The sequence below is a fragment of the Crassostrea angulata genome, chromosome 1 (genome assembly GCF_025612915.1).
Source record: "Crassostrea angulata isolate pt1a10 chromosome 1, ASM2561291v2, whole genome shotgun sequence".
Taxonomy (NCBI): domain Eukaryota; kingdom Metazoa; phylum Mollusca; class Bivalvia; order Ostreida; family Ostreidae; genus Magallana; species Magallana angulata.
This window is the reverse complement of record NC_069111.1, coordinates 34,403,362-34,475,450: the sequence shown is the minus strand read 5'-3', so window position 1 is coordinate 34,475,450 and position 72,089 is coordinate 34,403,362. Positions and strand designations below refer to the sequence as shown.

Genomic DNA, 72,089 nt, shown 5'->3' with positions numbered 1-72,089 from the left:
ACTTTGGATCGGGTGTTTTGGAAGAAATCTATCGAATTTAACAAACACACTTGATTCATAGTTGTTAAATGTAGTAATGTACATTTATCGTAAGACACGCGAGTTATGACCCCTTTTCAAGATTAATGAAATCGCCCAACTGAACGAAAATCGGGTCACAACCCGCTTTGGCGATAAAGTTCCTCCAGTAAACATTCCAGCTGTATAAATATATATTTGTTTTAATCCAAACTGATGACTCTCTTGTAATAATGATAATCCAACACCAGTTATTACTTACATTGTATCTTTATAGGCAATATGTTACAACTTGTTGCGATGACCCCCTCCCCCTTTTTCTCCGTTCAAATATGGTGGAATGATGATCTATTTTTAAATCAGGATTACAGACGTGCATAGTAAACATTCCTTTTACTTGAAAACTCTTGCTCGCTGTTGTTATAACATCCCATATAACATGTTCATCAATTGTGAATGTAAATGCTGACACCTTAAACATGCATCGGTTCATCTTTTTTCTGAAATATCATGATATTGCTTGATCCCATTGTCTGCACTGTTTCGGAGATTGTAACTTTTAAACCTTAGATATGCCTGACGTCATGACGTCCGGCAACAAAGTATTCCTTGTAAAGAAATGATTGGCATGTGATATGAACTATCAGTATTATGAAATAAGTTAATGTTATGCCGAAACTACAACATGCATCAAATAGCATAATATGCAATGTTTTGTTGTTTCCGAATACACATGTAACTTAACTTTCCTTTTATAGTAGGCGAGGCTAGAGAACTTGCATCAAAATATGAAATTTTTAATTTACACAAAGCTGTCACTGCATAGTTAACAAAGTAGTGCGAATCGTAATATTTGCGCAAATAGTAGAATTCACCGAATGTCTGATACTATACATGCAAACTTCATTCATAGATAGATCATAATTATTTTATAAGTATGAATCCTTTAAATTCTGAGATAAAAAGTCAGGGCTATACATACATGTATACGTAATACAACGTACAAATTTAGTGGTTAAAAGCAGAGGACTAGAGTCGGTGGAATCTCTGATAATCTTAAGGCTTTCACGTTTTCGTTGGAAACTCATGCAAATGGTCCACGTATTGTAGTCCTTTTTAAAGGCCAGCAACTTGCTCATTCTTATTAACTACTTCTACTTCAATACACAAGTTCTTATCAAGCTGACACACCCAACTAACACAATAAAACCTGCGGTGAATTCGTTTGGTCGATTGGAGAGCTGTAAGAGTAATCCTAATTTGCTCGTTTACAGTAAGGAGATCTCCGGTAGATCTCCATTGTCTACTTTCCAAATAGCAGGTAGACAATGGGGATTTGCTGCAGATATTCAGGACCAGTTCTGGAGGTAGGAAACGAATACACCCCTGATTTAACTTCCATAAACTGCACGTATCCTTTTTTCAGAACTGCAGCTTTAGCTTCAGAATGCACATGTTTTAAAAAGTCATGACAATGAAGATCGCTTCCATGACTGATTCCTCGATCCCCCCCCCCCCCCTCCCACAGGTTTTACGATCTTTAAGGGGATCTTGTAAGTACACTTGTTTACAAATTTAATATGAACTACAAAAAACTCATTTCCTGAAGTTGAGTAATGTGCCCCTTGGAGTAATAACAGGTCCTGGTCTTTATCGTGCTGGCACATACACTGTTATGTGCTCATGAACTATCTATATGGGTATATTTTGAAGACGCAAGGCCCACGTTTCCTTTATTAAAAGTGTTCCCAATAAGTGTTAATTTATTCACAACAAGGTTTTTATTTGTTGCTTGTGATTTTAAATTTATAATCTATTTTATGTCATGAAGGTTTTTCAGTGTTTAGCTAGTGCATGATTTTTCACATTCTTACTCTTTATACATAAAGTTCTTATTTTTATATTTTAGCACAGAACATATATTCATCTAAGATTGATTTGCAACGGCATCAGTACTTGAACACACCGGGACCACAGTTAAAGAGCAAATGCCAGAGATACAGAATGTTTTTCTTAGGAAAGACAATGCCTGTTGTTATCATTGTGGGAACCTTTGGTTATCCCTTCATGGAATTTCCTACAGAACAGGTAGTTAAGCTTGATAATCTGTTTGATGATGAGAATTGTTTTCACAATTCCACAATTTTATTGCAAATTAAACGGGAGTTTTTATGTCACCTGCCACTAGGCTGAGTCATTCATCATGCGTTAACAATTTCTTATTAAAAGGTAAATTGTTAACAATTTAGGGGTGAAGCATCTCTATGGTAAAATAAATTTAAATTGTGAATTTCATGGCTCAACCCAACCACCCCGGGGCACGGGCGGGAGGGGGGGGGGGGGCAAATATGCATAATAAAAAAGCAAAATTTTCAAAAATATTCTTCTCTATACTCTAACACATGTAAAGAAAAAACTTATTTCATGGTTATGATGTCCTGAAACCCTCTACCTAAACTGTGAAATCATTGCCTCCGGGTCAGGGGTTTAAGCCCTAGGGTGGGGCCTATAGAGCCAAACGGTGAAAATGTATTAAATTTTAGAAAATCTTATTCATTCTGGGTACTCACACACACACAAACACACACACATTTATATATAAATTGCAAACTAATTTTTTTTTATTTTCCATTATAGGACTTAGCATTCTCCGATATGACTTGAGTGAATCACAAGATGGAAAGTCATGTTGTGATGCCAAAATAGCCCACTTATGGGGGGAAATCGGGCAGTATAATTCTGGTGGCAACAATGTTCGAACTGCACAGGACATGAAAGATGCAAAAGATTCAATGAAAGGTGTAGTTTGATGCCAAGCAGTTCTTGTTCAAATAAATTCCAAAAGTGCAGATGAAGCATCAGCAATAAAAACTGTTTCGAAAGGAATTGCAAAGATTTCCAACATTGAATTGCAGTAAGATTTGTCAATAAATGAATAATAAATATAAAACGGATTACTCATTTATACCCGTATACTGTGAAATCATTTAAGTTCATCTGGGCCAATTTTCATGTATTATGGGTTTTTGCTTATTTGTGGGCAAATTTCGTTGGTGTCTGTTGCAGTTGCAGTTAGAAAATTAACTCTTTAAAAATTAGTGGAGGATGTAAATTTGTGGAGGAGGGTAGCTGCAAAAAAATCGGATGGACGACCTGGGAGCTACAGTGCCTCCCATAGTAAAAAACTGCAATTCACGGCGCACAAAAAATTGCAGCTATGGAGAAGGGCTACCCACGAATACCGAAAAAACAGAGCTAAAAAGAATTCTAATGATTTCAGAGTGTTTCTTTGATGAAATACGGGTTTGAGTGTTGTTATTTAAGAAATAAACAGCAAGTAAAAAGTGAACCTGGTTGGTCAAATCCTGTGAAGCCCGAATGGCTTCTCAGAAGATTTGATTACGTACAAACCAAGTTCATATTCTGGTAAACTTTTTAACATTGCTGTTTGTTATTTATACATGTATTTATATTAGAAAAGGGCAAATTGTTTAAATTACCAAGATTTTATCTTTATGATAACACAAGCAATAAGCGCGTGCTATAATCATTGTGATGTCATGATAAAGTTCATGCAGAATTGAACGTTTTCGCTATACTATAGGTACATGTAAGGAAACATATATGCAAATATAGGCCTAAGTATTTTAGATTAATGCAAATTGAAATGAAGTTTTGCTGTATATCAAGGTTGTATTCATATAGAAAGAAATTGTATTGTGAACATGTAGTTCCTTTTCTCTTATGATACCAGAAATCAGGACATAGTGGATTGGAAGGCATATTGAATTGGTGATGGAGAAATATTACCAAAAGAAAAACTGACAAGCATGTACCCTTTCCCACTGAAATCCACTGATATTGTTACATTCCCTGACTTTGCAACTCCAACAATAGGAGAAGGGAAGATCCACTATCAACATCAGGCATGCCAAAATCAAGCAACTGCAGAGCAAATTGATACAGCGTTTGCAGAACCAACAGAAACACCTCTTTCATCTGCTGCTGTGTTTCCATGCACAGAAACTGGATGTATCAAAATATTTTGCACTTTCTCTGGTTTAAAACAACATTTACTATGTGGAACCCACAAGTATTCGTCAGAAAGACCTTCATAAGACACCATCAAACTGCAGTGGAAAAATAGCTGAACTCCCTGCAGTCAGTTCCTTCAGCATCTACCGGTACTTCAGCTACAGTTGAAGGGGAGTCCTCCTGTAACATGGGCTGGGCTTTGAAGCGTGAGAGAAAGAATTGTAGATTCGACTATGAAGTTCGAGATTACTTGCAGGAAGTATTTGAATTAGGAGAGAAGACTGGAAAGAAATTCAGTGCCCACGATGTATCAGGAAATATGCGTGTGGTTCGAGATGTGAAAGGTGTCAAAATATTTCAATCTGACCAGTATTTACAGCCAAGTCAGATCTCATCGTTTTCTCCCGGCTGTCAGTATTGGCTTGTACCACAAAGAAAGAAGTCATTAATAATGATGATTTAGAATTTGTCCTGGCCATGATAGTTGTTAATGAGGCTCTAGAATCTGTTAATGTCCAGTTTTAAAGTTTTAATGTTTTTAACTGTTAATGTTGAAATTATTGCAAAATAAGCACTTATAATATTGCATAACATAAAACTGCTTACTTTTGATATTGATGCATAATATTCAATATCTGCATTATAGATAGATAGTTTTTCTTTTCCCTCGGACTAAAATGTCTTAATTTCATTGGTTTATACATAATTCATGTACTTGACTGCTGGAAATATCTCTTTTATTGTCTGATGAGAATTATATTCTGCAATATATGGCAGACGCTTCTCATATTAACATTTTATAAAATTTAGTACAGAAACCTAATTCTGTAAGTTCTTAAAATATTTAGAGTAGTTACCTTCGGAATTACTTTAAATTAGAGTAGTTGTCATTTAATATGATGGCACATTGTTTTATCTAAAGCAGAATAAAATGACAACATCAAGATTTGCTCAAACCTCTGCGGAGGAACAGGAGAAAACATTTAAGGTACACCACTAAACCAAGACTTGTACTTTTTAAGAAACTGCGTCTAAAGAGGGCGATTCAAATGTTGTGTTAAATGATTAAATATCGTCTTAGCTCAGAGGTTAAGGTATTTGATTTGATCATGAGTTCGAACTCGCCAGGGGCTTTTATTCATATTGACTGTACTAAGTTTCTGAAAAGATAATTTTTTATCAAAAATTGTAACTTTTTTCATCTATTTAACTTGTATAAACTTTATTTATTAGGCTATCAATCATAATCAAGTAATTTACTGCTGTTTTGAGAAACTATTTCAAGGTGTAGTGAGCCACCATGACCATGATTAGTAGCAAAACAGTTAGTACAGAAAAATATTGGGTTGATTAATCGCATCGACACCTCGACTTTACCTTGTTATCTATGAGATTAATCAATCAAATATACATGTATCTCTGTAGTCAGTCAGTCAGTAAAAACTATGTAAGTTATAGTATTAACTGTTTTCACATTGTATAATTTGACATGTATATCAAATTCAAGGTCACAGATGTTTGTCACATTACCTCAGTTTGTCATAGATGAGATGGCAATGTTCACAAATGATGTTAGTTGTAATAGTCTGTTTCTGCATATAAAGATCTAGATATTACATTTAATAATTATAAAGGTTTCAATGGATATTATTTCCAACTTTTGTTTTAATACATGTTTACTGACAGTATTACCAAAAATGTTTACTTTTATGTGGTTTACTTTTTGTATCGTATAATAGAAGATAAATTTGTAATTTTTTACCCTTAGGAACCAAAATTATGATGCTTTGCTTATATTTTTAATCTATTTATAACATAAAAAGAAATTCTGTATCTCTGTATTCAAGTAACACTTTGAAAATTTCTTTGCAATATAGTTTTTTTTGTGTTGAGATGATGACCTTTTTGACCTCTCTGCACTTGAAAAATAACCCTACTGTACCTGGTGAAATTTTAATATGTTATTGTCAAAATAGTCTTTTACTACTTTTATGCAATTGTTTATTAATTTGATCAAGGGTGGATACTGGTTTTTTTTTTATAAAGAAAATTGCTATTTTTGAGATATAATAACAAGAGGCCAATTAACCTTAACAGTCACCTGAGTAGCATACATCCCATACACAAACATGTCATGGAGTCTCGTATATGCATCTAATTAATTAGGTTCCATACTGGAGTAGAAAAATTATAAATTTGTGTAACGTTTTTGGGTCTCGTAGCTTTAATAGTTACTGAAACAATTTTGTTACATAAATTGTGTGGGTCTCTTATTTCTGAAATTTACCCAATAAATAAAAGAATTAATAGTTTTCTATAAATTTATTGATAATTGCAGTAAACAGTCAAAATACAAGATGGGTGTAAATAAACAACAAAATCACACGATGGGTAATGGGTAATAGATACGATGGGCAATGGGCAATTTACCCGATGAAACAGCATAGGGAATTTGTGGGGGACCCAAATATACTGAATACGAAATTCAGCATCAGACTTACCCAACCTAAATGTAAGGCACAAAACGTCTTGAGTACATAATTACCATTCTGTTGGCGATAAAGGCTCCATTTGAACGGGAGTGAGTTACGTTAATGCTGTACTGCACTGCACTGCTGTCGTCTGCTCAGGGCGCTCGTATATATACACTTTGGTCGGTAGGTGCGAATCACCTCACGCGCAAAACATACGGTACCGTTCGGATTGGCGCCATGTATGAGGAGAATCACACTGAGATTATCTTTGCAACCAAAGTAGTGTTTACGAGTAAATATGGGACTATGCTTATGATTAATTGCTTGGATAAGTAAAAGAATTATGCCTTGAACATTTAGGTAAGTCTTGTTGCGGTAAATACTCCGTTTATAGTACAGATGATTGGAAATGAGTTTTTCTCATTGAGGAAATTCTGGTTCATGATATATATACGTAACAAATATTCGATACAAGCTATTATAAATACAATGCATTTTCTTGATATAAATAACCTAACAACTAGGGTGTTTTAACGAAGAAATTAAGCATTACATGTTACTTAGGAACAGATAGAAAGGAAAATCATGATGCTGTATTGACTGAAAAATCCGTAACACAGCCCCCTTCTTCTGAACATTCGTCCCGAATGTTGTACAGGTAAGAACTCTTATGTTAAAAGATGGCTTTCTTTATATGGGAATAAATCTCCATTTATAAAGACAACATACTCACTGAGTTCAATTACAACAATTTATGGGATACATTAATAGTAACATTTTAAACAATAACAATAATGTGAATAAACATATAACTTAAACAAAAATGATAACAATTTAAGAAAATGAATAATATGACATATATATCAATAAAATGTTTCATCACAGGTACATCAGATGTATTACAGGTCCAGCACAACATCGATGATGTGAGAACAACTTGAGCATGGGCTCAGTTAATCTGGAGAGAACGTCAATCTCATAAAAAGCACATTCTTTGGAAAGTTCCTTCAGAGCTGTAGCAGAATTTGGAATAGTGATGGATGAGACACAGCAGCTGTTCCTTAAGAAGTCTAATATAAAAGGGAAATGTTTCGGATTGTGGTTAATGAAGAAAGGTGTTGATGGAAGTTTTGAGGATAAAGTTGCGAGCAACGAGGAAGGATCCTCCCGCAGTGTGGATCTGGTGGTAGTGAACACGGTTCCTCCAATGTTCAGGGTTACAACCTCGTCCTGCTTTGCGATGATGTCTTTGATCTTTGGGGACAGCTTATTGGTCGGTATGTATGGAGTAGAAGATGGGAGGTCCGGAACAGCATACTCCTGTTCGGGTTCTGGGTCGATAACACCGTCTGTGTGAATTGACAATTGATCAGCAGTATTGGAGTGTTTGGATACCAGAGTTGTTTTGGAATAGATGTCAGATTCTGATAAAGTTAAGTCTTTATTGAGATCAGGCAAAGGGATTTCTGAGGCTTTTGAAGTGGCTGGCTGCACAGGTAAAGCTGCAGAAGTTGAAGTGTCAGGACTACTAGGGGCTGTAGCTGGATCCTTTGGATCCTTTGGAATCAGAGAGTCGCCTGAAGACTTTGGAACTGGTATTTTCAAGCTCATGAGAGGAATGATGGCACGTGAGGGTCCAGCAGATGGGGGGAGTCCGTAGCATTGCTTCTTCTTTGGAAGAGGCTCCAAGCATTGGGTTGTCCTTTTAGATCTAGCCAGGTTGGTATTGCCTAATTAAGGTCTTCCGTTTCTAACGGAAGACCTTGTACTGATTCTGTTGGAAATTCTTCATTATTAAGGTCTTCCGTTTCCAACGGAAGACCTTGTACTGATTCTGTTGGAAATTCTTCATTATTTTTCTTCTTCTTTTTCTTCTAGACGTTTCTTTAAACTGTAATATCTCGCTTGTTTGTCATCAGATTTTATTCAAATTTTCAGGGTTTATTGGAAATGACAATAGCTTACTATAGCACAAAATATTGTGAAATCGCTACTTCCGGTTTTGAGTTATTCCCCTTTGAATATTTTTTTTAGTGGGTCTCGTGTACCTGCAAAGGCTCTGAGTTGATCCGTAGCAAGTACTTTTAATTTATAAATCTTTAATGTAGACACCTTGAACGTTGTCCTCCTAGTTTTACATGTTTGATTAACCCACGTATACTTCTTAAAAACTTACATCGAAATTTGTGTTTCAAAAAATGTAAAATTTTGCTTATATCTTTGCTCAATAACTTTTTAGTTGTAAATTTTTTCTAGACACATATAGAACAAAAGTTGTGCAGAATATTACGAGCTTTCATTTGATACCATAAAAAAGGGGCTAGCCCCTAAAATGAGGGGTCTAGATTCCTTAAAAGTCTTTGCTTAATAACTCTAAAACGGTAAATTTTTCGATATGGGCGTCGCTGCAAAAAATGTTGTTTGTGACTTTATTGAGCTCATAAAACTGTTTTTGTGTTCGGGTATTGCATAATATGAGGGTAAATAGTAATACGCGTTGACCAGTACTCGCGGCAATTTGGCCAAGTTAACGAAACTCTCCCTCGCCCGCGGCCGAGAAAAAAATCGGTCACCATGGTCGCGGCTTGGCTACCTAGCGGTCAGCGGTTATCTAATACACAAGAGTTGTGTCTCTCATATATGAGTTTATTTAGCCGCAAACTCAAGAATTGTTTTAGTTTTGATTACACATAAAAGTTTGTGGACTAAACGATTGGGTATCAATTAAGAAATTGTTCAGTTAATAAATAAAAACAATGTCATTCTCAATCTAAAGCAATATCAGACATAGATCAATTGTGGGTTTTAAGCTAAAAATAAAGAACTTCTATTTGATAGAATATGGTCATTATACTGCAAACTTTTCAAATCTTCCTGGGTTCTTAGCTGTGCGTGTCTGTGCGTTGTACCTTAACGTAATCTATCCTTCGTCCACGGCCGAGGAGATCAACCACGGCTGCACTACCTAGCGGTAAGCGGTTATCTAATACACAAGATTCGCACACCGCGACGCACACTTAGATGAATATGAACGTGTTTGAGTTTATATAGCCGTAAATACAAGAACTGTTTTAATTTTATGTTATAAAAGTTTGTCCATCTTGTATTTATTTAATTAAACATTTGACTGTAAATGAATATTAATGAACGATATTACTCCAAATCGGAAACATCGTCAGACAAAAATTAATTGTTGGTTTGTATATCTAAAAAAATTTAAATCCCCCCCCCCCACAAATATTTAATGATGATTATCCCTCGCACATGACCGAGGAGATCCAGCGCTAGTGAACAAGTGATCCGCGGTCGGCTCGTACCTTATCACGCGTTCATGTTTCATATTTTGCACGGACAGAACTATATTTTATTATGTTTTCAACTGTTATATAGGTTTAAGATGAAAAGATAAATTTATTTTACTTGAACAGTTGATTAAGCATTGATTTAATTATACGATAGCGTACAAAGTAGTTTAAAAATCAAATCAAATTATATCAAATTTCCATGTTGCATGTTTGCGGTAGGTGCTAGCACGATAAAAGAATGTCCTCAATTTTCCTGAATTGAGGCATTTGATTATTTTAAAGAATATTCACATGAGTTTTAAACAACTTAAGATTAGATTCTATCGGTCACATATTGATCACTCTGTAGTTTTTCTTATACATGGTTGTTCGTTTCAGTGTGGAAGCGAACTCATTGCTGCGTCCCCCCTCCTCCCGCCCCGCTGACAAGTGCTCGCGCTGGATTTTTTTTAAATTGGCGAAAAGAAATCCAGATCTGTCGAAAATCATTTTTGGTGACTTCTTATGTGTAACATTTTCTATTCAACGTGTTTTTACTTTCCCACCCGTTTGTTTATTCGGTCAGTCTGTGTTAATTCAAACGCCACGTGCGACCGACAATCTTGTGTCGCTTTAGTGCACACAACTCAGAACATATGTAATTGAGTAACAGTTGGAAGGGTGCTTTTATAAACAATTAGACTTTTATTTGAAGTCAATCATCTTCACATTGAAGATGTGAAATCGTAACCTGAGAATGCAGGCACGTAGCATCGTTTTTGAAAGTGGGGGGGGGGGGGGGGCCCAGACCCATCCCAAAAATCTTGACAAGCAAAATTAAAAAAAAAAAGGGAAAAAAAAGTTTCCAAAAATCTTCAAAACCCTAATCCGTGTGTGTGTGTTGGGGGGGGGGGTAGACTAAATTATACTTCCAAAAAAAAATTCTTCTCTACCAATATTTTTTACCCTCCAAATCATGAAATTCCTAATCCCTGGGGGGGGGGGGGGGGGGGGGGGGGGGGGTCAGCTAACTTCAATTTGACTTCCAAAAAAGTGGGGGGGGGGGGGGCCAACTCCATTATAATTCATTTTTTTATATGTAAATTTTAAAAAATTTGTTGCTGCAAGAAAAAATTGGGTGGGGGCCAGGCCCCCCCCTGCCCCCCCCCCCCCCCCCCCCTGATGCTACGTGCCTGGAATGTGGCTAAACTTCTATAGTTATGAACAGAATAATTCATAATATATTATAATTAAAAGTTGGAAGTCAAAGGAAATGTTGTTCTTGGGAAATACGACTACATTATGCAATGCAGTCGATCGCCATAGAAATCATCAAAGTACTGCAAATGTCGACAGACTTCTTATTTCTTTAAAAGACCATGATAGTTCACTTGACTTGCAGACTATAATATAGCGACATATCTGCCTCCCAAAAATATATGCGCTTCACAAAGTTACACTTTGGTGCGTTATTGGGGATTTTATTTATTGCTAATTGTATGAAAATTGATAAAATAAAAAACCCTTTTAATTGAAGTTGTGTAATATGAGGTTGTAATGCAACTTCATTTACTTACAAGGTTAGCTACAGCCAGTGGAATACTAATTTTAGGTGAACAATGAATACCCAATATATTAGAATACAAGATAAATAGTTTCCAGAACTATAATACTATGCATGTGTATATGAAGGTTGCACCCTCATTTGTATGGCTGTAGGTGAGGAGGTAAAGGTGTACCGATGTACATACAGTGTATGACTGCACATACGGATTCCGGACCGTGGCTACTGACGATACTCATGATAGTCTATTAATACATCAATGCACCGTTTGATCTAGAAACTGACCAGTTTCATAACTTCTTCGAATTTATCTAACACGGGCTGTCTAATTCCTTCCCAGAATTCCAATTTACGCAAGCGCAATTGAAGTTTTTTTCAATTAAATTAGTCAACCCACTGACATAAAAATAAGGATTTTGCACATTATTACATCGTCAAGAGACGTAATATTCATTTCTGTTAATAAGGTTATTTAATTCACGTTACATAGCGGTGTCTCTATGAAACAGCACGTGTAAAATTTAGATGGTCGCTTTTGCATAAATTCTCCCGCTGATCTTTTTTTTCTCGCTGATTATATATTATTTTGAATGTCCAAGTCTACTCGTATCATATATATAATAAAAATGCTTGCTACCCTTTTAAAATTTAACTCGCCATTAAACATCTCATGTTTTAAAGAATTTTTGAAACGATTACACAAACTGTGTTCGACAAATAGTTTTCCTAAAACAGTTTTTTCCTTTCTTTTTTAAAACACGTTTTATATACAGGCTTTCAATTAAAACACGTTTTTATAACAAAAGAAGAACTGAAAGTTTAGTCATTATAATCGTTTGACACCATATCACATATATTTTCAACCCGCAGCAACAACGGAAGACCTACTCGTGGCTTTGCCACGAGCTCTGCTCTAGTTATTTTTCTTCTTCTTTTTCTTCTAGACGTTTCTTTAAACTGTAATATCTCGCTTGTTTGTCGTTAGATTTTATTCAAATTTTCAGGGTTTATTGGAAATGACAATAGCTTACTATAGCACAAAAGATTGTGAAATCGCTACTTCCAGTTTTGAGTTATTCCCCTTTGAATATTTTTTTAGTGGGCCTCGTGTACCTGCAAAGGCTCCGAGTTGATCCGTAGCAAGTAGTTTTAATTTACAAATCTTTAATGTAGACATCTTGAACGTTGTCCTCCTAGTTTTACATGTTTGATTAACCCACGTTTACTTCTTAAAAAATTAGATCGAAATTTATGTTTCAAAAAATGTTAAATTTTGCTTATATCTTTGCTCAATAACTTTTTAATTGTAATTTTTTTCTAGACACATATAGAACAAAAGTTGTGCAGAATATTACGAGCTTTCATTTGATACCATAAAAAAGGGGCTAGCCCCTAAAATGAGGGGTCTAGATCCCTTAAAAGTATTTGCCTCATAACTCTAAAACGGTAAATTTTTCGATATGGGCGTCGCTGCAAAAAAAATGTTGTTTGTGACTTTATTGATCTCATAAAACTGTTTTTGTGTTCGTATATTGCATAATATGAGGGTAAAAAGTAATACGTGTTGACCAGTACCCGCGGCAATTTGGCCAAGTTAACGAAACTCTCCCTCGCCCGCGGCCGAGAAAATCGGTAACCATTGTCGCGGCTGGGCTACCTAGCTAGCGGTCAGCGGTTATTTAATACACGAGAGTTGCGTCTCTCAAATATGAGTTTATTTAGCCGCAAACTCAAGAATTGTTTTAGTTTTGATTACACATAAAAGCTTATGGACTAAACGATTAGGTGTCATTTCAGAAATCGTTCAGTTAATTAATAAAAGCTATGTCATTTTCAATCTAAAGCAATATCAGACATAGATCAATTGTGGGTTTCAAGTTTAGAATAAAGAACTTCTATTTGATAGAATATGGTCATTATACTGCAAACTTTTCAAATCTTCCTGGGTTCTGAGCTGTGCGTGTCTGTGCGTTGTAACTTTACGTAAACTATCCTTCATCCACGGTCGAGGAGATCAGCCACGGCTGCACTACCTAGCGGTTAGCGGTTATCTAATACACAAGTTTCGCACACTGCGACGCTCACTTAGATGAATATGAACGTGTTTGAGTTTATATAGCCGTAAATACAAGAACTGTTTTAAATTTATGTTATAAAAGTTTGTCCATCCAGTATTTATCTTATTAAAAATTTGAGTGTAAGTGAATATTAATGAACGATATTACTCCAAATCGGAAACATCGTCAGACATAAATTAATGGTTGGTTTGTATATCTAAAAAAATTTAACCCCCCCCCCCCACAAATATTAAATGATGATCATCCCTCGCACATGGCCGAGGAGATCCAGCGCGAGTGCACAAGTGATCCGCGGTCGGCTCGTGTTCTTGTACCTTATCACGCGTTCATGTTTCATATTTTGTACGGACAGAACTATATTTTATTGTGTTTTCAACTATTATATAGGTTTAAGATGAAAAGATAAATTTATTTTACTTGTACAGTTGATTAAGCATTGATTTAATTATACAATAGCGTACAAGGTAGTTTAAAAATCAAATCAAATTATAATCAAAGTTCCATGTTACATGTTTGCGGTAGGTGCTAGCACGATAAAATAATGTCCTGAATTGTCCAGAATTGAGGCATTTGATGATTATTTTAAGAATATTCACATGAGTTTTAAACAACTTAAGATTAGGTTCTATCGGTCACATATTAATCGCTCTGTAGTCTTTTCTACATGGTTGCTCGTTTCAGTGTGGAAGCGAACTCATTGCTGCGTCCCCCCTCCTCCCGCCCCGCTGACAAGTGCTCGCGCTGGATTTTTTTTTAAATTGCCGAAAAGATCCCCAGAACTGTCGAAAATCATTTTTGGTGACTTTTTCTTATGTGTAACATTTTCTCCTCAACGTGTTTCATTTTCCCACCCGTTTGTTAATTCGGTCAGTCTGTGTTAATTCAATCCCCACGTGCGACCGAAGATTCTCAGAACATATGTAATTGAGTAACAGTTGGAAGGGTGCTTTTATAAACAAAAAGACTATTATTCGAAGTCAATCATCTTCACATTGAAGATGTAAAATCGTAACCTGAGAATGTGGCTAATAAATTAACCTGTTAAACACGCTAAACTTCTATAGTTATGAACAGAATAATTCATCATGTATTATAATCAAAAGTTTGAAGTCAAAGGAAATTTTGTTCTTGGGAAGTACGACTACATTATGCAATGCAGTCGATCGCCATATAAATCATCAAAGTACTGCAAGTGTCGACAGATTTCTTATTTCTTTTAAAGACCATGATAATTCACTTGACTTGCAGACTATAATATAGCGACATATCTGCCTCCCAGATATATATGCGCTTCTCAAAGTTACACTTAAGTGAGATAGATGTGAGTTATTGGGGATTTTATTTATTGCTAATTGTATGAAAATTGATTTAAAAAACAACTTTTAATTGAAGTTGTGTATTATGAGGTTGTAATGCAACTTAACTTACTTACAAGGTTAGCTACAGCCAGTGGAATACTAATTTTAGCTGAACAATGAATGCCCAATATATTAAAATACAAGATAAATAGTTTCCAGAACTATAATACTATGCATGTGTATATGAAAGTTGCACCCTAATTTGTATGGCTGAAGGTGGGGAGGTAAAGGTGTATCGATGTACATACAATGTATGACTGCATATACAGATTCCGGACCGCGGGTACAGACGATGCCCATGATAGTCCTTTAATACATCAATGCGCAGTTTGATCTAGAAACTGACCAGTTTCATAACTTCTTCGAATTTCTCTTACACGGACTGTCTAATTCCTTCCCAGAATTCCAATTTACGCAAGCGCAATTGAATTTTCTTTTCAATTTATTTAGTCAACCCACTGACATAAAAATAAAGATTTTGCATATTATTACATTGTCGAGAAAAGTAATATTCATTTCTGTTAATAAGGTTATTTAATTCACGTTACATAGCGGTGTCTCTATGAAACAGCACGATCTGGTGTAAAATTTAGATGCTCGCTTTTGCATAAATTCTCCCGCTGATCTTTTTCTTTAGCTGATTATATATTATTTTGAATGTCCAAGTCTACTCGTATCATTAAATAATAACGGACGACACACATTTCCCTGTAGAAAAGTTCAGGGAAGCCATCAATCTTGACTAATTACTAAATTTTGTCAGCACGTAATAATTCTACAACTTGCACATAGTCTTCAAAAATTTAGAAAGATTTAAATAAAGAAGTTATCCAATAGAAAAGGTTACGTGTTTTGTAGGCAGGTTCGGTTTAAAAAAATACAATTCCTGATATGAATCATGAGTACATACTGTTTATAACAATGCTTGCTACCCTTTGAAAATTTAACTCGCCATTAAACATCTCATTTTTTAAAGAACTTTTGAAACGATTACACAAACTGTGATCAACAAATAGTTTTCCTAAAACATTTTCTTCCTTTCTTTTTCAAAACACGTCTTATATACAGGCTTTCAATCACAACACATTTTTATAACAAAAGCAGAACTGAAAGTTTAGTCATTATAATCGTTTGACACCATATCACACATATTTTCAACCCGCAGCAACAACGGAAGACCTACTCGTGGCTTTGCCACGAGCTCTGCTCTAGTTGAGTATAGACTGGTCGTTTAACTGGATTGCAGAACTTGGACCTGTTCTTCTGGAAGGTCTGAAATTCGTGTGAACGTACCAGTTGACTTTTTGATTAGTTGGAATGAAGACACTGGACAACCATGCTTTTGATCCGTTCGAGAGAATATGTTGCCACAGGAGGTGCACCTATGCCCGAAGCCGGAGTGGATGGACGTTATATGTCTCTCGCAATGGTTGGGGAGTAAGAATTCTTTGTCACAATTAGTGCAATTGTATTTCTCGATCTGAAATTTGACAAAATAAATTTTATAAGCAAGACGTAAAGGTGAAATATAATAAAAGGAAAAAAAAAATATAGACGGGATCCATTCTTCACTAGGGAAAGCAAGGTAGGTTATCTCCCTTATATGGTTTAAGTAAGTTATGGTGGACAAATTTGGCTTATGTTTTTCTGATTTTGTATATAACATCATTCACTATTTTAACAATAAGGTAGGGACCAGTCCATGGTCTACATAACTTTTTTCCATGTTTCTCATACTTTGGAGAGTAAAACCAAACTGCACCACCCACTCTATAAGTGTTAATGAATTTTTTTTGCTATATTCTCTGATCATGTGTTTGGTAGATGATTGAAGTTGATTACAGGCGTTGTTATGAATAATTTGTAATTTGCTTGCTAATTCATTTGCAAATTCAGATCCGTACTTTTCTTTTGTGCAAATGTCTTGGAATAACTCAGACTCGAAGGATCTACCTATGTCAGAACGTAATTCCATAGGTACACCAAATATAGACATAACTCTTTCAATAACTCTTTCAATAAGTATTTTGGCAATAGTGTGGGCCTTTTGATTTTTGATAGGGAAAGCATCAACCCATTTTGTAAAAATTTTGTAAAATAGTCACCCACTACAAGAAGATATGAATTCTTCTTTTTAGTAAGGGGGGGGGGGGGGGACCCATAATATATATGGCCAACCTTTCCATAGGTTCTCCCACAATATATTTTTGTAATGGTGCTTTGGGTAATTTATGGGGGGATTTTCTTGATTGGCATAGATCGCATTTACTACAAAAGGTTTTAGCGTCTTGAGACATGTGATACCAGAAGTATCTGTCTTTGATTTTTGATAGGGTTTTCCGAACACCTTAATGACCGCCAGTGACACTGTTGTGCAATTGTTGAAATATGAGATGTTTTAGGGATTGGGGAAGGACAATTTGGTATTTGGGCTGGACACCTTCCCAAATATGATATAAGATCCCATTAAAAAATTTGAGGGAAATATATCTGACCCAGTAGTATTTATTGGCTTCACTAAGATGGGATATTTCTTCCCATCGCATTTAGGTCTGTCTTGGACTTTACCCATTCTATGACGGTTTTAATGATTGGGTCTTGGTTTTGGGATTCTTTGATGTCAAGTTTTTGGGCATGGGGATCAATATCGGGCAAATTATTTTGGGCGGTACTTTGAGCTCTCGTAGTTAGAGAGGAGCAAGAGGAAAAAATTAAGTTGGGCTCATATTTCTCTTCTGCCTTATTACAGTGTTTGCAGTCAAGGGGACAGGGCCTCCTGGAGAGGGCATCAGCATTGCTGTGAGATCTGCCGGCTCTATGCTCCACTTTAAATTCGTATTGTGACAATAATTCAAACCAACGAAGAATTTAGCCTTCTGGGTTTTTAAAGTTTACGAGCCAGGTAAGTGAACCATGGTCTGTCCTAACTTTGAAGGGTCTACCATATAAATAATGGTGAAAATTTTTAATGGATTTTACAATAGCCAAATTCTCTGCGTGTTACACAATACCGTCTTTCTGTAGCACTGAAAGTTTTACTGTAATAGCAGATGACTTTTCGATTCCATTTTGTTCTTGAGAAAGACTTTTCAATTCCATTTTGTTCTTGGGAAAGTACTGCGCCTAAGCCGTTATTTGAAGCGTCAGTATCGATGATGAATAATCCTTCATTGTTTGGGTAGGAGAGGATTGGGGTACTGGTAAGGGCTCGTTTGAGCTCCCCGAACTGGAGGAATGTAAAGAAGTTATAAAACTTATGAAAAATAATAAATCGCCTGGTCAAGACGGTCTAGAACGATATAAAAGAACTTTTTGAGTTTATCGAAAGCTTCTTGGCAGTTCTCATCCCAACGGAACTCTTATTTAGATTCTGTGAGTTTATGTAGGGGTTTTGCAATATCAGCAAATTTGTGAATAAATTTGCGATAATAAGAACATAAACCAAGAAAACTTCTGATATTTTTAACGGAGGATGGCGTTGGCCAATTTTGAACTGATTCAATTTTGGATGGGTCTGTTGCGACTCCATTTTCATCAACAATATGTCCTAAGAATGAAACTTGTTTCTGAAGTAGGTAACACTTTTTGGGTTCATTTTGAGGTTTGCCCCTTTAAGTCTATCGAAAACTTGTTTCAGATTTATGATGTGTTCATCAAATGTATGGGAAAGAATGATTATATCATCTAAATAGACCATACGTATTTTCCAGGACAAGTTAGAGGGGACTTTCTCCATCAGCCTTTCGAAAGTAGCACCTGCATTGCAAAGACCAAAGGGCATGTTTAATAATTGCCAATGACCACCACCAGGTATGGAAATCGCTGTTTTGGGTTTGTCATCTGGGTCCATCTTAACTTGCCAATAACCGCGTTTTAGGTCTATGGTTGAAAACCATTTTGCTCCTGCTAGGGCGTCTAGGGTAGAATTCATTCTGGGAATAGGGTAACTATCTTTAATTGTCACATCATTTAACTTTCTATAATCAATGCAAAATCTTATGGACCCATCCTTTTTCTTAACTAGGACAATCGGGGAACTCCAGGGGCTATTGGAGGTTCTATTACTCACTTATCTAACATATCTTCTATTTCTTTTTCGACTTCACCCATTTTAGCTAAGGGTCATCTTCTTGGGTGTTGTTTAATGGGGGGGGGGGGGGGGGGGGGGCATTCCCAGTAATAAATTTGTGTGCAACAAGATTAGTAAGACCCATGTCAGTTGAGGTAGTGGAAAAGCTATTTTGATATTCAATAATGAGATTTTGCAATTTTTGGTTTTGTTCAAAGGTAACTTCATTGGGGAGTTTCGCAACAATACACTGTAAGTGGTCGGGGAATTGGGGTTTAAACTCCGGGTTCAAAGTATTAAGGGTGTGGAAAACGTCAGAGACTTCCCTTTCTAAAACTTTGTCAACACAGTTGACTGTGGCAATTAGGGTATTTTTGTAAAGCTTGTTACTTTCACCTTTCAGATTCATGTACCGAACTGCGACCTCACTGTCCACAGTTATAAGGGTTTGGGGAATCAATAATTCATACTCAACAAAACTCTGGATGGGTTCTATTACTCCAACCTCATCCTTAAATAAGGTGTTATCCACCTTTGCAGGGGCAATAAATTCACAATGGGGAAGAATTTCGATATCCTCAGCAAGACTAATCTTGCTACACGACACAACTTCAACACAAGATTTATTAAAGCAGGGAATGTCTAGACCCTGTACCTTTAGTTTCATCTTCTTCACAAAAAGGTCACATGCATTCTGAGTCATAAAATCTGATCCCAATATACATGGGGTTTGTATATCAGCCACAATTACTGTATGGGTAACTTGAAAATTTTCAAGAGATACGGTATTTGAATGGGGCATTCTCCAGAAACTGGGATTGCATCACCACTTGCAGATGTAAGTTTTATGGAAACTTGGGTAAGTTGGGGCTTTTCCAATTTTAAATTTTCATAGAATTGGGTACTGACTATGGTCACGCTAGCACCCGTGTCAACTAGCATAGGTATTCTTTTACTCCCAATTTTTCCAATAACATACATTCCATCAATTCCCCCTTTAATATCTCCCACTAAAATTTCTTTGGGGGTAGGTGTAGTACAAAGAATCTCTTTTTCAAATTTTACTTTGTTTTTATTTTTGAGTTTAGGTTTTAGTGGGAGTGGTTGAGCCATATTTAATGGCGGGTGTTTGGGCCTGCCCCTTGAAACAGCCGACTTCCGACCCCTAAATTCGACATTGAGTAGTTTCCCTGTCTTCGAGGTTGGAAAGGTCTGGAGTTGTTGGGTAATTGCTCCCATTGCTAGGATTTCTTTGGTTTGGTGAACTCTGGGGGTTACGTCCATAATTTGTGGGTTTTTGATATGGGTAGTTGGGCCTATATGGGTTTTGGTAAGAACCCTGGATTGAGTAAGATGCATGGGAATTTTGTGCAAAATTTTTAGTTGACTTTTTGCCATTTCTTGTGAGAGCTCTGATTTCTTTACGTAAACTTGTAAATCTTTACGCAAGTTTTGATTATCTTGTTTTAAAGAAGAAATAGGGCCCATTTCATTGCCAGTAACTTCATGAGCAGTTTTAAGTCTTTGGGCATCAGCCAGTCTGTAAGTTTCCAAACGAATGGCCAATATCTCTGCTTCATTTATATCCCTGGGTGTTTAGCTTCCCTTAACCTTAATCGCATTTCTGGGTCAGGTAAAGCATCAATGAATTGATCCAGTGCCAGAATGCTTATACAAGTTTGGTCAGCTGTTGGGTATGCTTTGCGGGTTAATTTTTTAATGGATTGGGCCAGTTCGGGTAAGGTCTTATTGGAACCTCTTGTTTTGGTTTTAAGCTGGGCACGGTAAATTTCAGATCTCTCGATGGAGCAATAACATCTGTTTAATATTTTAACCAAGGAATTGAAATCCCGCCGTTGGTCTCCATTGAGTTCACTTAGGAGAGCCCGGGCACCACCCGTTTGACTGCTGGCAAGGTACAGAGATTTAGTTCTATAGTCCCACCCATGTAAGTCACACAGCATTTCAAACTGGGTAAGGTATTCATCAAAATCCTCTGACCCGTCAAACGATTGAGGTTTTATGATGGCATGATTGGGCCTTTGAGCAAAATGATTGGGAACTCGATTTTCATTTCTGTCCATCTCATATAATGAGAAATGGATATTTTGCGGGTTGCAACCATAATTGTGCTCTAACTAATGCAATGGGTCTGTATGAACTTGATTCTGCCCAGGTGCTTGGGATGGGTAAATAGGTCTAGGTATAGAATTTGGAAAGTGATGATTGTCTCCTCTATCATAAATAGGACTTTTGACTTCTTTTTCCAAGTTATTAACATGCTCTCTCAATTTTTGGTACTCATTTGTCATACCCAATAATTTTTCATTTACATTTTGCATAAGAGACATAATAACATCAAATTGATTTTGATTAACAGGTTGGGCAATGTCTGATGCCTGGGATGAGGAATAAGGATCGAGAGCGGGTGTAGCCACCCTGTCAGCCTCCAAATGGCGGGGCGTAGATGGATGGGACTTAAAAGTGACTTTCTTCAGACCCCATATTGTATATGGGTACACATAAAAATATTTGGTCAATAAAAATACACCCAAGTAAAAATATGTTGTTTACTTATTAATACGTTTATGGGTAAACAGAGATAAGACAATGGATATCCCACTTCTGACACCAGTTGTAACGTGTTTGGGTCTGGTAGCTTTAATAGTTACTGAAACAATTTTGTAACATAAATTGTGTGGGTCTCTTATTTCTGAAATTTACCTAATAAATAAAAGAATTTATAGTTTTCAATAAATTTATTGATAATTGCATTAAACAGTCAAAACACAAGATGGGTGTAAATAAACAACAAAATCACACGATGGATAATGGGTAATAGATACGATGGGAAATGGGCAATTTACCCGATGAAACAGTATGGGGAATTTGTGGGGGACCCAAATATACTGGATACGAAATTCAGCATCAGACTTACCCAACGTTTAACCTAAATGCAAGACACAAAACGTCGTGAGTACATGTTGACAATTCTGCTGGGCGCTAAAGGCTCCATTTGAACGAGAGTGAGTTACGTAAATGCTGTACTGCACTGCACTGCTGTCGTCTGCTCAGGGCGCTCGTATATATACACCTTGGTCGGTAGGTGCGAATCACCTCACGCGCATAACATACGGTACCGTACGGATTGGCGCCATGTTTGAGGAGAATCATACTGAGATTATCTTTGCAATCAAAGTAGTGTTTACGAGTAAATATGGGACTATGCTTATGATTAATTGCTTGGATAAGTAAAAGAATTATGCCTTGAACATTTAGGTAAGTCTTGTTGCGTTTATAGTACAGATGATCTCTCATTGAGGAAATTCGGGTTCATGATATACATACGGAACAAATATTCAATACAAGCTTATATAAATACAATGCAGTACCTTGATGTATATAACCTAACAACTAGGGTGTATTAACGAAGAAATTAAGCTTTACATGTTACTTAGGAACAGATAGAAAGGAAAATCATGATGCTATATTCACTGAAAAATCCGTAACATTTGTAATGACGACCACATTTCAAAAAGAACTGTGAAACCTATAATTTTGGTGAAAAAATAAAAGATCTGGTCTACAAAATCATGAATTCAGTTTTCCTTTCAGCTGTGTGAGAGTAAAGAAGATATTTTTTTAACATTATATGCATTAACATCCATTTTGGCCCTGCCCTAGACTAAAACCCCATCCTTGAGGGGATATGGAAATTAAAATTTCAGTAGAGGACTTCCTGGTAAACATAATTATTAGTCAGTTTTTTATACAGATGTGTGAGAATAGAGAAGAAGATTTTTAAACATTATATGCATTAACACTATATTGCCCCCCCCCCCCCCATGTCCTGAACCCCTGAACCAGGGGCCATGAATTTCACAATTTAGGTAAAGGTGATTGTGGATGTCATAACCATGTATTCAGTTTTTTGCCCACATGTGTGGGAGTAGAGAAGATTCTTTAAGATTTAAAACATTTTTACTATAAGGCCATATTGGCCCCACCCTAGGGCCTGAACATCTAACAAAGGGGTCATAAATTTCACAATTTCAGTAGAGGCCCTCATGGACATCATAACCATGTATTCAGTTTTTTGCCCACATGTGTGGGAGTAGAGAAGATTCTTTAAGATTTAAAACATTTTTACTATATGGCCATATTGGCCCCACCCTAGGGCCTGAACATCTAACAAAGGGGTCATAAATTTCACAATTTCAGTAGAGGCCCTCATGGACATCATAACCATGTATTCAGTTTTTTGCTCACATGTGTGGGATTAGAGAGAAAGATTTTTTAAGATTTAAAACATTTTTACTATATGGTCATTTTGGCCCCACCCTAGAGCCTGAACGCCTAACAAAGGTCTCATGAATTTCACAATTTTGGTAGAGGGCCTCATGGACATCATAACCATGCATTTAGTTTTTATCAAATATATATGGGAGTAGAGAAGAAGATTTTCTAAGATTTAATACATTTTTACTATTTGGCCATATTGGCCCCACCCTAGAGCCTGAACCCCTGACCGAGGGGTCATGAATTTCACAATTAAGTAGAGGGCTTCATTCACATCAGAACCATGCATTAAGTTTTTAACAAATATGTATGGGAGTAGAGAAGAAGATTTTCTAAGATTTAATACATTTTTACTATTTCAACCCATACTGGCCCCACCCTAGACCCTGAACCCCTGACCCAGGGGTCATGAATTTCTCAATTTTGATAGAGGGCCTCATGGACTTCATAATCATGCATTTAGTTTTTAACATATATTTATGTGAGTAGAGAAGAAGATTTTCTAAGATTAAATACATTTTTACTATTTGGCCATATTTGCCCCACCCTAGAGCCTGTACCCCCTGACCCAGGGGTCATGAATTTCACAATTTTGATATGGGGCCTCATGGACATCATAATCATGCATTTAGTTTTTAAAACATATATAAATGGGAGTAGAGAAGATTTTCTAAGATTTAATACATTTTTACTATATGGCCATATTGGCCCCACCCTAGAGCCAGAACCTCTGACCCAGGGGCCATCAATTTTTACAATTTTGGTAGAGGGCTTCATGGACATCATAACCATGCAACCAGTTTTTTCCTCACATGCGTGGGAGTAGAGAAGAAGAATTTAGAAAATTTGGCTTTTTTGCATATTTGGCCCCGCCCGTGACACCCCAGGGGTGATAGAGCCATGAATTTCACAATTTAGATTCTTCATACCATAGAGATGCTTCACACCAAAAATGGTAACGATTGGCCTGGTAGCTTTCAAGAAGAAGTTAAAAATGTAAAATTGTTAACGCACGACGACGGACGAAGACCAATTGCATTAGATCACCTGAGTGACTCAGGTGACCTAAAAAACGGTTACTAAGGGCAATTTAACCATAGCAACCGCACTGTTGATGTTATTATAAAAATGATTTTGTTGCTGAAACCTTTGTACAATACACATGGTTATTATAGTTTTCAAAATTAATGGGTGTTGCTTAACATTTCCTAAATTCATGACAGTAAAAGGCATTTAAGCACCGAAAATGGATGTTTCTATGGAACATGTGTATCCTAGCAACAAAGTATGCAAAACACAAATTGAAGGTTTTTTGTTGTTTACTGCTGATATTTCAACATGTTTTTAAAGAAATTAACTGAATTTTGTGTTTTGAATAAATCGCCTCCTGCATGATTTTAAGGAGGCCGACATTAGTTTTCATTTGCGCATTTTAGTATAATACAGTTGATTTATATTTCTTATGAGATTTTTTCGATATCATTTATAAAATTGAACACAATCAATAAAATAGAGGTAAAAATAGTTATATTTTTTTAGTTTTTTTTAAAAACGATTTTTCCGTTGTGAGTAGGGGATAATTGCCATTGCGCTTTTATAACGTTATGATAAAATGAAGCTTTATCGGAGTGCGTTATAAGAAATAATTTAAAAGACAAGAGGAAAGCTGTCAATGTGACAGCAAACCGGGTTTTCTTTTGTGTGAACAGCATTTGCCAGAATGACAGACACACAAGGGTAAAATAGTATCACCACTCTTTTTTTTTTTGGGGGGGGGGGGGGGGGCGGCGGCTTTGGTTTGTGAGATCATGACCTTTAACCTAGTGTTTTAAAACAGGAGACCTAAAGATGCTGTCGTGCAAGTGCCATAGCCATTAGATGGAACTGTTGGGGTTCTCAACACATGCATGCCTTTGAACACTCTAGTTCATTATTTATATTAAAAAGGAAATATTTTATTTTCTTATTTTATCATTTATTGCACATACCTACATACCTTAAATAAAGAGGTACTGTAATTTGTGATCACTCCAATAGCATTCTAACAGTCCATATTCATAATTGTGGTGCTTAGTTATATAAGAGTGATCAATGCAGGAATGGTAGTTTGTTGTCTCCTGAGAGTGAACTGACTGAAGCTGAAGATTATTTGTAGTAGAAAGGAGTTTTTTAAGCTGCAGTGTTTGTTTCAACTGGTCAATATTGAAGTCACCAATCAAAATATTGGTGTTCACAGGTGAGATTATAGAGTTAAGTTTTTCACATATGGTGTCAATATTAGCAGTTGGATGGCAATACACACATGTAATTATCAAAGGTTTATCTGCATTCTGTAGAGTAATCTTTATTCCTTCCATTCCCTTTGCCTGAATGAACTGATAATTGTCAATAGATTTGTCATTTTTTATGTAGACAAATATTCCACAATGTGGTCTATGAGGAGTTTGTTGATTGGAATAGAATTCAATAGAATGAAATCCCTGAAGTCTGTAATATTCCAAAGGATCACAGCGTTGAGCCCATGTCTCCAGTATAAAGATGAAATCTATTTGTTGGAGGCGAGCATCATTTCTGTACTCATCAATATGTTTGTGAAGTGATCTAGCATTGTGGCACACAATTGAGATGTTTGACTTTGTGGAAGGCAACTGCTTATAAACTATTTGACAATGACTTCGGAGTCTGGATATTTCAGCGCTTACTGTCTTGTCTATAGTAATTTTCTTGTGATCAAAATCTAAAAGATGGAGTCCTTGCAAAGATGTAACTCGACTCAAAGCTACATAAACCATGTGGCTTTGGATACGCCCCTTAAATGATATAACTGCATTTGACAGAGAAATTCCTTGACATTTGTGAACAGTAGATGCTGCTGCAGGTTTTAATGGAAACTGTTTTCTCATAACATGTACAGTTTTATACTTTCCAACTTGAAACTGTCTGGTAAGGAAATGCACCGGCGTCCAAGTACGGTTAATGTTGCTTTTATAAAGGTGTCTGTATTCCTTTCTGGCATCTGATCCAATGTCTTCTTGGTCAGAGAATAAAACCCAGAGCAGTATGGGTTTATTGTTAGAAAGCTCCACATGCATGAGTTGGCAAGATGCTCCATTTGTTAAACCATCTTTTATGTCCACATTTTGTATCATCATGTAATGAGCACTAACTTTAAGTTGCAATTCTGTCAGCAAATTTTGGGTTTTTTGTGGAGGTTGACTTTTAGCAATTTCCAATACAGTAGATTTGACATTTGCAGAGGCTTCTCCCAAAGTGTAATCTGATGCTTCGGAAATATACATTGGGCCATCTATGTTCGCCAAGGCCGTTTCATTGTGTTGATCTACAAGTGCATTCGAACTATACAAATGAATGAACTTGCTCAGATCTAAATGTTCTGAAGGATTTACAAGTCTTCGAAGTAGTGTTTGTATATCAGCATCATTTTGTTCTCCTTCCCTCACTCTGTTAAGTAAATGGGCAAATTCTGCATCATCTTTTTGCCGCATGACCGTTTTCAATTCAAAAAATTGGAGTTGCTCTGTCCAAAAATTAGGCATTAAAGGTCCATAGTCTGAAGAGCTACTGGTAAATATCCATTGGTCCAAAACTGGTCGTAACTGAAATAAATCACCAACTAGAAGCAAGGAGATCCCACCAAATGCTTCTTTGGTACAAAATATTTCCTGTAGCCTATTATTGATGAAGTTAAACATATGGATCCCCACCATTGAAATTTCATCAATTATGAGCAGTCTGAGTTTTATAAAGCGACATCTGAGCGTGTTCAGTGTGCTATGATCAAGAGGCATGTAGGTTTTCAAGGAATGACTTGCTGGAATACTGAATATTGAATGTAAAGTATTTCCCTTTATATTATAGGCTGCTTTGCCTGTTGGTGCACCAATGACAACTTTAAGTTCATCTGGGTTTTCGCCTGCAGTGTCATAGAAGCGCATAACTGCTTGATACACTGCTCTTAGGGCATGACTTTTGCCGACTCCAGCTCCTCCTGACAGGAAAACATGATACGGCTTGTTAGTTGTTTTTGTTAAATGTAAAATGTAATAGAAGAAGGTTTTTTGTTCATTGTTTAGTGAACGTACTAATTCTCTATATTCAATATCTGAAAGTTTATTTTGAATGACTATTTCATTGGTGGTTTTACCAGGGCATCCAATGTCTAGTCCAATATCATAATTACGACTTGTTTCATTTGGTGGTTGAAGCAATGATATATTGTCCTCTCTTGCTTCCTCACTGTCTTCTTCTGTTTGACGTGCAGTTGGTGCTATGTTATCCATTTCATCATTGACAATCTCCTGACTGACATTTTCCATTATTTCATCCATATTACAGTCACTGATACAAGCACTGAAGGTTTGTCTGACTTCAACAATTGTATTTTCAAACTTCTTATACTGTTCTTCAAATGAGGAACTTGTTCCCATCAGTAAAAGTTCTTCTCGCCAAGGATGGAATAACATAAGCTGTTCCCTGTAATGTAATTCCGGATCTTTTTTCAGACTATTTTTTACATATCGTATTATTTTTGAAGTCCTTCTTTTCACAAGTCGACTTCCATCTGGTAAAGGGATTTCAGTTCCTGCAACTATATTTTCAATATTATTGTCCATCATGTCAACCTCCTCTACTGGTTCTTTGAGACCTTTTCTGTTATAGGTATATCTGTCAAAATCAGATGCAAAATGTGCAAGTGTCATATTCTCTAATGATGGGGGTCGTTCCGAGTACCTTTGTATTAGTCCTGTGCAAGTTATATCTGTAGAGTCGTCTGGAAGACCTTTGAGTACTGAGGCTGGTTTCAGTATTTCTATCCGTTTTTCAGGTGGGGATGTATTAATGAATATCACATCTCTTGAACTCTGTGTTAGAGGTAGTTGCAATAGGAGATAAATTGCTTCTTGTGCTGATATTTCGCAATGATTGAGGAATTTATTGGAAATTACTCTTAGTTTCTCTCTGATACTCAAATTTCCCTGTTTCACTTCCTGTACAGCATTCTGTAACAACATACTCATGCCTCTCTGTGATTTCATTATGTAACTTGCTATGTAAACACATACAGCATATGGATCAATCACATATTGCATATCAGTGTTTGCTTGCCATATTCTAAGTATATCTAAATTGAAAGAGTTTATCCTAGTATCTTTCACTGTTCTCTTTAAGAAAACTTTTTTCTTTGATATCGAGGATCTAATAGCATTTAGATACTCAGTATAATCAACTTTACATTCATCTAGAAATGAATTAAAGTCCATTTCAACATCACTTGTAAGCGTTTCTAGAACTTTTGTGATTTTGTCATAATTGACCTTATGTTTCGCAACATCTGATTTTTCTGTATCTGTTGGCAATGGCTCCAAAATCATCGTTTCAGTCATTGGAGGTATTGGGAAACCAAAGCGACATAGTCTTTTTGCTTTTTTTTTACACGATTTAGAGTGTCGGTGTTTCTGTAGTTTCACAAACTTTTTGTCCTCTTCTGATACATCTGAAGAGCATGATATATGAGAATCAATGAACTGGAGTATGTCATCAATCTGACTAGATCCATACGTAGGAGAATCTTTCATCCAGAATAAACAGTGCAAGTGTGGGGATCCACGCTGCTGGAATTCGACTCTTATGTAGTAATCTTGAACTTTGCCTATAGGACAGTTTTCGGATTTTAAAATGTTATTCAAGAAGAGTTGTGTTCTATAATGAAAATGTCTTGCACAAGTGGTGGGATCTTTCTGAATCAGTTCACATCGTTCCATCCAATTGAGATTTTCTATCTCTTGATAAGTAAATTCACGTTTGTGGATTTTCTTAGCTAATATTCCAAGCAAATCAAGCCAGTGGGTTTCAGCTGCAGAAAAAGTTGAAAAAAAAGTTGGTAAACCCAACTGGCGTAACATTGCAAATAATTCTTTTTGTTTGCTTTGATAATATGGCGGTGATGATCTGAGTGATTTCAAAAATGTAAAGCCTTCATCATTGTGCAACAAATTGTTGATATTCTCAGAAGATTTCAATTGCCCAGCAGTATATGAATTATTTGTTGTTTTTCTTAAAGCTGTTGTTGCAATGTCTTTGACTTGTAGAGTCTGCAATTTCTTTAGTTTGAAGAAGATGTTAGATACACAAGTTGCAAATCTTCTGTCGACATTTCGTAACTCTACTTTACAAATTGTACTGAATGTCACTGGAATTTGTCTCTCATCATTTTCTGTTCTCTTTTGACCAGCAAACAATACAGGAAAAGCCTTTTCTTCAGAATATTGATCAAGGTATAAACTGATGGGGTGATTCTTTTCACCAGGTGCTATTTGTAAAGCATGACGGCCATCATCTGTAAAATCAATGTTTTGTAATAAAGTGTCTTTATTACCAGATCCAGAGGTTTCTTCTGCAGTTTCTTCACACCATCTGTCATCATCATCATTCTCTTTATCTGTAATAATTTCTGAATGACTTTGACATGCAGTCACTGACTTGTCATTTTTATCATTTTGCATGTTCTGAACTGTATCTAAATCCTCTTTTGATGCAAAATCGATATCATTTTCAATTTCCGACAACCAGTTTGTGTCCAATTTTATACCTTCCTGTTTGTAAAGGACACTATTGTCAATCAAATACTTAGCTAGGTCATAAATCACTTTGGGTCTAACAGTCTCATGAAGCATTGATGATTTATACTGAAGTCTTCTTTTAAACAACAAATGGATAGTTGCAGTGTTTTCAAATCTTCTTGGAAGCATTGAAATAACATCTGTTGGATCCATAGGAACATTTACTGTGTTGCCATAGATACCTAGTTGTTTTCCTGCTCCAAGTTGCTTAAGCTGCATGAATGGGATCCTCAGAGCTACACATCTCTCTTCTGTCTGAGTTGGATTTAATTCAGTTAAATTATCTGGTAACTCTTCATACTTGAATCCGTTGCAGAAAGCCATTGGTGGGATTTTCTTCTCCATAATGTATTTATAGCATGTCTTGCAAATCCATTCACTATTACCTACACTTTTTGTTCCTGTAAGAGTCTGATTCAGAAATTGCTCAGGTATGCCTTTCTTCAAATATGCAGGTATTGTTACTAAGTAAATACTATGCTGGTAAAATGTTTGCTTACAACACGAGCAAACATAGTCATCGCCTCGTTTTAATAGGTCACGAAATATTTGTATCTGAGTTTCAATATTATTCGGCTTTCTTCGCTTGGAGTATTTGCTGTGGATTGATTTGTTTTCTTTTCTTTTACTCTTATGCCTCCACTCTTTCCTTTTCTTATTTTCATTTTCTTTCACCTCATTAATCTTGCGTCTCTTGATTCGAGTCAAGTTTCTATTGGTGTTTTCCTGTAGTTTAATCTCAGGTATAGAGCGTCTTTTGGCTCGAGTCAAGCTTCTATTGGTGTTTTCCTGTAGTTTAATCTCAGGTAAAGAACGCCTTTTGGCTCGAGTCAAGCTTCTATTGGTGGTTTCCTGTAGTTTAATCTCAGGTATAGAACGCCTTTTGGCTCGAGTCAAGTTTCTATTGGTGTTTTCCTGTAGTTTAATCTCAGGTATAGAACGCCTTTTGGCTCGAGTCAAGTTTCTATTGGTGTTTTCCTGTAGTTTAATCTCAGGTATAGAGCGCCTTTTGGCTCGAGTCAAGTTTCTATTGGTGTTTTCCTGTAGTTTAATCTCAGGTATAGAACGCCTTTTGGCTCGAGTCAAGCTTCTATTGGTGTTTTCCTGTAGTTTAATCTCAGGTATAGAACATCTTTTGGCTCGAGTCAAGTTTCTATTGGTGTTTTCCTGTAGTTTAATCTCAGGTATAGAGCGTCTTTTGGTTCGAGTCAAATTTCTATTGGTGTTTTCCTGTAGTTTAACCTCAGGTATAGAACGTCTTTTGGCTCGAGTCAAGTTTCTACTCATGTTTTCACATTCTGATAGTTCAGCATTACTTCGCCTTTCTCTTCTTGAAATATTTCTTTTAAGGTTTTCATTGTGTCTATATTCTGGCATTTGTCTTCGTTTACGGCGGGAAATGTTGTTAAGCTGCTGCTTTGAAAGGTGTTCTTTTTTCTTTTTTTGTCTCTTTCTTTGATCATCAAAGTAGTTTGTAAGCCAATCATTAGAATCTTGATTTCTCTCTAGTTTTTCACTTTCTGACAGTTGTAACTTTTGCTTCTTTGGAAAACTTTCAAGTTCATTTGAAGAATGTGATAATTTGCGCTTTGTTTCATTATTAACTGTAGCAGTGTCTGTAGTATTTTTTTCTGGGTTTCTCTTTAGTTTTTTATTCTCTGACAATTCCTGAACCTTTTGTTTCTTTGGAAGAATTTCAGGCTCACTTGAATGGTGTGTTGATTTGCCCTTTCTTTTATCAATAACTGCAGCTCTGTCTGTAGTATTTTGTTTTGAGTTTCTGTTAAGCTGTTCATTTTCTGATGATTGTTGTACATTCTGTTTCTTTGCAAGATTTTTCAATTGAGGTGCTTCATCTTCCTTTGAAGTTTCAGTCCTGTGAAGAAAAAAACACCCATACCTATGAGATACATGTATATATTAAGAAAATGACATTTGTCATTATTGTCGAGTTATTTCTTGTGTTGATGCAAACCAGATTCCGTAACGCACTATGGATTTTATTCATTGGAGGCTGTAAAATGATTTTTTTTTTCAGAATTAGTATTCATTACTATTTCCTTCATTATTGACACCTTTTCTCTCTCTGTCTTTCTTTCTCTTTCTGTCTATGCTGTCTGTCACCACTAGTTCTAACTTTCTTTGGCATGGTATGAAATTATTCTTTCATCAATCTAAAACAATAAATTTATTGAATAAATCAAAACATATAAAAGTGTTATGAACAATAGTGACAACCAAAAGACATGTTTATAATTTACACAGTAGAATTTTACTCTACTTTAATTAGATACAAGTAAAAAGAAAACACATAATTTGTAAATTTGGTTTATGACAATAAATGAACATGATAACTGAATGTGTATAATTTACACATGTTTTTAAAGAACATAAAGATAAAGTAGATAAACAGTCAATGACAGCTTTTGAATATTACTGTCATTTTTTTTTCAATGTTTTTTTTCCGAGGCTCCTATTTCTTTTCTTCATCAGTAGGGACAAACGTTTTCTCCATATCAGTATCAGAAATCTTTTGCTTCTTGGCTGGAGTATCTTCCTGTGAGGAAGGTAGAAGTTCCTGTGAGGAGGGTAGAAGTTCCTGTGAGGAGGGTAGAAGTTCCTGTGAGGAGGGTAGAAGTTCCTGTGAGGAGGGTAGAAGTTCCTGTGAGGAGGGTAGAAGTTCCTGTGAGGAGGGTAGACTGTTAAAGGATTCATCCGTCACTTCTGCCTCATAGTCATCAACCTTTCTTTTAAGCTTAAAATTCTCCTTTTTCAACCTTGCCAGCTCCAGCTTTCCATCTCTAGCCAATTTTTCAGTTTTAGATAATTGTTCTTTGCTTGTCTTTCCATGAGTTGAAATTAGTTCTGCCATCTGTAAAATTTCATCCAGGGTCTTTTTCACCATATCATCTTGCTGTTTTTGTAATTTTGCATTGATCAAGCAACCTTTTATTTGATAAGTTTTGGCAACAATATTCTCCGCCACATTAATTATGGCTGTTAAATTTTTTTCCATCATGAATCTGCAAAGAAAACCTAAATTGAAAAAGAGATTCTTAGGTGACAGTGTTTCAAAAGCAAAGAGATACCAACTACATGTGATTTAATATACGGTACTTTGGAATCATTTTTTACATGTTGGTCAATGTTCGTAAGTAGCCAACATTTTTCTGGTGAGGAGGTAATTTCGTTGGTGGCAAGTTTGGGGTAATCTTAATGATTAGTTTAAACTAATGCTTGTATATATGTTTGTGAGGATGTAAATTCATGGGCAAGGGATTCCCACAAAAGCCCCAAACATTGGTCCCCTAATAACAGTGATGATTCTAAAGTAATTATAAGTGCAGCAGAGTATACTTAATATGCTAGTCAAAATTAAAAGAATCTTTACTATTTTGTATTAGCTCTTCAGAGAATTATGAAATTTTCAAAAAATTAGCTGTAAGCATTGAAGGTCAAAGATTCTCTCAATTTCTCCTTTTTAACTCAATTATATATATTATATATTATATATATATATATAAACACATAATTATATATTAAACACATACAAACACACATACAACACAAAAGTGCATGGTTATTTTAGCCATCTACTCACTAACTAATGTTCCATTAAAAGCAACAACAAAAAAGAGGTCACTACTATTATATTAAATTATAGATATGCATTGACAATTTACAAGAATGAGCATGGAGACTTGGTGAGTAAATGTTACCGCCACCACCACTGGGAGGATCTTTTGATGCAGTTTAGGAATTGTGAAATTTTGACTACATAAAAAGATATAACCATGCAGTGTCATGCATAGCAATGAAAATGCAATACTTGTTTTTATAGTTATAGTGTTTCTGCAAAAAATGTTTAATATAAATATGCAAATAATTTCCTTTTCATCATGTTCAATGGTTAAAATGCAGACATTAATTTAAAACAATCACATTCTATGCTAAGCATCACACTAATGTTAGCAAAACTTGAGACTGGGAAAAAATGGAATTACATAACCTTACTATTATGCTAATCAGTTTGTTAAATTACATTGCTAATCCAAGCTGAAATTTTTTGTGTAAATTCAAATGCATGTATTGAGTAATTATAAAAAAAACAGACTCAAATTTTACTTGGTGGCATTTGAAGTTCTGATAATTTATATGCATGGTGCAGAAAGCTGATGCATGCATGATTTTAAATTCTACTCACCATAATACTGATGTGTTAATCACTTTTCAGAAAATTCTTCCTCTTCAGAAATTTCTTCTTTTCAACACCGAATATTTTATTTACCCAGATTGATATTTATCTATTATATCTATTGTATTTATTTAATTAATCATTACTCTTGAATTTAATGCAAACACGATCTGCACAACCTCAAAACAACCTCCTCGAAGACACGATCCAGCTTTAATTACCTTTTACTCTGATTTACAGACGTAATAAACATCTACATAATTAAATTACTCACACATCAAAATGTAGCGCAACGCTAAATACCATTTATACATTCTGGTCATCTCCTGGGAAAATGCAGCAGCAGGATGCATGGCGAGCAGTTGAATTGATAGTCTTGATCATCAAGAAGCTTAGACCATCTCAGCCGAAGGCAAACGTTTAAATGATCTCGTGTGATAAACATTACTTGAGGCCGATCCCGACCAGAAATAATCGTAGTCAAAATTTGGTTTCTTATCAAACTTTCAAAGCAAGACGAATATCAGCACTATGCCTGTCTACACAAAATATCTTTTGATCTTAGAAACCGCAGGAGGAGTTATCAAGATTATTGAAGCACCAAGTGTGCAATATAATGAGGAATAAAAAATATATTCAATGGCTGATATTTTTTTTCATTTTCACAAAAACAAACTACAAGTAATTTATACATATAACATATATGTACAATAAAACTACTCAAAACTCTATCTTGTAAACTGTAGGAGGAGTTACCATACAATAGGGGTACTTTACATGCAATATTCTGCAAGAAAATGATTAAGTTCAACAGCTGGGGTTTTTTTTTTTATAATTAAATAATCAGAAATCAAAATCCAAGCAATATGCACTCCTCCTATATATGTACAATTAATCTGCAAAACAACAACTTCCTATCTTGAAAACTGTAAGAGGAGTTATCTGTACAATAGGGGTACCCTATATGCAATATTCTACAAGAAAATGACTAAGTTCAACAGCTAATATTTTTTTCATAAATTATCACAAATCAAAATCCTAGCAATATGTACACCTCGTATATATGTACAATTGATCTGCAAAACAACAACTTCCTATCTTGAAAACTGTAGGAGGAGTTATCCGTACAATAGGGGTACCCTATATGCAATATTGTACAAGAAAATGACTAAGTTCAACAGCTAATATTTTTCTCATTAATTATCACAGATCAAAATCCTAGCAATATGCACTCCTCCTATATATGTACAATTAATCTGCAAAACAACAACTTCCTATCTTGAAAACTGTAGGAGAAGTTATCCGTACAATAGGGGTACCCTATATGCATTATTCTGCGAGAAAATGACTAAGTTCAACAGCTGGTATTTTTTTCATAAATTATCACAAATCAAAATCCTAGCAATATGCACATCTCTGATATATGTACATTTGATCTGGAAAACAACAACTTCCTATCTTGAAAACTGTAGGAGGAGTTATCCGTACAATGAGGGTACCCTATATGCAATATTTTGCCAAAAAATGACTAAGTTCAAAAGCTAGTATTTTTTCGATAAATTATCGGAAATCAAAATCCTAGCAATATGCACACCTCTGATATATGTACAATTGATCTGCAAAAGAACAACTTCCTATCTTGAAAACTGTAGGAGGAGTTATCCGTACAATGAGGGTACCCTATATGCAATATTTTGCCAAAAAATGACTAAGTTCAAAAGCTGGTATTTTTTCGATAAATTATCGGAAATCAAAATCCTAGCAATATGCACACCTCTGATATATGTCCAATTGATCTGTAAAAGAAAAACTTCCTATCTTGAAAACTGTAGGAGGAGTTATCCGTACAATGAGGGTACCCTTTTGGCAGCCGCCCGCCCGCCCGCCATCCGCCCGCCCGCCATTTTCACCATTTTAATAACCGGATTTTTCCGTTGGAAAACCCGGTTAAAAAACTAAAAATTGTATGCCGTTGAAATTTTAGATACAGAATGATGCTATCCTTTCAGGGCATTTTCCTTATTTTTTGAATGAATCCATTTTACCAATCTTCATTTGTAATGATCCAAATTTATAGCAAATTTTGATGCATTTTAATATTTTGAGATGGTCCCAACTTAAAATCAGACGGTAGAATTTAGTATTTTTTACATATTAGGTAGGAAATTATTTTACTAATCTTATATAACAATTTGAGAAAAGAGGATATCGTAGTATTTTTTAATCTGCTTTGATGTGCGAAAAATTATATATTCCTATAGTAAATGTACCTCTACTTTGAGATGGTCCCTAAAAAGAACCAGACGGTCAATTTTCTTAAAACTTCGCAAATAAACTAGAGTTGGTGTAAATTATATTTAAAAAAAATCCAAATCGGCCTCCTTTAGGCGGAGTAGTACTTTAATGGTTTGACGTGATGAGTAGCATATGCAACTGTTCAGAATCAATTGACAGGAGGTATGCACTTTCAGTTTAGCTTTTCAAAGAAATACATAAAGCATCTGGGGTAAATGATATTGATATGCAGTAGTGCATATTAAAACAAGCATTCTGAGAGTATTGCATAAGCAATACACGTTCCCTACCGGTTTGTGGAAATTGTGAAAACAATGCACTGTTATGCAGAATATCGTACCCGAACATTAAAAAATTGGAATATAAAAAATTAACTTTCTCAAATATATGTCAACCAGACGCTACAAAAGTGTAAACTTGATCTGTAGTTTGACATTTTAAAGCTGTTCAGCAAATTTCATGTTATTCCTCAAACGCTTAAAGAAAAAAAGTGTGGAAAACTGAAGTGGGACAGACAGACGGACTGTCGGACGCAGAGGAAAGCTATAGTCCCCTCCGGTGAAAACCGGTAGGGGACTAATAAACGTTGTGAATCAAAACTATTCACCAAATTATCATCGTGCAGACTGCGATAAACGCAAATTATGTCGTTGTTCCAGTGTATTGTTAACCCTTAATGGACACCATATGCATATTTGACAGTTTCTACAAGACATTTTCCAAGAGACTTGACATAAGGTAACCCATGTATACTATGAAAGGTAATATATCAAAGTTTCATATTGTATTCTTTGTCACAACCGTGTGGTAACCATAGCAACACCATATGGCAACGAACATGAATTTGGTGTTTTAAGTTTTTACAACATGCAAAACAAACAATGTTGATGTTAAATACTTTGTGAAAAACATTTAATCAACTATTTTATATGCATCTATCAGTTATTAAGATTTTGTCTTATAAAAAAGTGGTAAGCTGTGCATGGAAAGTGGCAAGCTTTTTCAGCTTTGTCATCAGCTGTGATGTTGAGATTTTCATGGAGTGTAGTAATGTAACATGTACTAGAGACTTTTTGTTTCATGACACAAAGCTACAACGTAAAATTATCGTTGTTTGGTCCAAGGTGGCTTTTTTGCGGCAGTTGTCGAAAGAGACGACGGTATATTGTTTTACTCTTGAGTGTCTGTATGTCTGTCCGTAAGGCTGTTTAAAATTAATTCTACGTTTAACGTAACCCGCGCGCGTAGGTTTCGGCGAAATCGTCGTTTTGAAAAAACAAACAAATCCGGATTTGAAAAAGTCGTTCCGGTTTGGGTTTTAATTTAGCGACTGAATTCTACATCCTGTATGAGAGAAAAACATGCTCAAAGACAGCATTGAGGTATTCAGTTTTCACAATACGAATTACGAAGAACATGAGAGTCCACGCCACTATCAAAGTAAAAAAAAACCCAACAATAATGGGTCAGACAAACACATGATCGAAGTTGGCAGTAAAAATCTTATTCGAGATTGTTTAATGTCGGTTGTCAAGTCACAGAGCCTGAACCATGCTGAACCAACTTCCGCTCAAAAAGGCAAAAACGAGGTTTGTTGTATATATTTTTTTAAGTGTTCCATCAACAAGTGAAATGACTACCCATCTTGTTTAACAAAAACGGTTAAGTTATTTTTGCATTTTTTTTAAGAAGGGGAAAGCTTAAGCAATTTCTTACCACCGCTTTACTGAAAAGATATAAAAAGAGTTTAAAAAATTACCTTTCTCCATAGACTTCAATATTAGATCCAAGATGTGATAATTTTTTTCCTTTTTAACTTTTGTTCAATTTCAGAGGTGAATGACCCTATAAAATCATACAAAGATTTCAGTGTTCGAACTACCAATATTTGGTTTTAAATATATAATAATTGTGGATGTATATACCTTAAAGTGAAGCAATGCATTAAGTCAGCATAATATACTGATTTAGATAAGAGTTTTGACATGATAATGACTGCAAATCCCTTTCATTTGAAATGTACCTACATTTTTAATAACATGTTCAGGAATAATAATTCATTCTTTCACAATATATAATAGGAAGAAACTAACAGGAGGCCCAACTAAAGTGGAAGAACGGAGTACACTTGTGGAATACACTTGTAGGGTGGCAGTTATTTCAAGAACCCTGTCTTGAGTTCTTAGAAGTAGGTACAGTGAATCTTACAACACAACTCTGATAAGTTAAATTTTAAAATGTGTCATTGTGAAAATGTATGAAATAATATCATTATTTTGATTGTAGATAATCTGTGAATCTCATGTGTTGTGCAACATTTTCCCTGATATGAAAAAGTTTTCCCTTTGGTTGCTTTGTTGATGTAAATCCATTGGATGAACCACTTGATGTGCTTGCAAGTCACTCCTTTTCTCGTCCAGTATACATGATGTACCCACAGAAAGGATATAAACAGAAATTACACAAAAGTATATGCTTTGAAAATGCAAAAATTAACATGGACTGAATCTTACCATATGTATTATATGACAGTGTTGATGTATTGATAACTGAATGGGTGACTTTCAATAAATACACACTTGTTTGAAATTTTTGTTTGTTTATTTTTTTCCTCCCTCCCTCGTAGGTTTTAAATTTTCATGTTACGTTAAACGTAGAATTAATTTTAAACAGCCTAACAAAAATTTGTCACATTTTTCTCTGCAACTAGTTATTGCCGGTGCTTTGTTTAGGCAAGCCCTATGGTGGGATCTTTATTTTAACTTTTATTCACAGATGTAAGAAATTTAACACACTCTTTGTTTCTTCACAGCAGAGCGGAGGTTTTACTAGTGAGCATTAGATCACAGATTTCTTGTTTTTTTTTGCAGTTGTATCCTTATCAGAAGTTGGAATTTTACATTGTTGAGCAAGTGTGTAGGGTTATTTGATTTTAAAAAGACTATTGTATTTCCAGCTTATCCAAATTATCCCACAGAGACATCTTCATTGTCGCTGTTAAATCGACTATGAGAATATCTTGTTTCTGCAACCCCCACGTCTACTTCTTCTACTTCAAGGACGTTGTACTAATACTAACCTGCAATAAAAAAAAATTCAAACTCATTAAAGCTGCATGGGAAGTTTTTTTTTTATTTGCTATTATGATATCAAATAATTTTCCATACAAACCAATTATCTTAGAAAGTTACAAACTTTCGCCTATTGACACCAGCAGAATCTGTCTCCCTTCCAAATTAGAAATATTAAAATTAAATAAAAATAATTTATTTATGGGCATACCAAAAAACAAAATGCATCATTCATAGGAATGTTTAGTGAAGGAAACCGTATGGTTTCGTCCCCCGAATGTTTTGGTTTATTTAACCCGCATGTTATGCATCGATTGTAAACCCAAAAAAACTTCAGACCTAATATTGAACAAAATGTACACAGGGTTATTTTTTATTTGCCATAGCATTACTCATATTTAGACACTATTAAACACGATGTCAAAGTCGCGTATATCTGCGTAAGAAAATTGATTATGTTCTTATGAACTTTTTGGGTTAAAAATAGATAAAGTTTCAATGAAGAAATCATATCCCCTTTCATCATTTTCATTGGTATATGTATTTTTGGTAAAATTGTTTTTAAAAAAGGAAAACAATGTTAACTATTTCTCTTTTTTGCTTGTCAAGATCTCGGATAAGTCTACCCCCCCCTTCTTTAGCTCCTACTTTTAATTGCTGTGAATCTGTGCATGTATGGTATTCTTATCACATGAAAAAGCTTGGGTGAAAATTCAACATTTCTGTTAAAACTTGTGCATTACGGTTATTAACAAAACACAAGTACCTTCTGTTGTTTTTTGTTTTATTTGGAATGTGCAATATATCCGCAAGGTTTTTGTTGCCAACATCAATTCTATCATCCGCATGGTATTGAAACGTTAGAATTCTTACTACATTTAACTCAGACTTTGCATTTACCAGGACGTTGACGTTTGAGCTGTCTTCTCGACTCCGTACCTTTCTTATATTTGAGATTTTAATCGGGGTCTTGGCGGCTGTTGCTTCGTGAAAGGACAGTTGTTTAGTTTGGCCGAAGTAACCATTTTTGGAAACATCTGTATCCGTTTGCAGCTTTCCAACAAAAGTAACTGTAATAAGATGGAAGATAGTCCGTGGAGACATCCTTCAACTTCATCTTCTTCTAACCCGCGTTTGCACTTGGCCATGGTTTGGAGCTTTTTGGCGGGAAATAAGAAGCGAGATTTGTTTAAGATTACCTTTATCCCGAACCCAACTTCTTAAACACGTGATTTAATGCTGTACCCTTGATTAAATCACGAATTGCTCTGTTTTAAGTTAAGCATAAATTCGTTTTAGTCGTATGAAATAAGCTGTCCACAAAATATTAAAATGAAATTTATTGTATGAACAATAAGCGGGATTTATTTTGGGGAATCAGGAATTTGGTGAATCTTCATGAAAGATGTGCTTAAACAACCCCATTCAGCAAGTTTGCTGGAAATTAGGTGGATAATGTATTGTTCTCGGATTTCTCGTTTTTGTTATTCAGATTAACGAGCCAGATTTTATATATATATATAAACCTTTTATATCAGTATTTGGCAATGTTGGTGCAGCGGTTTTTGAGAACGTTCAGGGCTGTCAGGCTTACTCAAAACACTGCTTCAAATGGGTTATATGGATCGACTTAAAATGTTCTAGTCTAATGTGATTTTGTCAGTAAAGGAGGAGAAAAAAAAGTGTTTTCGTTTGGTCCTGAGTTTTGCATTTTTAGGAGTGAGAGGTCAATCCGTTTATTTAAAAACTAGCTTTCTTAGATTTACAACTTCTCAATGTTGCAACCTAATAGAACCTATTTAATTTATAGACAATGTAGAAAAGGTTTAGACACAAGTTCTTAAAAATGTACATTGAATGCCAAGAGAAGAAGACAAAGGTCAAGAGAAGTCACTCAGTTTTTACCAAAGTTTCTTTTATGAATTATGATAATGAAAAAAAAAGAGTATATTTTGAGAAAAAAAAGTTGATTATTTAAAACGCGTTAGTGTTTAGATGTTTTTATTGCTACGTATTAATCTAATTTTTCCAACGAAAGGTGAACACAATTTTTTTGTATACGTATCCCATTGCTTATGAACGTCAACCAATCTTGTGTAAGTGTTTCCCATTGCTATTAAACTAATCATCTGGATTCTTAAACGTTAGTTTTATTAATTAACAATTTTTCTGCATAAATATCCAAGATAGAACATTGGTTTCCCCCACCTGTTGTAGTGTAAAGCTAAAGTTCAATTTTAGGATTGAGAGCTTTTCTACCTTTACTATATAATCGTTAAAGAACCTGTTGGTCAGAATTCATTAGTTTCTAGTCTAGAAAGTATAATACTGCTTTTTCGTTAAGTTTTTCATACTCTATCACAACATTTCGGGTCCCAAAGAATAATCTTCCACCGACCCATACTATATTGCTACGAAATAAGCTGTAGGGTTTTGTGTACATTCTCTGCATGATGAGATGTAAGATTCACTGCTAAACAAGATGAATCAAAATTTGGTGGGATTTTTAATTCAAAATATTGATTTGCTTACCATCAAATCTCGAAAGTATCCTATATTAAGCCAAGCAAAATATATCAAAATTCTAGCAAAATGCACACCTCTGATATATGTACAACTGATCTGCAAAATAACTTCATATCTTGAAAATTGTAGGAGGGGTTTTCAGTACAATAGGGGGTACCCTATATGCAATATTTAGCCAAAAAATAACTAAGTTCAACAGGTGGTATTTTTTTCATAAATTATCAGAAATCAAACTCCTAACAATATGCACACCTTAGATACATGTACAAAAGATCTGCAAAACAACATTTTCCTATCTTGAAACTGTAGGAGGAGTTATCCGTACAAGAAGGGTACCCCTTCGGCAGCCGCTCGCCTGCCTGTTTTTGTTTACATAGGTTCAATATACCAATAAAATCTTTTTCAAGCTGATTTGTCTTCTTATTCATTTTAAGCATAAATAAACAGTTCCTAACGATTAACGAATGCATTTGAAGTCTAAAACTGGAATTTTTAATTCAACATTCAAAATGTAAACAAAAGCTTTGTTTACATACCGAAGAATTTCAATCCCTGTTACTCGCTTATAACTCAACAAATGAGTCAAATTTCTGTTGCATATTAAAACTGCCTTTCTGCAGCATGGTATTATTAAAATCGGAAAAATAATTTTTGACCAAAATCGTGACCATGCCCCTTTTAAGTTCCAAGTTATCTCTTGGTGAATTTAAGATGTGGCGAAATCGTTGTGCAAATGTAGAATGGCGAATTAAATAAAGGGCGAAAATAACCCTTTATACGGCAATAAAGTAAATATTGGCTAGCCAAAAATACTGATGTGTGCTATGTGTACACTGATTTTTGAATAAACGCCAGATGATGTATCTTTTTGTAGGGTTAAAACTAAACAGAAGAAAAGCAAATTACCAATTTTACCAAGGTATTTTGCATACATGTGTACGCTATTGCTGTAAAATAAGCAAATTGAAATTTTAATATATTTCTGTGTCAAATGCAATATTAAAAGTTACAACCATCAACAACAAAAAGCATGACCACTCATTATTTATATTTAATTCAATACAAAGGAAAAAATATGTTTGTGTCTATGCCTTCAGGATAAACAAAATGAACAGCTTAAATAAACATTTTGTTATTATTCCATTCATGATCAAAACATTGTAAAATGAGTATCAAAACTTCAACACATTGCTATTTGGCACTATAGAAAGTATTCTGTAATACAATTTAACAGTTTCAACACTTTATGCGTGAGTAGAAGAAAAAAAGAACAATTATAATGGTTGTCTACAAAATATATATGTAGTGAATATGTACAATTTGTTATGCCCTCCTTCGAAGAAGGGAGGGCATATTGCTTTGCTGCTGTCGGTCGGTCCACCAACAGTTTCCGTTCATTTTCTTTGCAAAGGATAAAAATATTGAAATGCAATTTGGTATACAGGTTTATCACGATAATATCTAGGTCAAGTTCGATATTGGGTACGATCGAGCAATATTCGACAGAGTTATGGCCCTTGGACTTAGAAAAATTCGAGTTATTTGCAGTTTCCGCTCGTTTTCTTCCCAGATGGTGCACTTATTAATATGAAATTTGGTATGCAGGTTTATCTCAACAAGCATTCTGAGAGTATTGCAAAAGCAATACACGTCCCCTACCGGTTTGTATTATTCTTAGAAAGCTTCCAAGCACTATTTCAGAACTATTGTAAGGGAGATGTCATGCCTTAATCAGAGATAAAAGAACAAACTCTGAGGAAATTAAAACTATAACGTTATAGTTGATATAGAAGTTAAATACAAAGTCAGTATAATAACACTCCTTATTTTATCTCATGTAATTTCGCCAAGTCCATTAAGTATTCGCCGGTAAAAATTTGTGAAAACGATGCACTGTTATGCACAATATCATTTCTTACCGTCTTCTGTATCCCGAATCAAACCAATCAGTTAAACAGCTGTACCCGACAACGAACCCGATTGTTATAATACAAAAAAAAACCTGCCGATTAAATATACAACACAATGTTTGGCACTCTTTTACAGAATTGATATGTTTGTTAGAAATGATAAAAGGAATGGTACAAGTAACGCACGATATTATTTCTAACTTCACACTGGCCTCGTTTGTTCAATACACACCGAACCTGATAACGAACCCGAACATTAAATAAAAAATTAATTTTCTCGAAAATATGTCAACCAAACGCTATAAAAGTGTAAACTTGATCTGTAGTTTGACATTTTGAAGCTGTTCAGTAAGTTTCATATTACTCCTCAAATGCATAAAAAAAGTGTGGAAAACTGAAGTGGGACACACAGACGGACGGACTGACGGACGCAGAGGAAAGCTATAGTCCCCTCCGGTGAAACCGGTAGGGGACTAATAATAACTAGGTCAAGTTTGATTTTACGTATGATGGAGCAATTTCCGACAGAGTTATGCCCCTTGAACTTAGAAAAATTCCAAAAATTTACATTTTACGTTCATTTTCTTTGTGGATGTTTCCAAGCGAGGGGGGCATTAGTGTTTCACAAACATCTCTTGTTTATGTACTAGATAAATAAATAGGAATTAATAACCAAGAGGTTTAGCCTTCTCGTTAACAATACTTATGAATTTATGGTTGGCATCTAAAGTCTAAATTAGTCAACAACTTATATAACACCTTTTGATGAATTATTGCAGATTGATTCCCAGTTTTGTTGAACTTGATCTGTTAGCTTTGTTTTAAACTTTTAATTAGCCAGTCACCATTAACTACTTTATTAATCATCCAAATATTACTATATCCACTTACATCTAAAATTGATTTTAAGTTCTTTAGCCATTTGAATTCTTTACCATTTATATATTTAGCATAAAGTAAACTATACATTATGTAACAATATTTTAACTGTTTTACATGGATAATTTTAACCAATATGCAATAATTCTTGTCTTGATATGTACAAGAAAACCCCAGAACAGATTGTTTATCACAAAAGTTCATCTGGAATCAATGTCTGCACATCAACTCGTCAATTGACTAAAGTGTTCAACTAAAATTTCAAATTATTTATTTTTAGTTAAATGTGCGTAAATGAAAACAATATTAAAAAATAAACATATTTATTGAAGCTTTGCTTTGTTTCAATTTTTATTCACAGAGATTAAAAATTATGTCTAGTCTTTCATCCGTGCATGTGTCTCTGTACCATTTGGTAATTGTGTAACGTTTCAACCTCTTTTAGAGTTTGTTACAATGAATACTTTTGTGGGTCTCTTGTTTCTGAATTCTACCCAGACAAAATACAAAGTCAGGATTCAAATTTATAACATTTATTAAGAGTTCAATATAAAGCAACAAAAAATAACAATTAGATGATAAATTATGGGTCATCCAGATATATATAAAGGTATACAGGTCTATGGGTACACGGATATATAATATAAAGGAGTACTGGTCTTTATGGGTCACCAAAAGGTATGAATTTACAGAATTAATTACTGGGAGTTGGGCAAATGGCATCAAATTCAAGCTAATACATAATGATGATGAAATGGGTTTATAACAGATAGTAAGTAATATTTACCTTTTTGTTTGGGTCCTGATTTTCCGTAATAATCTTTGGGTCAATAATGGGTCTCGAAAATCTAGAGAAAAATCTGGGTTGGATCGTTGGGGATAGACAGGGGGTGAAAAGTGACGTTAGGTCTAAAACGGCCGTATATAAAGGGTTTGGTCTCTAGGGCCGAATATGACCACGCGCGAATCGAGCGGTACCGCCCGATTTAGCGCCATGTTTGAGAGTACACAGACATTCGGCCAAGGAATAGAAATTATCGTAAAAGGAGTATTATGACTTGACGGATGTAAAATAAATCATGGAAAGGACTTGTTAATGATGCCATAGTAAATAAAGGTAAGGGGAAGGATTATAAGCTAAAACATATAATTGTGTGGGTGATCTATTTTTCGTAATAGAGGAAATTCAGGTTACCCCACTTATATACCAACGTAAACAATGATTTATGGTATGATGGTGATATTCCCGATGAATACATTAATCGATAACAATATAGATGACAAATCATGTACAACATATAATATGGAATTTATTATAACACAGATGGGGGTATAAACGTAACAGAGCCCCCCTTCTTCGGAACATTCGTCCCGAATGACATATATAACAACAAGGTTAAGGGAATATCACGTATATCAATTTCACAGAACAACATTTTATACAATAAGCAATAATGTAACAAGTTATATAAAAACAATACATTCAATTCAATGAGTATGATAATATATATCTGTAAATGAACATGAAAACATTGATAAAACAATAATACAGTTCAAGACATACCTTTACTTTTTTTATAATCATACAAATAATCACTAAATGTTTTATAGGTATTATCAGTCCATTTGTGAATAATGCATCCACACAGTCTTTAAGGAGATTTCCCCGAAATCAGATAGACTCGGTCGCGCACACAATTTAGAAAATTCCATTTACTTCAAGTGTCTTACTTAGTTCGTCAAGTTCCAGGAATTTGGCTTCGTTGCGGATCTCGTTGAGTGTGGAAACTTCGCGTGGAAGGGCGGAAGGGATGATCTTGCAGATGTTTCACAGATAGTCAGGATAAATCCATAATGCTTTGGGTTTCTGTCAAGAAAAAAAGTCAAAATTCTTGTCTGATGGTCCATGCTTACAGCTTGATGTTATACATGCCAAAATCGAAGAAGGATCCGCGTGGAGAGTGGTCTTGGTGGTTTGAAATAATATTACACCAACATTGAGGGTCACAAGTTCTTGTTGTTGAGATTGGAATGCTAGCATTTTAAGGTAACTCCGTACCCATAAAATCATGGGTTCAAAGTTAAAAACTTAACTTTTTTTTTAACTTATTGGACTTGAATTTCATCAAAAAGTAAATAAAATATATATGTATCCATACTATTTAAGATGTAAGGTAATAAAAACCAAAGGCTGAAATTATCATCTGAAGATCACACTTTTTTTGTTTAAAAATTAAATATAAGTGGATGGATACTTGTTTGTCTATTTAAATTTTATTGCTTACTATGTCAGAAAACTAAACTTAATAAAAAAAAAAAGAAAAAAATTGTTCACATTAGAAAAATTATAGCATTTAGATATATCACTTAGAGAAAAGTAGAAAAGAGTTATTTCCCTTTGTCATTATTGAATAATGTCGAATATAAGGATGAAAAACGCTTATTAAATATATCCAAGTAAACAATGATTTGAGTTTTTGATGTGCACCTATGATAAATTAGAAATTACAAATCTACTGGCAAGAATTTTAATGAATTCATGGTTTATGTAAAATGTATGACGTCACAGGAGGGTGGATTTACTTTAACTGCCTTTTTGTCCATTGTTGGTACCGGAGTTTCCAATGACGGGGCCTTTTGTGGCTTGGGGCCTTTTGTGGCTTGACAACAGCTTTGGGTTGGTTTGATCTATCATAATGGGTGCTGGGTGATTCGTCCTGATCAATTATGCCGACAGTTAGGAGTGAGATTTCGTCGTTCTGTCTCGATTCCGTTGATTCTCCTTGGCTAACTTTTCCAGAGGATTGGATTCTTCCTGCTTGTCTTCACAATCTACTGGGAGTTCAGGGAGAGATTCAGGTTGGTCGACTGGCACGGTGGTATGATCATTTCCCCATGGCCCATTTTGAGGGGAAGACGAGGAAAAAGGCGTGGGTTACACATCCTTATCTTCCTGAGATGATATTACAGTAACTGTATTTGATATTGAAAGTTCTAATTCCATAAGGGCAGGGATCTGACGTCTTGGAGAATATCTCCTCTTCTTTTTTTGGGATCAAGGGTTCTGTAAGAATGGCTCTTTTGGTTGGCTGATTTATGGAATAAACTGTAATTGCTGGGTGGTAAGGATTTCATGAATGGGATGCAAAATTTTGATCTGGATTTCTGGAAATTCTCGAGCTCAGTGGCTTCCTCCCCAGTAAAGGTACGAGATGACCTCTTCACAATTTGTAACGAATGGTTTTTGCATTCATGCTTGGAATCTTTCCTAGCAAAAACTAAACTGCAGCTCGAACATAGATGGCTGAAACCGGAATGGGCAGCTGTCATGTGTCTTTCGCAATGGCTAGGTAAGGCAAATTCTGAGTCGCACATGCCACACTTGTACTTCTGCACCTATTAAAAAAATGGAAAAAAAAGTCTTAATGAAAGGGAGCATTAGAAATTTGGTTAAGTGTAGTGGGCGAGCACAATCATCACAGAGTTTATGGGGGTTTTGTACACCTTGGTAAGGTTTCAACAGATTATGGTGCACTGTTTTGGGTTTTTGTTTTGGGGTTTTCTTTATTTTATTTGCTTCACATCATTCAGTCTCTTAACGACAGTGAATGGTCCTGTGCAAGGTCTACCCAATTCTCGACCATGTAAAGGGTATTTGGGGGAATGAAACCAGACAAGGTCACCAACAGTGTACTTGTTATAGCGTATCTTTCTGCTATACTCTTTAACCAAATTTTTAGAGGATATTTGTAATTTATTCCTGGCAAAACTATAAATTGCTTTAATTTTCTTTCGAAGTTGCTCTGAATATTCTGAAGCATATGTTTCATTTATTTCAGGAGTGGGGGTACCAAGGATTAGATCAATGGGGAGATTGATGGGACGTCCAAAGACCAATTCAGCAGGAATGACGCCTGTAGACTCGTGTACAGAGGAACGATATGCCATCATCAATTAGAGTATGATATCATCCCAGTTTTGTTGATTTTGATCAACGAATGTTGCGAGCATATTTTGTTCTGTTGGCTCTATCAGTCATGCCGTCTGATTGGGGCCTATAAGGGGTGGTTAGTGTCTTTTATATCCCCAGGATTTGGCACATTTCTTCGAATATTGTCGACTCGAAGGACCTTACTTGATCTGAATGAATTTCCAAATGGACTCCAAGTATGGTAAAACGTTTCTGGACAATTGTATGGGTTTTTTGATTCTTGATGGGAATGGCATCAATCCATTTTGTAAAATAGTCCCCAACTACCATAAGTTAGCTGTTCTTTTTCTTGTTGAGGGGAAGAGGTCCCATGATGTCAATAGCCAACCGTTCTAAGGGGCTCCCACTACATATTTTTGTAATGGTGCGTTGAGTAGCTTATTTGGGGATTTTCGTGACTCACATATGTCGTATTGCTTACAGAACTCTTGAACATCTTTTGACATGTGATGCCAGAAATATCTGTCTCTTATTAGTTCCCTACCGGTTTCACCGGAGGGGACTATAGCTTTCCTCTGCGTCCGTCAGTCCGTCCGTCTGTCTGTCCGTCCGTCTGTCCCACTTCAGTTTTCCACACTTATTTTCTTTATGCATTTGAGGAATAATATGAAACTTGCTGAACAGCTTCAAAATGTCAAACTTCAGATCAAGTTTACACTTTTGTAGCGTCTGATTGACATATTTTCGAGAAAATTAATTTTTTATATTCCAATTTTTTAATGTTCGGGTTCGTTATCGGGTTCGGAGTGTATTGAATAAACGAGGCCAGTATGTAGTCAGTAATAATATCGTGCGTTACTTGTACCATTCCTTTTATCATTTCTAACAAACAAATAAAGTCTGTAAAATAGTGTTAAACATTGTGTTGTAAATTTAATCGGCAGGTTTTTTTTGTATTATTACAATCGGGTTCGTTGTCGGGTTGGGCTGTTTAACTGTTTGGTTTGATTCGGGGTACAGAAGACGGTAAGAAATGATATTGTGCATAACAGTGCATCGTTTTCACAAATTTTTACCAGCGAATACAGGACAGACTAGGTGAAATTACAGGAGATGAAATAGAGAGTATTATTTTACCTATTTTGTATTTGATTTCTATATCAACTATATAGTTTTCATTTCCTCTGTTCTTCTATCTCTGATTAAAGCATGACATCTCGTTTACAATAGCTCTGAAATAGTTATGTGCTTGGAAGCTTTCATAGAATAATACAAACCGGTAGGGGACGTGTATTGCTTATGCAATACTCTCAGAATGCTTGTTTTGGATAAAGTCTTTTTGACACCAAGGTGACCTCCAGTAATACCATTATGTAGTTGTTTTAGGACTAGAGTTCTCAGAGACTCCAGAAACACTATTTGATATTTCATTTGGGTATCTTCCCATTTATGATAGAGAATATCTTGCATAATTTTGAAGGAGTCATATCGCACCCAATAATATTTAAGAACTTCACTGAGGTGTGGTATTTGCTCCAATTTAGGTCTTTCTTTATTCATTATCCATTCTTTGACTGTACAAAGGATAGGATCTTTATCTTGGGCTAGTTTGACATCTGTTGGGTCAGTGACTTGGGTAGGATCAACAATGTGATCCTCTTTATTAGGAACTGGGTCTTTACATGACCTTGTTGTCACAACAGATATGGGGAGTGTTATGGACTAACTCGATTTCTCTTCTGTCTTATTGCAGTGACTACAATTTCTGGGACAGGGTCTGCGAGACAGAGCAACAGCATTGTTATGGATTCGACCAGTTCTATGTTCACATACTGTGAAAGAAACTCAAACCATCTTGCAATCTGACCTTCTGGGCTCCTAAAATTTAGGCGCCAGGATAAAGAACCGTGATCTGTCCGAACCTTAAATTTTCGTCCATAAAGATAATGATGGAAATTTTTTATGTGTTGACAATTGTCAATAATTCTCGACGGGTTACGCAATAACGCCGTTCAGATGCACTAAAGGTCTTACTGTAATAACTTATCACTTTCTCAGTGTCGTTCTGTACTTGGGATAAACTGCACCTTAGCCGCTATTGGAGGCATCGGTGTCAAGGATGAATAATCCTTCATTGTTTGGGTAAGAAAGGATGGGAGAGCTAGCGAGGGCTCGTTTCAGTTTATCAAAGGCTTGTTGGCAGTCACTATTCCATAAAAATTCTGCTTTAGACTCTGTGAGTTTATGGAGAGTTCTGGCAATATCTGCAAATTTTGGGACAAACTTTCTATAGTATGAACATGACCCTAGGAAACTTCGGATATCTTTAACAGTTTTAGGGACTGGCCAGTTTTTGATTGATTCAAGTTTTGAGGGGTCCGTGGATATGGCGTTTTCACTAACAACATGTCCAAGGAAAGACACTTGTTTCTGTAAGATGCAACATTTTTAAAGATTTATTTTCAGATTGGGGGATTTTAACCTTTCAAATACTTGTCTTAGATTTTCAATGTGCTCCTCAAATGTTTTTGACAGGATGATGATATCATCTTAATAGACCATACATATCTTTCACGAGAAGTTTGAGAGGACCTTTTCCATGAGTCGCTCAAAAGTTGCACCTACATTACACAGTCCGAAGGGCATATTCAGGAATTGCCAGTGACCTCCTCCGGGTATGGAGAAAGCATTTTTTGGCTTGTCTTCAGGGGCAATTTTGACTTGCCAGTAACCACTTTTTAGTTCGATGATGGACAACCATTTTGATCCTGATAGGGCATCAAGGGTTGTATCAATTCTTGGTATGGGTTAGCTGTCTTTGAGGGTTAGATCATTTAATTAACTGTAGTCAATACAGAATCTGATTGACCCATCTTCTTTCTAACCAACACAATTGGGGAGCTCCATGGGCTATTTGAGGTTTCTATGACACCTTTCTCCAACATGTCATTTATTTCATTTTCAATTTTTCTTGCATTTTAGCCAAAGGGAGTTTTACGTGGGGGTTGTTTTATAGGAGGGACATGGCCGGTGTTTATTTTATGCTCAACTAAGTCTGTTAAGCCTTTGTCAGTTGATGATGCAGAGAAACTACTTTGATACTCTAGTAGCAAAGATTCTAACTTTTGTCTTTGCTCTTGGGTTAGTTCATTAGGGAGTTTTTCCAAGATATTCTTCAAATATATAGGTAATAAGGGCAAATCGTTTGAATGAATGGAATTGAGGGCAAAAGTTTGGATGGGGTCTTCAGGTATTTCTACAACTTCAACATTTTGTAAAGTGGCAATTTTGGTGTTCTCATATAACTTCACACTCTCATCTTTCATATTCAAATATCGTACTGGAATCTCTGTTCTATGCACCCGAGTAATGATTGTGAGTATCAATATTTTATGTTTCTGGACAAACTTATTTAAGGGTTCAATCAAACCAATTTTAGATTCAAATAGAGGATTTGTAATCCTCGCTGTGTCTACATATTCACAATGGGGAGGGATAATTATAACCTCAGCAAGACTTATCTTGCAACAAAAAACCTCTGTATCAGATTTATTAAAGCAAGCTATTTCTAGGCCCTGAATCTTTAACTTCATCTTCTGAAGGTAGAGATCACATGATTTTTTACTAAAAAAATCTAGCCCTAAAATACATGGAGTATTAATATCTGCCACTATGACTGTTTGGGTTGTTTTAAAATTTTCAATCAAAAGTTCAATAAAACATTCTCCCTGGACTGAAATGGGGTTCCCACTCGCAGATACAAGTTTAATGGGTACTAGGTTAATTTGAGGTTTTTCATTGCCCTTTAAGGTTTGGTAAAATTGGCAACTAATGATAATAACACTGGCACCTGTATCTACTAACATTCTTGTTTCTACGTCTTCAATTCTCCCTTTTACAAAAATTTATTCATTTTGTTCATTTAACCCCTTAATATCTTCCACTAAGATTTCTTTAGATTTTATTGAGTTAGGCTGGGGGTAAATAATTTCATTTTCTTGAACATCATTTGTCTTTGATACATCAATCAATATCTCAGATTCCGGGTTTTGCATAACATCTTGTGGGAGGAATTTGTGGTTTATTGAGAATGATTGGGGCCTGTCCCACTGATTTGCCGAGTTCCGATCCCTGAATTCGACACGGGCAGGTTTTCCTGTCCATTGGATCTGAATCGATTCGTTTCAGGGTTTCTGTGGCTATTTTGCCAATTTCTATTTCTTTCAAATTGTCTGGGGTGGATTTGATCTTGCCTAAAACTGTTTTGTTCAGGGGACATAACTCTTTGGGGTTGATGTCTTTGATATTTGAAATTAGAACCTGGGGCTTAATTCTGGTTTTGGGGTGGACCTCTAGAAGTATAAGTAGGTTTTGGGTTCCTATTGCTCATCACTATTCTTTTGATATCAAACAATTCTTCCCGTATGCTTTCAAATTCATTACTTTTAATCGGGTTCATGGATAGGGTGGAAGCAGATCTTTGAGCATCAGCTATTCGGGGGGTTTCAATACGAGTAGCAATGATTTCAGCCTCGTTAATATCTTAAGCTCTTGCCTCTCGTAAGCGGAGGCGTATATCAGGGGCAGAAAGGGCATCAATGAACTGTTCTAAGGCTAAGATATTTAACACACTCTGGTTAGTGGCGGGGTATGCTTGCAGGGTCAATTTCATGACAGACTGAGCTAGTTCAGAAATTGTTTCATTGTTTCCCTATACCCTAGTTTTAAGCTGGGCTCAGAAAGGTACTGCTCTCTTTAGAGATCCGAAACGCCGGTTTTATATGTCAACCAAGGATTTGTAATCAATTCTCTGTGTTTCATTTAACTCTGTTAGCAAAGCTCGGGCGCTACCAGCAAGACTACTATCCAAGAAAAGGGATTTTGTTCTATAGTCCCAGCCATGCAAGATTTGAAAATGGGCAAGGAAGTCATTAAAATCTTCTGACCCATCAAAACCTTTCAATTTTACAGGTACATTGGATTTGGGGGTTAGGTAACATGGGACATGTTTCCATTATTGTGAGAAAACTCATTTATTGGGCAGTCATGCATAGATACCGCTAGAGGGCATTGTATAGACCCATATAAACCATTGGAGGGGCAGTTAGACTCATTGTAGGTATGGGAATTGGGACTAGATAAAGTAGCAATTGGGCTGTGATAATTGTTTCCCCTATCACTGAACAATTTCCTTATTCAGCATTATCTTTCTGAAAGATTTCATTTTGCTTTTCAGCATGTTGAAATTAACTCTCATTTCATGCATATCTTGTTTAAATTTCATTTTCATGTCTCGATATGTCTCGAGCTAATACATAATGATGATGATATGGGTTTATAACAGATAGTAAGTAATATTTACCTTTCTGTTTGGGTCCTGATTTTCCATAATAATCTTTGGGTCAATAATGGGTCTGGAAAATCTAGAGAAAAACCTGGGTAGGACCGTTGGGAATGGACAGTGGGTGAGAAGTGACGGTTAGGTCTAAAACGGCCGTATATAAAGGGTTTGGTCTCTAGGGCCGAATATGACCACGCGCGAATCGAGCGGTACCGCCCGATTTAGCGCCATGTTTGAGAATACACAGACGTCCGGTCAAGGCATAGAAATTATCGTAAAAGGAGTATTATGACTTGACGGATGTAAAATAAATCATGGAAAGGACTTGTTAATGATGCCATAGTAAATAAAGGTAAGGGGAAGGATTATAAGCTAAAACATTTACTTGTGTGGGTGATCTATTTTTCGTAATAGAGTGTAGTAAGGAAGGAAGTGCACGCTCCTGCAAACCAGTAAACAATCTGCTGTTCATATGGCCGTGTAACAGATTGTTCACCAGGTATGTGCTAGAAACAATGACTTCCTTACAGACTACAGTTCGAATCACTGGATGTGCTTTTGGCAGAGAGTGACAACAAAAGACTAATTGCAAATTAATGATTTATATAACAAAATGATACGATGATTCAAGATGAACAATCATGACAATATGTGATAACCACTATGGCTATAAATACGAGTTGTAAATGAAAAACTCAAAATATGAAAAATTTGAATAATAATATTCTCAAAATATGAATAATTTGTTAATAAATACAAATCAGAAAATCTGAATATTCACCAGAAATATAAATATCAAAAACTCTAAGGAAAAAGTTGGAAAATAAATATTTTTCAGAAATATTAATAAATATGCCTGATTCTCAAAAAGTGGGAAAAAAATACTCCAAAAATGTTCTAAATAATTCTTATGAGAAAATATAGTTCAAAAATATTTATTCCAAGGGAGAAAATAAATTACTTTGCCAGAAATAAACTTTTAGGAAATAAATTCCGAATTAGTCAACGAATGACTTAATCAAATTTCACAGTGAAAGTGAAAGTAGCCAAAAAGCTGTAGAAAGTGAGTTAGGTGTTTTTGCAGTACCTGAGCGGAGTGTTCTGCTGGACAACTCAATGAGAAATGGACAAGACTGTCCTTTTATACCCGTACTTGACAATAGAAAATCAATAACTTTTATCGAACTGACAGATTGGATTTCCCTAACACCGATTGACCAATCAGAGCGAAGCTCACAAAGCAGCTCGAAATACAAAAGTAAAACAGGAAGTTACGCAAAATGTTCACAAATGGAGGATCAGGCAACATGTGCAAGTACTTCGCGTTGTGTTTAAGTTAATTATGTTTTAATAAGATCAAAATAATGGATATACACAAATAGTCATCAAATATAAGGATGTAATGATGACTTACGTAAGCCATTTCATCATATATTAAACCAGTTTTCCTACAAGAGGAAAATCAGGTTACCCCACTTGTATATACCAACGTAAACAATGATTGATGGTATGATGGTGATATTCCCGATGAATACATAAATCGATAACAATATAGATGACAAATCATGTACAACATATAATATGGAATTTATTATAACACAGGTGGGGTATAAACGTAACAATTGAATTCCTTGTTATGCCTCTCGCATTCTCCAGTACGTCTCAACGCCTTTTTACTGTACTTTTCTTCCGTCTGGGTTGCTCATATTTATTTTCCAATGTGTCTAACGTTACTAGTGGTTTTGCGCTTTCTTTTGCACCATACATTTTGTCAAATTGTTTTTCCTACCAAAAATACTCAATTTGAGCTCCAGTTGGTCCATCAATAAGTTCTTTCCAGCGTCTTAAAACTACAGTAATTGTTATTGCTTTTTGGGGGAAACAATTCATTGGAGTGTTTCATTAAGTTGAGCACTAATTTCTTTCCGCAAGGCGGTATGGTTTTGGGATTTTAATAACTTGTCTTTCTTAGCATGCGTCAGATTTACCTATATGTCTTCTCCTTCAGCCTTCCAAATATGTTTGCTGGAGCTATTTTCACTACACGTAATAGGGGACTCGGATCTAGGCGATGTTTTTGCTGATGCTGAATTAAATGATGATGGTAGTGATGAAGTGTCAGATGATGCTGGATATCTGACCTACTAGGGCTGGATTGTGTACACCATGTTTCTTGATTTAAAACGCTCTGTAAACCCAAGGTTTTGAACAATGGATCTGGTGGAATTGATGTTAAAGTGAAATGCAGAATGCTTTTCAATGGATATGAAGAATATATCACATGCCTTGATCTTTTACAGAACAATAACAAGGGGCCGAGATAATAGTATTACTGCTTAATATCAAACTTCTTGAATTTATTGTTATTTAAATATACCAAGCCAAAATCATTTCATGTAATTGTTCGGTTAGGAGTACAAAACTTGGGTGTCAGTTGTCGAATTATAAGCGAGATACTGAAGATCCCAATCTTTTATTATGTAAACAAAGCTCAGGTCATGTTATTGTTTACATTATAAATGTTGACAAGAACATTCCAGGTTAAGACCTAAAATGAATTTTTAAAACACGAAGAACTGTTTTTATGGATAACTGATATGGTTGTGCTTGGTTTGACACAATACAACTAAAAACAATAATTAAGTAATAAGAAAGGTCATTTATTAGATAATATAATAAATGACAAAGTACAAAATACAACATAAAGATGCCACAATGTAAAGTACAAAAAACACAATACTGTTAACCAAAAGGAACAATCCTGCATATATAAAACTTAGATAAATAACACTGTATTGTGACTAGAATAAACAGAACATAAGACAATCAAACATGGCAATTTCTATTTGCAAAAAAGTGTCAAAGATGGGGTTATGTTTGTTCAAAACAAATGAGCATATAGAAAGATAAGCTTAAAAAGAGATTTCCTGGTTTATTGCACCAATGTAAACACAAACATGGCACGAGCCTTGCTTACATATATAGTACAGAATTGTGAGCTCTGTATTCAGCTTACATCAGTACAACTGACATTCACATTTTGGATGACCATTAGAATTGCATTACCAAAGCATTGTAAACAATATAAAATAGAGATAAAATTCGACCAAAATCGTGACACTGTATTGTTATTAAGTTCATAATGTTAAATTGTGAAATTCCCTGCCCATTCCATATGGTTTTTGTTTGTTTTATACTTGTAGAAAAAGGCTGTATGCATTTTGTATGCATCATGAATGAAACTGGGAATATCTATACTACAATATTAAAATAATTGACTCGTATTTTTGAGCTTTAATATCGATAAATCGGAGGAGTATTGTCTTTTGTTTTATATATTTTAAACATCATTGGTACTTGAAGATTACCAATTTGTTTTTATTTTTTCTCAGTCAAGCTTCGCTAATTAATAATCAATGAAAATTCCTCAAATATTTCCAGAAAATATCGGAATTTTTTGGATTTTACAATCTTGTGCATGCGCATTACATTCACGCTAAATCACGGGGAGCTCTTTATTTTTGTTTTTCCACAATATCACACTTGCATGGATAAACTTGGAAACGGTAAAACAAATGCGTGTTAATTTTCATTGGAATTTTTGTCTGTTCATCCAAGAAAATACGGGAGATAACTCTAACACAGTGCATTTACTATTTAAAAAAATCCCGAGAGTTTCGAATGTCAACATGGTGTGTAAAAAACGTTGTTGAAATATGTTGAATTCTGCAATTATAGAATTAAACTTTTCGAAGAAATGTATTTACAGCTTCAAAGTAGTTTGTTAGGAACAGTTTGACTGTTATTTTCAATGCAACTTTCTTAATTTTCTCCAAAATCGTTTTGGAGCGATTCTGCAATTTTCTGCTACATTACGGTTATATGGAAGACATTTTAACTGTCGTGCATGCCTTTCCCGTTGTAGGCTTGAAGTTTGGTTATGCAAATGTCAACAACATACGGTGTTTCGATGTATATTTTGTAAATGCCCGGTATCATATGCAATGTAAACTCGTGCACGCACGGGTCAACGTCTAGTTATAAGAGAAAATTGACCCTTAAAGGCATTCAGGTCTATTATTACCAAAAGTTTACAATTTTTTTTTGGCCCCTGGAGCTAAGATATATTATTAGATAATCCGAGATTCCTCCGACTCTTGAACACCCTACCAACTATTTTCATTTATGAATGTTTGTCAAACATTAAATAATAAAAGCGGGGTTTTACAGTCAGAGGAGTCTCGGATTAAGGTTTAGACTTCAAAATAAAGCTTAAAATGCAACTCTCTATGATACTCTCTGTCATTTCAGTTTAAGGGCTATGGTACTCAGGTGGCCGCCAGGGCTTCTAGGCGTCTTGTTATAATACAAGCTGGCATGTTTATTTTTTTAAACTTCATTTTTAACCAGTTTTCCAACGGAAAAATCCGGTTATTTAAATGGTTAAAATGCCGGGCGGGCGGCTGCCAAAATGGTACCCTCATTGTACGGATAACTCCCCCTACAGTGTTCATTTGCAGATCAATTGCACATATATCAGAGGTGTGCATATTGCTAGGATTTTGATTTCTGATAATTATGGGAAAAAATACCAGCTTTTGAACTTAATCATTTTCGGCAAAATATTGCATAAAGTGTACCCTTATTGTACGGATAACCCCTCCTAAAGTTTTCAAGATTGGAAGTTGTTCTTTTGCAGAACAATATAACATATATCAGAGGTGTGCATATTAAAAATAAGAGATGTGCATGTAAAAATATCATTGAGATGAGGAATTAATCTGTTCTAAAAGTTGTTGAAAAAAAAACGATTAATGATTCTTTGCCTAATTATAGGAAAATAGGTTGCACAATGTATATATTCTTGCTCATGCCATATACATGTATGTCCTAGGCCAAATTCAAAAAGTTTATTTTTAATTACACTAACCCAATTTTGATCAGGTGCCAAAACAATTCACACACATTATACAGCATTTTGTAACAGGACTGCAAAATACAATTCGGACTTTGCAATTGCCGTGTTTGTATTCTTCTTCACACTAAACACAGATTGAATGTATTCTAAATGTGTTTTTCTATATCATTTGCAGCATGCATGCCCCATATCTCACAGCCATAATTTAATATATTAGCAATATAAGTATCAAAAATTGACAGCATTGTTTCTGTATTCAGTACAGTTGACTTGTTTTTGACTTCAAAATAAACATGGCTTAATTCCCTTGGCTCGCCAAATGTTTCTGTGTATTGTTAAACGTAACAAAATGCCAAGATATGTAAAGCTATTCACAATCTCAATTGATGCCACCTTTCATTATTGTGAATTTTAACTCTGTGTCTAAAAATGACAATTTTGGTTTTTTGTACATTTACAGTTAGACCCAAAACAAAAGTATAAGTATATACATGTAATGTATTTAACATTTCCTGAAGCTCATGTGCAGTTTCTGAGAAAATTACCATTTCATCTGCATTTACAACCTCCCATTTTTTAAAACTGATTTACCGCTGTTCTTCAGTAAAAGAAAAAGGAAACAGTTTTAAAGGCAGAGAATTTTTATTGGATTACTGTAGGTCTTAAATCTAAAAACCTTTAAAATTTTTGTAATTTTATTCACTTTTAGTATACTCTGAAGAAAATATATTACAATTGTCTAACTTTGAATACTTCATTTTAACCCTATCTTGAACCACTACCAGGGATATGCCTCTTGCCGAACACTGGCGCCACGTACTTGCGTGGCTACTTTTAGATTTAAAATTAAACTACGCAACGTAATTATATCAAAACCACCCCCACCCAAACTCAATTAGGGTTTCAATCAAAGATTGGCGAGAATGGATTTTCCTTTTCATTCTTTTTTTTTTTTGGCTTGTCAAAATTTCGGATAAGTCTAGCCTGCCCCCCCCCCAATCCACTTTTAGTTACTGGGACTGGGAAGATGTGTTTGTGCGGTACGTTTATCACACGCAATTATAGTTTGTGTAATAATTCAACATTCAACATTGCTGTTAGGACTTGTGTATTACGATAATAAACAAAACCTTGTTTTTCTAGAATATGCAAGATCTCCGCAAGGGTTTGTTTTCATCATCAATCAGAATCCGCATGGTGTTGAAAAGCTAGACTTCTTACTAATTTAAAATGCAACCGGTACTTTGTATTTACCAGGACGTCGACTTTTAAGCTGTCCTCTCGACTATGTACCTTTCTTACACTTGAGATTTTAACCGGAGTCTTGGCAGCTAAAGCTTGTGTTCATTTTGGTTGAAATAAACCATTTTCCGAAACACATTTGTATCTGTTTGCAGCTTTCTAACAAAGTAACTGTTATTTGATAGGAGATGCATCATGGAGATATCTTTCAACTTCATCTTCTTCTAACCATTTTCTTCTGGCGTTTGCTTTTTGCCATGGTTTAGAGATTTTTGGCGGGAACACAGAAACGTGATGATGAAACTACGTAAATCCCGAGCCTAACTTAATTATTAAACACATAATTTAATGCTATGCACATGATAAAAACACGAATTATGCTGCTTTCAAATGAGGCATGAATTGATAAAAGTGTTAAGTCGTATAAAATAATATTGTCCACAAAGTGTTAAATTATAAAAAATTGTAGTAATAAATAGTAGGGTTCATTTTTTGTATAAATATTGACGAGACAAGTGCGTAAAGAATGTCGCAGCAAATCAGGATATTTTTCTTGGATGCTCGTTTTAGTAATTCCGAATAACGAGCCCGATTTTATATAGATAGTTCAAAACACGCTTATAGTACATATTCTAATTAAATAACTAATATAAAAATAGAAAACTTAATATGTTAGTTTTTTTCGAGTCGTTTAAAATGATATTTGTTTAATTCATAACTATAATTCATAAATTCATAATTCATAAATATAACATATACATTAAAGATCGCTCGTAGTCACATAACCAAGGATGGGATAATGGAGAACAACAAACTATTATATGAGTTCACAAGCAAGTTTCTGGAAGTATAACAGGGCACTCGTTGTTCATATTTAGAATAGGAGCATTTAGATGAAATGATGATTCATATATAAAAAATAAATTGTGGTGGCGGATGTGGTACATGTAAATGATATGCGGTAGTTCAAGTTTAAGTTCAAGCTTAGTGAGCTTTTCTTATCGCTTTTTCGTCCGCTGTCTGTCTGTCTGTCTGTCTCTGTCTGTCAATAAAACTGTTACATTTGCGATTTCTTCTCCAGAACCACTGGATTAATTTTATTCAAAATTAGCACAAAGCATTATTTGGTAGAGATAATTCAAGCTTGTTTATATGAAGGGCTTCACCCTTTTTCAAAGGGAGATAATTAAAATGATTGGAAGTTTGTTGACATTTTTCAAAAATATTCATCTCAAAAACCATCTGAAGCTAAAAGCTACCACCAAAGCTAAAACTTGTGTTGAAGCATCACCAAGTAGTGTAAATTAAAAATCATAATCCCCGATGTTAAGGTGGGGTACAATATGGGTCTAATTTCTATATTGGAATATATAGAAAAAAAAAGTTTTAAAAGTTTTCTTTTCAAAAATCAATTGAACAGCTGAAATATGTGTGGAAGCATCCGCAGGTAGTTAACATTCAACTTTGTTAAGGTGGAACCCAATGGAGGATGATTGAATTTTAACATAAAAAATCATATAAATCTTCTTAAAAACCGGTTGTCAGGCCTAAAAAGCTGAAACTTGTGTTAAAACATGTTCAGATAAATAAGATTCTTAAGTTTGTTTAAGTAATATTCCAAAAAGGAAGGGTGAAGCGACCATGAGGAATCAAATTTTAACAAAAGATTGTATAGAAATAAATCTTTTTAAATCTTCTTAAAAACCAATTGGTAGGAAAAGCAGAAACTTGTGTGGAAGGATATATTCATGTATTGTGCATTCAAATTTTGTCCAAATCATGACCCCTCCCCGGGGGTGGGGTCATAATGGTAGTCGACTTTTACATAGTAATATAAAATGAAAAATCTCTAAAAATATTATTCTCAAAAACCTATAAGCCAGAAAAGCTTAGACTTGTGTGAAAGCATCTTATGGTAGTGTTGATTCAAGTTTGTTCAAATCATGATCGATGGATTTCCTGAGGGAAGATTGGGACCATCATAATACTATTTTTACATAGAAATATAAAGGGAAAACAATCTTTTAAAATCTTCTATTTGCATAAAAAAGCTACTGTGGTTTCATCAATATTCGTTGAATACCAATTTTCGTTGATTTCGTTGTTAAGTTTATCCTTGAAATTAAATATTCATTGAACTGCAATTCCTACTAATATTTTGTATTGATAGGGTCATTGGCAGCGAATTTACGTATCCTTGAAACTGTGATTTTCACTTTATCCACGAAAATTGATACCCTTGAATATTAATGAAACCAAAGTATCACTTAAGTGAAAGCATTCAAAAATATGAACTTCATAATGCAAGGAAAAAGTCGCAGTAATTAAAATTTAAAAAAACAAACAATTTTTTAATGAGTGAGATATGTGATTATAAATTAAATGAAACAATTTATTGTAAATCGATTATGTATAATATCCAACTAAAATAAAGTATAGGACCAATATATACAAAACAGTGTGAACTTCAACATGTTATTTCCTATTTAAGAGTTACATTTAAATAAAAAATCAAATAATAAAGATCATTGTAGAAAGCAACTTTAACAACACATAATCTCTAAGGTATCAAGAAAGGTTCTAATAATTTGTTATTACTAGTTAGCCTTCACACGTACTCATACACCATTTCTTTTGTCTCTATTACGAATTAATAATTAAAATGTCAGATAATGATAGTTCTGACTTTGCTATGGGTCATTTCAATATGAAAATAAGATCATTGCCCACTAAGCATAGTAGCTATAAATATAGTTTCTCCATATAATATATTTTTGCAGATGTTCGTGTATTGTACAATAATGATGTCAAAACGAAAGGTATCAAAATAAATGAACCAGACGTTTTGCTTAAGAGTATCGGCGTTAATTAATGTTAGGTTTATCTTTTTTATAATTTTACATGTCAATGTGTTGGAGATATTGCGGTAGGTCTTGGTCATTTAATCTTTCTCACATTGTTTGCCAAATAGGAATTTATTCTTCTCTGTTCTGAGGCCCATTTAGCCTGATCGTTGAATGATATCGCTTCGTTTTTAGATTTTGTTTATCTCAACACTGCCTTTTTTGCATTCTATTCAAAATGAGCTCATACTACGGGAGATTACTCTATAAGATTTCTGAAAATTTCTCGATCATACCCAAAATTGAACTTGACCTAGATATTCTTATAGTAAATCTGTATTTCGAATTTCATACCAATCTATGCAACCTTTGCCAAGAAATGAACTGAGGAACTACAAATTTTTGGAATTTGGAAGTCCAAGGGACATAATGTCTCGATTGTACCCAAAATCAAATTTGGCTTAGATATTCTTACGATCAATCTGTATACTAAATTTCTTTACAGTAGGTGCAACCTCTGCGAAGAAAATAAACAGAAACTGCAAATAATTAGAATTTTTCGAAGTCCAAGGAGCATAACTCCGTCAAATATTTCTCGATTGTACCCAAAATTATACTTGACCGAGATATTTCTATGGTAACTCTGTGTAACAAATTTCATTACAGTGGATACAATGCAGTGGGTCCATTAGGATTATCTGTAGACAACTCTGAAAATCTTTCTATACAGGCTACATTCGAAAATAATATTTTTAACGATTGCATCCTGTTTTACAGTTTTTACTGAGAACGTAATATAGTCCCTTCGGAGAGTTGGCATATTGAAATATACAAACTCTTTCTTCTCTCTTACTGATATTACACAACAAAATTGGTCATTGTAAGCACATGATAACAACTAAACACAAACTTGAAAAGTTTGCGATCGATAAAAGCACGAAGTCGGATGCATCGAGCAATAAGACACCTGATTGAACAGATGTGTGTTTTGTTTTTCAGTGCTATTCTATACCTTTTTTTTTAAATGTTTGATATATATATATATATATATATATATATATATATATATATAAATGGCTGCTATGTTTAATTGATCTACTACATTATTTACTTGAAAAGTAGCATTTTAAAAGACTTCTCATTGATGTGGAAACAAGTGGACTAAAAATTGCAGAGGGATGATTAATTTTCAAACGAATTGTAAACTTAAAATCAATTTGGGCATTGTTCACGTCTATAATTTTTTTTATTTCGATATTATATTTATGGCCTTGAGATTAAATATCGGGGGGCATATTGTTTTTGTTCTGTCATTCCATATAACAACTTTCCTTACAAGATACTTTGATAAGTTAATCTTATGTATCTAAGTTTACATGTTTTTGATTAAAGCGTTTTTAACCATTCTTACCGTTCGCCCATTTTTGCGTGAAAAATAAATTGTACTACAAAAAAAAATGAGATCGGTCGGAGCCGGTACCGTATAATTAAAGGTCTACCCCCGAAAAAGGGTCCGACCGGACCTTTAATTTTAACATTTAAGATCCGCCTTTGCTATAAAAGGGTCCGGCCCGTATAAATATAAGAAGAGGTCCGCCTAACATAAAAGGTCCGGGGTATACATTTCATTTCTATCTTTTTAATTTCGAGAGTTTTAATTTTAATTCAATTTTAAGTCCCAAAGTTAAGGACAATACCAATTAATTTATCTTTTTAATTATCCATGTATACATGTATTTTTATAATTTCTGTTACTTTGATTAACATATTAACATATTAGAATCAGCACCCATAATCAACCCAACCACCCAGCCCGAACCATTACATGATATGCGCTCTCTCTCTCTCTCTCTCTCTCTCTCTCTCTCTCTCTCTCTCTCTCCTGGTGTTTCCATCATGATGATGTGTCTCTCTCCATAACTAAATATTCAAGTGTAATATTTGATTAATTTGAGCACTAAAAAGCAACTTTACGGGATAAGTATGGCTTATTCTATCTTCTCAATATTCATTTTAACAACAACAGAAAAAAGTTTCTAATATTTAACACATTCATTTTAGGTCTTCGACATTAAGAATGTAAACAAAATATTTGTTTACATAGCAAAGAATTGTAAGCTCAGTAAATCGCTGATAACGAATGGCACTCGAATTTTGGCTGCCTATCAAAATTGCCTTAATGAAGTATTGTATACATTAAAATCTGAAAAATAATTTTTGAACGAAATCGTGACCATGCCCCTTTAAAAAGAATAACATACGGAATTTGACATATGTACAGAAAAAAATACTAGGAAGTTAATTTTTGTTTAAAATATTTGTACATGTAAATTGCACTAACTGTCTCGAATCACTCAGATATCTCCTAAACATTAGTTTTCATTTTAATATTGTCAAAGAAAATTGAGAGAGAAGTTAAGATATACAAGTGGAGATAAAAAAAACCCATAAATAGATCTTATAAATTATTGTTGTTAAAAGAAATATCTTCTCAAGGGAATGCAATGCATTTCTATCTCTTACATTAGAGAGAAATATATGTAAATATAATACAATTCAAAATTTTGTCATTACAGCGAGTTTTCATGATTTTATTGCAACTGTGACACTACTTTTGGAGCAACCCTCTTATCAATCAGGACTAAAGTGTTGTGTATTTGGTGATCCGCAAAGTGTAAATGTCTCCGAATGCTATTCATGTGATAGTCTCATTTAACGTCAAGCTCGAATGATGTAGAGATAATTTGACTGCATGATGAATTTTTTTCTCATTTATCACTAGCTCCGATTAAAGAATGTCATAACTTTTCTCCACTTTTCCCTTTGAACTAAATCATTTTTTTATGTAAAGAAATGCATCTAATTTACGGTGAGGTTTTGAAATGTGAAGAAGTAAAAAATTAAAATGGTGCCTTAATGGCGCTCAAATAGCAATCTGAAGATAATTGCTGGACAGTTTACAAATATATTTCTGCATCAAAACGCTTTGTATCATAGAATTTTAAATGTCGAACATTATAGTTTAATGTTCATTGTCTTACCTGATTTATGTGGGAGAAGACACTGAATTCTTATGTGACTATCAATTTCTCTTGAATGGTATGGTATGGTATGGTGGAAATTGGAGAACATGAATTTATTAAAATGCAATGTTTGTTTTTATGGATTTCTCGTTGGAACGTATTTTGCAAGACGTTCCAAGTTAGAGACATGTACATTCAACTTCCTGATATTATCTCCTCTAACAAATAAAATACACAACATTAATATTTTGACGCATTTTAGGTTTGGGCAGTCATGCATTGCATTTATTATACCCGCACTTTCTAAAGAAAGTTCGAGTATATTGTTGTTAGCCTAATCCGTCCGTCCGTCCGTCCGTCTGTCACGTTTTACTTTCTCAAACTGCTCTTACCCAGAACTCCTCTTACAACTTTTGGAGTAGCTACGTCATCTCTTGGGATATAATTGGGGCTGTCCTATAGATGTGCAATAAGATTTTAAAAATCTAAATTTCATCCGGGGAGTCAAATAGTAGCAGAAAATTGAAGTTTATCACTAAAAAAAAAACATAGATCCAAAAGCTCCTCCTATGATTTAATGGATAGACCCATCATATCTTGGGATATGATGGGACTGTTCTATAGATGTGCAGTAAGGTTTTAAAAATCTAAATTTCATCCAGGGAGTCAAAAAGTAGCAGAAAATTTACGTTAATCACTTAAAAAAAACATAGATCCTAGAACTCCTTTTATGATTTAATGGATAGACACGTCATATCTAAGATCTAATAAACCCTATATATTGCAAGTAACAGTCAATATATGATTATGAAAACCCTATATTATTATCTTTGTCTGTTTTCAAGTTACCATTTACAATAGAGTCTACGATTCTTCCTACAAGGTTCAATGTTAGACCCCACACCCTTTTGATACTCCCCCCCCCCTTCCCCGAAAAGTTGTTGTCTAACCCAAAACGAGAAAAATCAAACCAGGTGCACAACTAGATATGCAGGCCTATCATATCCTAGAGTTTTGTACAATTCTGTTCAGCCATCTCTGAGAAACAAGTAAATTCAGAGCGGGAAAGAAGAAAAAGAAGACGAAGAATAATAATACATGTATTAAGAACCATACAAAAACAATAAGTCTCCAAATTTCGGGAGACTTAATAATAAAGATTAAATAGAGATAGGGTCATCAAACATCAATAATTTAAAGATAATTGACAATTTCTGATTCTAAGGGGGTTAGGATGACCCCTTAGGGTCATGACTTACATGCCATAATGATCTGATATGCGCCATGACCTAAGGAGGAATAATATCTTACGATTAAGGTGGGGATCTCAATGGTTTTTATGATATTTGATAATTTCAGGAAGAACACTTGGGATCATGACCTACATACATATGTACCATCTGAAATGCCTTGAACAAAGAAACAATAAAATAATATGTACATGATATATGATTCAATTTAAGAACCCAGATATAGATCAATCATCTATGTTTTGTAATACTTCCTATGTATATATACATGTATTAGTTTGTGTTTTGTTCTATACTATTCATACACCTTGCATAATTGACAAATGATCTATTGAGATATGATCAGAGGTCATATTTCTACCTTGGGATCAATAACTAGTATTCATTGACAAGTTAAAATTAAAAACAATAAATGATTCAAATTATAAAAGTTTTTATTCTCCACATTCACACCCCCCCCCAATCTAACCTGGTTCTAAAGATTCAGTCTTCTTAATACATTCTTACGTGTGTGCAGTAGCAAATTTTAAATCATTTCTTGATTGCTTTTTCTCTCCTGGAGCACATTAACATTTTGGAAATTGCTTAATTCAATTTTTAAGATTTATAAACAAAATGTTATATGCATGTGTATTTGCCTATTTGGGGTAATTGAAAAGTCTCCTAAACAAAGCAGTGACATCATTAGGCTAGGAATTACCCACATGGATCAAACACTATGTAGCTTATGAATATTATTTCTAGTTCAAGAATGTCAGGGTGTCCCAAAGGGGGCATACTCTATATACAATTTTACGCGCAATGACACAAAGAGCAAGAATAAATTATATGGTTTAGGGATGAGGATATCAGATCTCAGAAGTTAACAAAATATACAGTGTATCATCATTTCCTATTTCATAAAGGGAGGGGAGGGTGGTTAAAGACAACACCTGGGGGTCATTAGAGTACTTTACACCATTTGATGCATCATAATGACATTAGAAGATATTTTGTATTTTCCTGATCGCTTCATGACCAGAACAGTCCCATTAGGTCATGACCTACATCGTATTTGATGCATTATAATTCATTAAGAAAGAAATACTCCTTCCTTCCTTCCTATTATAACTCATATAAAAATGATAAGTGTCTAGTACACTTACTTACATGTAATACACAAATTTAATAAGAAATTGTTTATACAGGGTCAATATGGGGTCAACTCAATAGCGCAAGTCTGACAAATGAAAAAAATAACTTTTGCAACTAAAATGACAGAAACTTTACAAATGCGATAGGATAGGTAACGATGATAAGCTTATTTAAATATTAAAAGATGATGATACAGTATGCTGTCAAAGGGAGATCACATTTAGAAAGTGAAAGTAGAACTTATGTATGCTGGCATCTCATTATATTGTGCTACTACATGTATTATGCTTACCTATATTGATCAACATCATAATGATAATCCAATTAAAACACAATAATGAATTCCTTTAGCTGATCTTAACTAATCCTTTTCTGCATATGGAAAACACAGACATGTATGTATACACGTGAACCCATCTAATCGAAGAGCTGGGTAAAACTAGTACCCGATGAAATGTTAAGATTATTGATTAACTGAAAATTCACTGCAAACAGTTCAACCCCAAATTGCACATAAAGTGCTGCTCATGTGTATTATCATATGGGAAGGGATCTCATCCTTCAGTTATGAAAATTATAATTTTTGGGAGTTGATTTTTAATCAACTCTCCTATGCAGTCACTCGGACAAACCGAAAGTGAAACAGTGTTTGGACCTCAGCACAAATCATTGCTCCTGACAAGACTTAGTTCTTGAAAATAATTGATGAATTCGATGTGATGTATGCTAAGGTATTGTTTTTCAAGGAAACTTATTTACAAATACCTTAAAAATAGTCAGATTTTAAATGGTACGAACAATTTAAATATTTTTTTTAGTCGTATGTATTTCTACACCAGAGTTCAATATAGTCTCGTTCAACTCGACGCTCGGCTGTCTCCGTAAACCCTTGTCGGAGATTTACGGTGTCAGCCGAGCGTTTGGTTGAACGAGACTATAGTTCAATATTGCTAGGATCCATACAATTTTCGAGAAATATTTCTACCACTGATACATACTTTGATTTAATTAATTTTATCTTTAAATATTATTTAACACGATTCATATGGAGGTTTCTCGACATTCTAGTCGAAAAAGTTCAAAAATTCATATTATAAAGATATGCGTAATTCAAATTAGAAAATACGTATACGTGTACTTGTCATGCAAAAAAACATATCATTGATTTTAAAATAAATAAACATCGACAAAATCAACTCCCGTCAGTTCTTCAGTACTTTGATTATATGTATTACCGGAGCTTGCATGTGGCCTTCATTTTTTATTAAACTGGTACAAAACAGTGTTATTTAGGGGCAAACACTTGGTGCGGGTATTACTGTCTAATGACCGCATCTAGTTTTATTTGTTAAAGTAATTTATACTAGGAAGGACATTATGTATCAGGTTTAAATTATATATATATATATATATATATATATATATATATATATATATATATATATATATATATATATATATATATATATATAAGGGAAATTGTCAAACAACATATGCAGCATTCCTTCCCACATTGATTATTATTGACGGTGGTTGTAAAATATTATGCATATTTTAATTATGCAGTACATAAAATTTCTACTCTCAAAGGCATTTGTGTTTATCAAACATTATGTTATTTCGAAATTCCATACATACACTTACCCGCTGGATAAGAGTGGAATAGCTCACTTTATCAAACCGTCGGTTTGAAGTAAAAATTCATTCAATTGATAAAAAAAAATTAGCACTTCATTACCAATAGTTTATTTCCACAAGCTTTAGGACATTGCTTAAGAGGGTTTGCATGACACGGAAATGGACAATTGATCAAATTTTTCCGCATTGTTCTATTATACTTTTATAGATCATTATAAGGATTTCAAATTGCGCGAGTAAAAAAAAGTACAGATAAGGAAAGCGTTGTATTATAGATTTCATCTGTTCTACATAGGTATTGTGCAATAACCTATGTTAAAACAAGTTTTAATGATAGATAGCTATTTTCATTATTTTTGTCAGTCTTCTTTTTAAATATTTTAGGAAGCTACATTCAACAGACATTTTATGCATTCTTTTTAGCCTTTATAAACTCGTGTGTACATTCAATCGTTTGTCTTCCTAGCGTTTGTAAATCTTCTTTACTAATTTTTATTACATGACAATATAATATTAAACCTTAAATTTAAAATTAATAAAGAGTAAAAATGATGCTACTTCATATGAAAACGTCAATTGTTTTGTTAAATTGTTAATGTAAAATAAATGAGATATATGCATTTACAAAAATGGTTGTTTGAAAGAAGAAAATATAAGTAAGTAAGTAAGTATTAATATTATTTTATGTTAACTTTTGTGTGTAAGTAACGATTTGATGAAATATGTTGATGATTGATTTATCCTGTGTACAGAAAGAGGAAAACATGCTATAGCTGATGCTGAAATGTAGTGCAGGTGTAAACTGTATCGATTTGTTGGAACACAGACATGCTCATATGTGGAAGCTGTGAATTGAATGGCCTACTTCTACATTGCTTTAATCAATAACAGACATCGAGGTTGGTTTTACGATGACATCAATACTCGTCTCCTCCTCTCAACCACAAGAAAATCACTTTTACATTGACACAACTCACGAATGAAAAAAAATATAAATTTGTGTGGATGGGAAGATGTTTAAAGAATTCAACTCAATAAATGCATGTAGTAATGTTCATGTATCATAAAAATATTACGAGTCCCATGGGTCACAATGCTCACCTTATCCTTATTGTGTTGGTGTGAGACAACCAGTGAACTAGTAATATACATACATATCGACGTTATCAATTACAAGGAAATGAATGATTTAATACTCCAATTACCGGTAATAACATTTTACTTCTTCACCCAATCTATCTTTGCAAGGCAAAATCTGTCGATCTACTTATAAAATCTGCATGTAGATCAATTATTTGTTTTCATAAAGAAATGTATCTTCCTAACGTGGTAAATAATATCGGTCTGTACATCCGTTTTCCTAATTTAAACGCCTTAATTGCTACATAATCTTCGTAGGGATCAAATGTTTGTATATATATTGGAAAAATCCAATACGTATTTGTTTACATAGCTTCATTCGATATTTTTAAAGATGAACACGTAAATAGGCACTGTCCGTCATATTCTTTTTTTTATCACCGCTTTCCATGCAACTCCTTTAAAAAATTTACGCCCTTTTGTCAGGCCAGAAGTATACCAACATCAAATAAACAGATCAATGTAATGTTAACAATCAGATTTTGTACATATATTAACATAAAATAAGAAATAAATGCATAAAATCCAAAGACCACGAAAGAAATACAACAGGTCGGCCTCAAATTTCAGGTGTGCAATCGGGTTTAAAACGAAATTGAAGGATTTATATACCGGTACCTGGCCTTGGTGACAATGCATATTTACGAACGGTGTTAAGCTTAAAGATAAACAAGTTTTTCATACAAAATCTTGACCCCTTAGTTTTAGCCTGGATCATAGGTCATTCAAGCACATTCTTGATTTTAAAAATTTGATCAAGTTAAGAAGGAAAAGTAATTCCTGTGGGCCCAGTGTACCCGAAACGCAGTACACACACGCGCGCACAAGAAGGAAACAAAGGAGAACAGTGGTCATTTTCACAACATTATCTTATTAGTGAAATAAATCTGTAATTTAATGAACACAAGGTAATATGTGTAAATAAGTCGTTGT

The 72,089-nt window shown here is 34.7% G+C and overlaps 1 protein-coding gene, 3 long non-coding RNA genes and 1 pseudogene across 5 annotated transcripts; 3 read left to right on the top strand and 2 right to left on the bottom strand.

Annotated features, from left to right (window-relative positions):
* Positions 1-1,926: 1,926 nt before the first annotated feature.
* LOC128166226 (uncharacterized) lies at positions 1,927-5,487 on the top strand. Its single transcript, XR_008241139.1, has 3 exons — positions 1,927-2,106; positions 2,656-2,932; positions 3,773-5,487. It is a non-coding gene; the product is annotated as an uncharacterized LOC128166226 (long non-coding RNA).
* A 1,690-nt stretch (positions 5,488-7,177) lies between these two features.
* Positions 7,178-8,260, bottom strand: LOC128187507 (uncharacterized). Its single transcript, XM_052857960.1, has one exon. The coding sequence runs from the start codon at positions 8,136-8,138 to the stop codon at positions 7,407-7,409; it is 732 nt and encodes a 243-aa protein (XP_052713920.1). The 5' UTR covers positions 8,139-8,260; the 3' UTR covers positions 7,178-7,406.
* Positions 8,261-15,832: 7,572 nt separating this feature from the next.
* Positions 15,833-21,404, top strand: LOC128187607 (uncharacterized). 2 transcript variants are annotated; one of them, XR_008244075.1, is made up of 4 exons: positions 15,833-16,248; positions 17,561-17,713; positions 18,522-18,621; positions 21,261-21,404. It is a non-coding gene; the product is annotated as an uncharacterized LOC128187607 (long non-coding RNA). The 2 variants fall into 2 exon arrangements; XR_008244073.1 differs by lacking the exon at positions 15,833-16,248 and having other exon boundaries at positions 17,380-17,713.
* Positions 21,405-37,268: 15,864 nt separating this feature from the next.
* Positions 37,269-60,491, bottom strand: LOC128192216 (uncharacterized; annotated as a pseudogene).
* LOC128183441 (uncharacterized) lies at positions 37,519-38,979 on the top strand. The gene is made up of 3 exons (XR_008243601.1): positions 37,519-37,899; positions 38,392-38,498; positions 38,597-38,979. It is a non-coding gene; the product is annotated as an uncharacterized LOC128183441 (long non-coding RNA).
* Positions 60,492-72,089: the final 11,598 nt, after the last annotated feature.

Coding starts and splice junctions, on each gene's coding strand:
- LOC128187507 (XM_052857960.1), bottom strand. CDS start 8,138: ATGAGCTTGAAAATACCAGTTCCAAAGTCTTCAGGCGACTCTCTGATT.